Source organism: Schistocerca gregaria, chromosome 9 (assembly GCF_023897955.1).
Source record: "Schistocerca gregaria isolate iqSchGreg1 chromosome 9, iqSchGreg1.2, whole genome shotgun sequence".
NCBI lineage: Eukaryota > Metazoa > Arthropoda > Insecta > Orthoptera > Acrididae > Schistocerca > Schistocerca gregaria.
Window position 1 is genome coordinate 233,738,776 of NC_064928.1, and position 72,089 is coordinate 233,810,864.

Sequence of the window (72,089 nt, forward strand, 5' to 3'; positions counted from 1 at the left end):
TCGATTCGATAACAAATGACGAAAACGGACGGATGTCTCAGGTTTTTACTGCATATGAACACTTTTCACATTCTCCCGTGCAACTCGGCTGCTAGTCCTCCTTTCATGCAGAATCTTAAGGTCCTAGCTCATGTCCAAGGCACCAAAGCCAGCTAAAAAGTCAATAATCGATAACTAAAACTTGAATTTTACTACTTCTTACTGGGTATTACATCAACTTAGAAGCTTAATCTGTGTTCTACTATGGTGCTTTTAGTGTCTCCGCATACCGCAGCACGCGACATAGCTTTGCAGACGATAAGTACAAGCGTTTCAGAGAGAAGAGCGGCCAATGTGACGATCTGGCTTTAAGTCGATTCGATAACAAATGACGAAAACGGACGGATTTCTCAAGTTTTAACTACATATGAACACTTTTCACATTCTCACGTGCAACTCGGCTGCTAGTCCTCCTTTCATGCAGAATCTTAAGGTCCTAGCTCATGTCCAAGGCACCAAAGCCAGCTAAAAGTTCCATATTCAATACCTAAAACTTGAATTGGATTACTTTTTACTGGCTATTACATCAACTTAGATGCTTCATCTGTGTTCTACTATGGTGATTTTAGTGTCTCCGCATACCGCAGCACGCGACATAGCTTTGCAGACGATAAGTGCAACCGTTTCAGAGAGAAGAGCAGCCAATGTGACGATCTGGCTTTAAGTCGATTCGATAACAAATGACGAAAACGGACGGATTTCTCAGGTTTTTACTACATATGAACACTTTTCACATTCTCCCATGCAACTCGGCTGCTAGTCCTCCTTTAATGCAGAATCTTAAGGTCCTAGCTCATGTCCAAGGCACCAAAGCCAGCTAAAAGGTGAATATTCAATACCTAAAACTTGAATTGGATTACTTCTTACTGGCTATTACATCAACTTAGATGCTTCGTCTGTGTTCTACTATGGTGCTTTTAGTGTGTCCGCATACCGCAGCACGCGACATAGCTTTGCAGACGATAAGTACAACCGTTTCAGAGAGAAGAGCGGCCAATGTGACGATCTGGCTTTAAGTCGATTCGATAACAAATGACGAAAACGGACGGATGTCTCAGGTTTTTACTGCATATGAACACTTTTCACATTCTCCCGTGCAACTCGGCTGCTAGTCCTCCTTTCATGCAGAATTTTAAGGTCCTAGCTCATGTCCAAGGCACCAAAGCCAGCTAAAAAGTCAATAATCGATAACTAAAACTTGAATTTTACTACTTCTTACTGGGTATTACATCAACTTAGAAGCTTAATCTGTGTTCTACTATGGTGCTTTTAGTGTCTCCGCATACCGCAGCACGCGACATAGCTTTGCAGACGATAAGTACAACCGTTTCAGAGAGAAGAGCGGCCAATGTGACGATCTGGCTTTAAGTCGATTCGATAACAAATGACGAAAACGGACGTATTTCTCAGGTTTTTACTACATTTAAACACTTTTCACATTCCCCCATGCAACTCGGCTGCTAGTCCTCCTTTCATGCAGAGTCTTAAGGTCCTAGCTCATGTCCAAGGCACCAAAGCCATCTAAAAAGTCAATAATCGATACCTAAATCTTGAATTGGACTACTTCTTACTGGCTATTACATCAACTTAGAAGCTTCATCTGTGTTCTACTATGGTGCTTTTCCTGTTTCCGCCTACGGCAACACGCGACATACCTTTGAAGACGATAAGTGCTACCGTTTCATAGAGAAGAGCGGCCAATGTGACGATCTGGCTTTAAGGCGATTCGATAACAAATGACGAAAACGGACGGATTTCTCAAGTTTTAACTACATATGAACACTTTTCACATTCTCCCGTGGAACTCGGCTGTTAGTCCTCCTTTCATGCAGAATCTTAAGGTCCTAGCTCATGTCCAAGGCACCAAAGCCAGCTAAAAGGTCAATAATCAATACCTAAAACTCGAATTGTACTACTTCTTACTGGATATTACATCAACTTAGAAGCTTCATCTGTGTTCTACTGTGGTGATTTTAGTGTCTCCGCATACCGCAGCACGTGACATAGCTTTGCAGACGATAAGTACAACCGTTTCAGAGAAAAGAGCGGCCAATTTGACGATCTGGGTTTTAGTCGATTCGATAACAAATGACGAAAACGGACGGATTTCTCAGGTTTTTACTACATATGAACACTTTTCACATTCTCCCGTGCAACTCGGCTGCTAGTCCTCCTTCATGCGAAATCTTAAGTTCCTAGCTCGTGTCCAAGGCACCAAAGAAGTGTAAAAAGTCAATAACCGATACATAAAACTTGAATTTTACTTCTTCTTACTGGCTATTACATCAACTTAGAAGCTTCATCTGTGTTCTACTAAGGTGCTTTTAGTGTGTCCGCATACCGCAGCACGCGACATAGCTTTGCAGACGATAAGTACAACCGTTTCAGAGAGAAGAGCGGCCAATGTGACGATCTGGCTTTAAGTCCATTCGATAACAAATGACGAAAACGGACGGATGTCTCAGGTTTTTACTGCATATGAACACTTTTCACATTCTCCCGTGCAACTCGGCTGCTAGTCCTCCTTTCATACAGAATCTTAAGGTCCTAGCTCATGTCCAAGGCACCAAAGCCAGCTAAAAAGTCAATAATCGATACCTAAAACTTGAATTGGATTACTTCTTACTGGCTATTACATCAACTTAGATGCTTCATCTGTGTTCTACTATGGTGATTTTAGTGTCTCCGCATACCAAAGCACGCGACATAGCTTTGCAGACGATAAGTGCAACCGTTTCAGAGAGAAGAGCAGCCAATGTGACGATCTGGCTTTAAGTCGATTCGATAACAAATGACGAAAACGGACGTATTTCTCAGGTTTTTACTACATTTGAACACTTTTCACATTCCCCCCTGCAACTCGGCTGCTAGTCCTTCTTTCATGCAGAATCTTAAGGTCCTAGCTCATGTCCAAGGCACCAAAGCCAGCTAAAAAGTCAATAATCGATACCTAAAACTTGAATTGGATTACTTCTTACTGGCTATTACATCAACTTAGATGCTTCATCTGTGTTCTACTATGGTGATTTTAGTGTCTCCGCATACCGCAGCACGCGACATAGCTTTGCAGACGATAAGTGCAACCGTTTCAGAGAGAAGAGCAGCCAATGTGACGAGATGGCTTTAAGTCGATTCGATAACAAATGACGAAAACGGACGGATTTCTCAGGTTTTTACTACATATGAACACTTTTCACATTCTCCCATGCAACTCGGCTGCTAGTCCTCCTTTAATGCAGAATCTTAAGGTCCTAGCTCATGTCCAAGGCACCAAAGCCAGCTAAAAGGTGAATATTCAATACCTAAAACTTGAATTGGATTACTTCTTACTGGCTATTACATCAACTTAGATGCTTCGTCTGTGTTCTACTATGGTGCTTTTAGTGTGTCCGCATACCGCAGGACGCGACATAGCTTTGCAGACGATAAGTACAACCGTTTCAGAGAGAAGAGCGGCCAATGTGACGATCTGGCTTTAAGTCGATTCGATAACAAATGACGAAAACGGACGGATGTCTCAGGTTTTTACTGCATATGAACACTTTTCACATTCTCCCGTGCAACTCGGCTGCTAGTCCTCCTTTCATGCAGAATCTTAAGGTCCTAGCTCATGTCCAAGGCACCAAAGCCAGCTAAAAAGCCAATAATCGATAACTAAAACTTGAATTTTACTACTTCTTACTGGGTATTACATCAACTTAGAAGCTTCAACTGTGTTCTACTATGGTGCTTTTAGTGTCTCCGCATACCGCAGCACGCGACATAGCTTTGCAGACGATAAGTACAAGCGTTTCAGAGAGAAGAGCGGCCAATGTGACGATCTGGCTTTAAGTCGATTCGATAACAAATGACGAAAACGGACGGATTTCTCAAGTTTTAACTACATATGAACACTTTTCACATTCTCCCGTGCAACTCGGCTGCTAGTCCTCCTTTCATGCAGAATCTTAAGGTCCTAGCTCATGTCCAAGGCACCAAAGCCAGCTAAAAGTTCCATATTCAATACCTAAAACTTGAATTGTACTACTTCTTACTGGCTATTACATTAACTTAGAAGCTTCATCTGTGTTCTATTATGGTGCTTTTAGTGTCTCAGCATACCGCAGCACGCGACATAGCTTTGCAGACGATAAGTACAACCGTTTCAGAGAGAAGAGCGGCCAATGTGTCGATCTGGCTTTAAGTCGATTCGATAACAAATGACGAAAACGGACGGATGTCTCAGGTTTTTACTGCATATGAACACGTTTCACATTCTCCCGTGCAACTCGGCTGCTAGTCCTCCTTTCATGCAGAATCTTAAGGTCCTATCTCATGTCCAAGGCACCAAAGCCAGCTAAAAAGTCAATAATCGATACCTAAAACTTGAATTGTACTACTTCTTACTGGCAATTACATCAACTTAGAAGCTTCATCTGTGTTCTACTATGGTGCTTTTAGTGTGTCCGCATACCGCAGCACGCGACATAGCTTTGCAGACGATAAGTACAACCGTTTCAGAGAGAAGAGCGGCCAATGTGACGATCTGGCTTTAAGTCGATTCGATAACAAATGACGAAAACAGACGGATGTCCCAGGTTTTTACTGCATATGAACACTTTTCACATTCTCCCGTGCAACTCGGCTGCTAGTCCTCCTTTCATGCATAATCTTAAGGTCCTAGCTCATGTCCAAGGCACCAAAGCCAGCTAAAAAGTCAATAATCGATACCTAAAACTTGAATTGGATTACTTCTTACTGGCTATTACATCAACTTAGATGCTTCATCTGTGTTCTACTATGGTGATTTTAGTGTCTCCGCATACCGCAGCACGCGACATAGCTTTGCAGACGATAAGTGCAACCGTTTCAGAGAGAAGAGCAGCCAGTGTGACGATCTGGCTTTAAGTCGATTCGATAACAAATGACGAAAACGGACGGATTTCTCAGGTTTTTACTACATATGAACACTTTTCACATTCTCCCATGCAACTCGGCTGCTAGTCCTCCTTTAATGCAGAATCTTAAGGTCCTAGCTCATGTCCAAGGCACCAAAGCCAGCTAAAAGGTGAATATTCAATACCTAAAACTTGAATTGGATTACCTCTTACTGGCTATTACATCAACTTAGATGCTTCGTCTGTGTTCTACTATGGTGCTTTTAGTGTGTCCGCATACCGCAGGACGCGACATAGCTTTGCAGACGATAAGTACAACCGTTTCAGAGAGAAGAGCGGCCAATGTGACGATCTGGCTTTAAGTCGATTCGATAACAAATGACGAAAACGGACGGATGTCTCAGGTTTTTACTGCATATGAACACTTTTCACATTCTCCCGTGCAACTCGGCTGCTAGTCCTCCTTTCATGCAGAATCTTAAGGTCCTAGCTCATGTCCAAGGCACCAAAGCCAGCTAAAAAGTCAATAATCGATAACTAAAACTTGAATTTTACTACTTCTTACTGGGTATTACATCAACTTAGAAGCTTAATCTGTGTTCTACTATGGTGCTTTTAGTGTCTCCGCATACCGCAGCACGCGACATAGCTTTGCAGACGATAAGTACAACCGTATCAGAGAGAAGAGCGGCCAATGTGACGATCTGGCTTTAAGTCGATTCGATAACAAATGACGAAAACGGACGTATTTCTCAGGTTTTTACTACATTTAAACACTTTTCACATTCCCCCATGCAACTCGGCTGCTAGTCCTCCTTTCATGCAGAGTCTTAGGGTCCTAGCTCATGTCCAAGGCACCAAAGCCATCTAAAAAGTCAATAATCGATACCTAAATCTTGAATTGGACTACTTCTTACTGGCTATTACATCAACTTAGAAGCTTCATCTGTGTTCTACTATGGTGCTTTTCCTGTTTCCGCCTACGGCAACACGCGACATACCTTTGAAGACGATAAGTGCAACCGTTTCAGAGAGAAGAGCGGCCAATGTGACGATCTGGCTTTAAGGCGATTCGATAACAAATGACGAAAACGGACGGATTTCTCAAGTTTTAACTACATATGAACACTTTTCACATTCTCCCGTGGAACTCGGCTGTTAGTCCTCCTTTCATGCAGAATCTTAAGGTAATAGCTCATGTCCAAGGCACCAAAGCCAGCTAAAAAGTCAATAATCAATACCTAAAACTCGAATTGTACTACTTCTTACTGGCTATTACATCAACTTAGAAGCTTCATCTGTGTTCTACTGTGGTGATTTTAGTGTCTCCGCATACCGCAGCACGTGACATAGCTTTGCAGACGATAAGTACAACCGTTTCAGAGAGAAGAGCAGCCAATGTGACGATCTGGCTTTAAGTCGATTCGATAACAAATGACGAAAACGGACGGATTTCTAAGGTTTTTACTACACATGAACACTTTTCGCATTCTCCCGTGCATCTCGGCTGCTAGTCCTCCTTTCATGCAGAATGTTAAGTTCCTATCTCATGTCCAAGGCACCAAAGCCAGCTAAAGAACAATATTCAATACCTAAAACTTGAATTGTACCACTTCTTACTGGCTATTACATCAACTTAGAAGCTTCATCTGTGTTCTACTACGGTGCTTTTAGTGTCTCAGCATACAGCAGCACGCGACATAGCTTTGCAGACGATAAGTACAACCGTTTCAGAGAGAAGAGCGGCCAATGTGACGATCTGGCTTTAAGTCGATTCGATAACAAATGACGAAAACGGACGGATTTTTAAGGTTTTTATTACATATGAACACTTTTCACATTCTCCCGTGCAACTTGGCTGCTAGTCCTCCTTTCATGCAGAATCGTAAGGTCCTAGCTCATGTCCAAGGCACCAAAGCCAGCTAAAAAGTCAATAATCGATACCTAAAACTTGAATTGTACTACTTCTTACTGGCTATTACATCAACTTAGAAGCTTCATCTGTGTTCTACTATGGTGCTTTTAGTGTCTCCGCATACCGCAGCACGCGACATAGCTTTGGAGACGATAAGTACAACCGTTTCAGAGAGAAGAGCGGCCAATGTGACGATCTGGCTTTAAGTCGATTCGATAACAAATGACGAAAACGGACGGATGTCTCAGGTTTTTACTGCATATGAACACTTTTCACATTCTCCCGTGCAACTCGGCTGCTAGTCCTCCTTTCATGCAGAATCTTAAGGTCCTAGCTCATGTCCAAGGCACCAAAGCCAGCTAAAAAGTCAATAATCGATACCTAAAACTTGAATTGGATTACTTCTTACTGGCTATTAAATCAACTTAGATGCTTCATCTGTGTTCTACTATGGTGATTTTAGTGTCTCCGCATACCGCAGCACACGACATAGCTTTGCAGACGATAAGTGCAACCGTTTCAGAGAGAAGAGCAGCCAATGTGACGATCTGGCTTTAAGTCGATTCGATAACAAATGACGAAAACGGACGGATTTCTCAGGTTTTTACTACATTTAAACACTTTTCACATTCCCCCATGCAACTCGGCTGCTAGTCCTCCTTTCATGCATAATCTTAAGGTCCTAGCTCATGTCCAAGGCACCAAAGCCATCTAAAAAGTCAATAATCGATACCTAAATCTTGAATTGTACTACTTCTTCCTTGCTATTACATCGACTTAGAAGCTTCATCTGTGTTCTACTATGGTGCTTCTCCTGTTTCCGCCTACGGCAACACGCGACATACCTTTGAAGACGATAAGTATAACCGTTTCAGAGAGAAGAGCGGCCAATGTGACGATCTGGCTTTAAGTCGATTCGATAACAAATGACGAAAACGGACGGATTTCTCAAGTTTTAACTACATATGAACACTTTTCACATTCTCCCGTGCAACTCGGCTGCTAGTCCTCCTTTCATGCAGAATCTTAAGGTCCTAGCTCATGTCCAAGGCACCAAAGCCAGCTAAAAGTTCCATATTCAATACCTAAAACTTGAATTGTACTACTTCTTACTGGCTATTACATCAACTTAGAAGCTTCATCTGTGTTCTATTATGGTGCTTTTAGTGTCTCAGCATACCGCAGCACGAGACGTAGCTTTGCAGACGATAAGTACAACCGTTTCAGAGAGAAGAGCGGCCAATGTGTCGATCTGGCTTTAAGTCGATTCGATAACAAATGACGAAAACGGACGGATTTCTCAGGTTTCTACTACATATAAACACTTTTCACATTCTTCCATGCAACTCGGCTGCTAGTCCTCCTTTCATGCAGAGTCTTAAGGTCCTAGCTCATGTCCAAGGCAGGAAAGCCAGCTAAAAAGTCAATCATCGATACCTAAAACATGAATTGTACTACTTCTTACTGGCTATGACATCAACTTAGAAGCTTCATCTGTGTTCTACTATGGTGCTTTTAGTGTCTCTGCATACCGCAGCACGCGACATAGCTGTGCAGACGATAAGTACTAGCGTTTCAGAGAGAAGAGCGGCCAATGTGACGATCTGGCTTTAAGTCGATTCGATAACAAATGACGAAAACGGACGGATTTCTCAGGTTTTTACTACATATGAACACTTTTCACATTCTCCCGTGCAACTCGGCTGCTAGTCCTCCTTCATGCGAAATCTTAAGTTCCTAGCTCGTGTCCAAGGCACCAAAGAAGTGTAAAAAGTCAATAACCGATACATAAAACTTGAATTTTACTTCTTCTTATTGGCTATTACATCAACTTAGAAGCTTCATCTGTGTTCTACTAATGTGCTTTTAGTGTGTCCGCATACCGCAGCACGCGACATAGCTTTGCAGACGATAAGTACAACCGTTTCAGAGAGAAGAGCAGCCAATGTGACGATCTGGCTTTAAGTCGATTCGATAACAAATGACGAAAACGGACGGATTTCTAAGGTTTTTACTACACATGAACACTTTTCGCATTCTCCCGTGCATCTCGGCTGCTAGTCCTCCTTTCATGCAGAATGTTAAGTTCCTATCTCATGTCCAAGGCACCAAAGCCAGCTAAAAAGTCAATAATCGATACCTAAAACTTGAATTTTACTACTTCTTACTGGGTATTACATCAACTTAGAAGCTTAATGGGTGTTCTACTATGGTGCTTTTAGTGTCTCCGCATACCGCAGCACGCGACATAGCTTTGCAGACGATAAGTACAACCGTTTCAGAGAGAAGAGCGGCCAATGTCACGATCTGGCTTTAAGTCGATTCGATAACAAATGACGAAAACGGACGTATTTCTCAGGTTTTTACTACATTTGAACACTTTTCACATTCCCCCCTGCAACTCGGCTGTTAGTCCTCCTTTCATGCAGAATATTAAGGTCCTAGCTCATGTCCAAGGCACCAAAACCCAGCTAAAAAGTCAATAATCGATACATAAATCTTGAATTGGACTACTTCTTATTGGCTATTACATCAACTTAGAAGCTTCATCTGTGTTCTACTATGGTGCTTTTCCTGTTTCCGCCTACGGCAACATGCGACATACCTTTGAAGACGATAAGTACAACTGTTTCAGAGAGAAGAGCGGCCAATGTGACGATCTGGCTTTAAATCGATTCGATAACAAATGACGAAAACGGACGGATTTCTCAGGTTTTAATTACATATGAACACTTTTCACATTCTCCCGTGCAACTCGGCTGCTAGTCCTCCTTTCATGCAGAATCTTAAGGTCCTAGCTCATGTCCAAGGCACCAAAGCCAGCTAAAAGTTCCATATTCAATATCTAAAACATGAATTTAACTACTTCTTACTGGCTATTACATCAACTTAGAAGCTTCATCTGTGTTCTACTATGGTGCTTTTAGTGTGTCCGCATACCGCAGCACGCGACATAGCTTTGCAGACGATAAGTACAACCGTTTCAGAGAGAAGAGCGGCCAATGTGACGATCTGGCTTTAAGTCGATTCGATAACAAATGACGAAAACGGACGGATGTCTCAGGTTTTTACTGCATATGAACACTTTTCACATTCTCCCGTGCAACTCGGCTGCTAGTCCTCCTTTCATGCAGAATCTTAAAGTCCTAGCTCATGTCCAAGGCACCAAAGCCAGCTAAAAAGTCAATAATCGATACCTAAAACTTGAATTGGATTACTTCTTACTGGCTATTACATCAACTTAGATGCTTCATCTGTGTTCTACTATGGTGATTTTAGTGTCTCCGCATACCGCAGCACGCGACATAGCTTTGCAGACGATAAGTGCAACCGTTTCAGAGAGAAGAGCAGCCAATGTGACGATCTGGCTTTAAGTCGATTCGATAACAAATGACGAAAACGGACGGATTTCTCAGGTTTTTACTACATATGAACACTTTTCACATTCTCCCATGCAACTCGGCTGCTAGTCCTCCTTTAATGCAGAATCTTAAGGTCCTAGCTCATGTCCAAGGCACCAAAGCCAGCTAAAAGGTCAATATTCAATACCTAAAACTTGAATTGGATTACTTCTTACTGGCTATTACATACTTAGATGCTTCATCTGTGTTCTACTATGGTGCTTTTAGTGTGTCCGCATACCGCAGCACGCGACATAGCTTTGCAGACGATAAGTACAACCGTTTCAGAGAGAAGAGCGGCCAATGTGACGATCTGGCTTTAAGTCGATTCGATAACAAATGACGAAAACGGACGGATGTCTCAGGTTTTTACTGCATATGAACACTTTTCACATTCTCCCGTGCAACTCGGCTGCTAGTCCTCCTTTCATGCAGAATCTTAAGGTCCTAGCTCATGTCCAAGGCACCAAAGCCAGCTAAAAAGTCAATAATCGATACCTAAAACTTGAATTGGATTACTTCTTACTGGCTATTAAATCAACTTAGATGCATCATCTGTGTTCTACTATGGTGATTTTAGTGTCTCCGCATACCGCAGCACGCGACATAGCTTTGCAGACGATAAGTGCAACCGTTTCAGAGAGAAGAGCAGCCAATGTGACGATCTGGCTTTAAGTCGATTCGATAACAAATGACGAAAACGGACGGATTTCTCAGGTTTCTACTACATATGAACACTTTTCACATTCTCCCATGCAACTCTGTTGCTAGTTCTCCTTTAATGCAGAATCTTAAGGTCCTAGCTCATGTCCAAGGCACCAAAGCCAGCTAAAAAGTCAATAATCGATACCTAAAACTTGAATGGTATTACTTCTTACTGGCTATTACATCAACTTAGATGCTTCATCTGTGTTCTACTATGGTGATTTTAGTGTCTCCGCATACCGCAGCACGCGACATAGCTTTGCAGACGATAAGTGCAACCGTTTCAGAGAGAAGAGCAGCCAATGTGACGATCTGGCTTTAAGTCGATTCGATAACAAATGACGAAAACGGACGTATTTCTCAGGTTTTTACTACATTTGAACACTTTTCACATTCCCCCATGCAACTCGGCTGCTAGTCCTCCTTTCATGCAGAATCTTAAGGTCCTAGCTCATGTCCAAGGCACCAAAGCCAGCTAAAAAGTCAATAATCAATACCTAAATCTTGAATTGGACTACTTCTTTCTGGCTATTACATCAACTTAGAAGCTTCATCTGTGTTCTACTATGGTGCTTTTCCTGTTTCCGCCTACGGCAACACGCGACATACCTTTGAAGACGATAAGTACAACCGTTTCAGAGAGAAGAGCGGCCAATGTGACGATCTGGCTTTAAGTCGATTCGATAACAAATGACGAAAACGGACGGATTTCTCAAGTTTTAACTACATATGAACACTTTTCACATTCTCCCGTGCAACTCGGCTGCTAGTCCTCCTTTCATGCATAATCTTAAGGTCCTAGCTCATGTCCAATGCACCAAAGCCAGCTTAAAGTTCCATGTTCAATACCTAAAACTTGAATTGTACTACTCCTTACTGGCTATTACATCAACTTAGAAGCTTCATCTGTGTTCTATTATGGTGCTTTTAGTGTCTCAGCATACCGCAGCATGCGACATAGCTTTGCAGACGATAAGTACAACCGTTTCAGAGAGAAGAGCGGCCAATGTGTCGATCTGGCTTTAAGTCGATTCGTTAACAAATGACGAAAACGGACGGATTTCTCAGGTTTTTACTACATATGAACACTTTTCACATTCTCCCGTGGAACTCGGCTGCTAGTCCTCCTTTCATGCAGAGTCTTAAGGTCCCAGCTCATGTCCAAGGCACCAAAGCCAGCTAAAAAGTCAATAATCGATACCTAAAACTCGAATTGTACTACTTCTTACTGGATATTACATCAACTTAGAAGCTTCATCTGTGTTCTACTGTGGTGATTTTAGTGTCTCCGCATACCGCAGCACATGACATAGCTTTGCAGACGATAAGTACAACCGTTTCAGAGAAAAGAGCGGCCAATTTGACGATCTGGCTTTAAGTCGATTCGATAACAAATGACGAAAACGGACGGATTTCTCAGGTTTGTACTACATATGAACACTTTTCACATTCTCCCATGGAACTCGGCTGCTAGTCCTCCTTTCATGCAGAGTCTTAAGTTCCTAGCTCATGTCCAAGGCACGAAAGCCAGGTAAAATGTCAATAATCGATACCTAAAACATGAATTGTACTACTTCTTACTGGCTATTACATCAACTTAGAAGCTTCATCTGTGTTCTACTATGGTGCTTTTAGTGTCTCTGCATACCGCAGCACGCGACATAGCTGTGCAGATGATAAGTACTAGCGTTTCAGAGAGAAGAGCGGCGAATGTGACGATCTGGCTTTAAGTCGATTCGATAACAAATGACGAAAACGGACGGATGTCTCAGGTTTTTACTGCATATGAACACTTTTCACATTCTCCCATGCAACTCGGCTGCTAGTCCTCCTTTCATGCAGAATCGTAAGGTCCTAGCTCATGTCCAAGTCACCAAAGCCAGCTAAAAAGTCAATAATCGATAGCTAAAACTTGAATTGGATTACTTCTTACTGGCTATTACATCAACGTAGATGTTTCATCTGTGTTCTACTATGGTGATTTTAGTGTCTCCGCATGCCGCAGCACGCGACATAGCTTTGCAGACGATAAGTACAACCATTTCAGAGAGAAGAGCGGCCAATGTGACGATCTGGCTTTAAGTCGATTCGATAACAAATGACGGAAACGGACGGATTTCTCTGGTTTTTACTACATATGAACACTTTTCACATTCTCCCGTGCAACTCAGCTGCTAGTCCGCCTTTCATGTAGAATCTTAAGGTCCTAGCTCATGTCCAAGGCACCAAAGCCAGCTAAAAAGTCAATAATCGATACCTAAAACTTGAATTGAACTACTTCTTACTGGCTATTACATCAACTTAGAAGCTTGATCTGTGTTCTACTATGGTGATTTTAGTGTCTCCACATACCGCAGCACGCGACATAGCTTTGCAGACGATAAGTACAACCGTTTCAGAGAGAAGAGCGGCCAATGTGACGATCTAGCTTTAAGTCGATTCGATAACAAATGACGAAAACGGACGGATTTCTCAGGTTTTTACTACATATGAACACTTTTCACATTCTCCCGTGCAACTCGGCTGCTAGTCGTCCTTTAATGCAGAATGTTAAGGTCCTAGCTCATGTCCAAGTCACCAAAGCCAGCTAAAAAGTCAATAATCGATACCTAAAACTTGAATTGGATTACTTCTTACTGGCTATTACATCAACTTAGATTCTTCATCTGTGTTCTACTATGATGATTTTAGTGTCTCCGCATACCGCAGCACGCGACATAGCTTTGCAGACGATAGGTACAAGCGTTTCTGAGAGAAGAGCGGCCAATGTGACAATCTGGCTTTAAGTCGATTCGATAACAAATGACGAAAACGGACGGATTTCTAAGGTTTTTACTACATATGAACACTTTTCACGTTCTCCCGTGCAACTCGGCTGCTAGTCCTCCTTTCATGCAGAATGTTAAGGTCCTAGCTCATGTCCAAGGCACCAAAGCCAGCTAAAAAGTCAATAATCGATAACTAAAACTTTAATTTTACTACTTCTTACTGGGTATTACATCAACTTAGAAGCTTGATCTGTGTTCTACTATGGTGCTTTTAGTGTCTCCGCATACCGCAGCACGCGACATAGCTTTGCAGACGATAAGTACAACCGTTTCAGAGAGAAGAGCGGCCAATGTGACGATCTGGCTTTAAGTCGATTCGATAACAAATGACGAAAACGGACGGATTTCTCAGGTTTTTACTACATATGAACACTTTTCACATTCTCCCGTGGAACTCGGCTGCTAGTCCTCCTTTCATGCAGAATCGTAAGGTCCTAGCTCATGTCCAAGGCACCAAAGCCAGCTAAAAAGTCAATAATCGGTACCTAAATCTTGAATTGGACTACTTCTTACTGGCTATTACATCAACTTAGAAGCTTCATCTGTGTTCTACTATGGTGCTTTTCCTGTTTCCGCCTACGGCAACACGCGACATACCTTTGAAGACGATAAGTACAACCGTTTCAGAGAGAAGAGCGGCCAATGTGACGATCTGGCTTTAAGTCGATTCGATAACAAATGACGAAAACGGACGGATTTCTCAAGTTTTAACTACATATGAACACTTTTCACATTCTCCCGTGCAACTCAGCTGCTAGTCCTCCTTTCATGCAGAATCTTAAGGTCCTAGCTCATGTCCAAGGCACCAAGGCCAGCTAAAAGTTCCATATTCAATACCTAAAACTTGAATTGTACTACTTCTTACTGGCTATTACATCAACTTAGAAGCTTCATCTGTGTTCTATTATGGTGCTTTTAGTGTCTCAGCATACCGCAGCACGCGACATAGCTTTGCAGACGATAAGTACAACCGTTTTAGAGAGAAGAGCGGCCAATGTGTCGATCTGGCTTTAAGTCGATTCGATAACAAATGACGAAAACGGACGGATTTCTCAGGTTTTTACTACATATGAACATTTTTACATTCTCCCGTGGAACTCGGCTGCTAGTCCTCCTTTCATGCAGAGTCTTAAGGTCCTAGCTCATGTCCAAGTCACCAAAGCCAGCTAAAAAGTCAATAATCGATACCTAAAACTTGAATTGGACTACTTCTTACTGGCTATTACATCAACTTAGATGCTTCATCTGTGTTCTACTATGGTGATTTCAGTGTCTCAGCATACCGCAGCACGCGACATAGCTTTGCAGACGACAAGTACAACCGTTTCAGAGAGAAGAGCGGCCAATGTGACGATCTGGCTTTAAGTCAATTCGATAACAAATGACGAAAACGGACGGATTTCTCAGGTTTTTACTACATATGAACACTTTTCACATTCTCCCGTGCAACTCGGCTGCTAGTCCTCCTTCATGCAAAGTCTTAAGTTCCTAGCTCGTGTCCAAGGCACCAAAGAATGTTAAAAAGTCAATAACAGATACCTAAAACTTGAATTTTACTACTTCTTACTGGCTATTACATCAACTTAGAAGCTTCAACTGTGTTCTACTATGGTGATTTTAGTGTCTCCGCATACCGCAGCACGCGACATAGCTTTGCAGATGATAAGTACAAGCGTTTCAGAGAGAAGAGCGGCCAATGTGACGATCTTGCTTTAAGTCGATTCGATAACAAATGACGAAGACGGACGGATTTCTCAGGTTTTTACTACATATGAACACTTTTCACATTCTCCCGTGCAACTCGGCTGCTAGTCCTCCTTTCATGCACAATCTTAAGGTCCTAGCTCATGTCCAAGGCACCAAAGCCAGCTAAAAAGTCAATAATCGATACCTAAAACTTGAATTCTACTACTTCTTACTGGCTATTACATCAACTTAGAAGCTTCATCTGTGTTCTACTATGGTGCTTTTACTCTCTCCACATACCGCAGCACGCGACATAGCTTTGCAGACGATAAGTACAACCGTTTCAGTGAGAAGAGCGGCCAATGTGACGATCTGGCTTTAAGTCGATTCGATAACAAATGACGAAAACGGACGGATGTCTCAGATTTTTACTAGATATGAACACTTTTCACATTCTCCCGTGCAACTGGGCTGCTAGTCCACCTTTTATGCAGAATCTTAAAGTAGTAGCTCATGTCCAAGGCACCAAAGCCAGCTATAAAGTCAATAATCGATACCTAAAACTTGAATTGTACTACTTCTTACTGGCTATTACATCAACTTAGAAGCTTCATCTGTGTTCTACTATGGTGCTTTTCCTGTTTCCGCCTACGGCAACACGCGACATAGCTTTGCAGGCGAGAAGTACAACCATTTCAGAGAGAAGAGCGGCCAATGTGACGATCTGGCTTTAAGTCGATTCGATAACAAATGACGAAAACGGACGGATTTCTCTGGTTTTTACTACATATGAACACTTTTTCACATTCACCCGTGCAACTCGGCTGCTAGTCCTCCTTTAATGCAGAATCTTAAGGTCCTAGCTCATGTCCAAGGCACCAAAGCCAGCTAAAAGGTCAATATTGAATACCTAAAACTTGAATTGGATTACTTCTTACTGGCTATTACATCAACTTAGAAGCTTCATCTGTGTTCTACTATGGTGATTTCAGTGTCTCCGCATACCGCAGTACGCGACATAGCTTTGCAGACGATAAGTACAACCGTTTCAGAGAGAATAGCGGCCAATGTGACGATCTGGCTTTAAGTCGATTCGATAACAAATGACGAAAACGGACGGATTTCTTAGGTTTTTACTACATATGAACACTTTTCATATTCTCCCATGCAACTCGGCTGCTAGTCCTCCTTTCATGCAGAATCTTAAGGTCCTAGCTCATGTCCAAGGCACCAAAGCCAGCTAAAAAGTCAATAATCGATACCTAAAACTTGAATTGTACAACTTCTTACTGGCTATTACATCAACTTAGAAGCTTCATCTGTGTTCTACTATGGTCCTTTTAGTGTCTCCACATACCGCAGCACGCGACATAGCTTTGCAGACGGTAAGTACAACCGTTTCAGAGAGAAGAGCGGCCAATGTGACGATCTGGCTTTAAGTCGATTCGATAACAAATGACGAAAACGGACGGATTTTTAAGGTTTTTATTACATATGAACACTTTTCACATTCTCCCGTGCATCTCGGCTGCTAGTCCTCCTTTCATGCAGAATCGTAAGGTCCTAGCTCATGTCCAAGGCACCAAACCCAGCTAAAAAGTCAATAATCGATACCTAAAACTTGAATTGTACTACTTCTTACTGGCTATTACATCAACTTAGAAGCTTCATCTGTGTTCTACTATGGTGCTTTTACTCTCTCCACATACCGCAGCACGCGACATAGCTTTGCAGACGATAAGTACAACCGTTTCAGAGAGAAGAGCGGCCAATGTGACGATCTGGCTTTAAGTCGATTCGATAACAAATGACGAAAACGGACGGATGTCTCAGGTTTTTACTACATATTAACACTTTTCACATTCTCCCGTGCAACTGGGCTGCTAGTCCTCCTTTTATGCAGAATCTTAAAGTCCTAGCTCATGTCCAAAGCACCAAAGCCAGCTAAAAAGTCAATAATCGATACCTAAAACTTGAATTGTACTACTTCTTACTGGCTATTACATCAACTTAGAAGCTTCATCTGTGTTCTACTATGGTGCTTTTCCTGTTTCCGCCTACGGCAACACGCGACATAGCTTTGCAGACGATAAGTACAACCGTTTCAGAGAGAAGAGCGGCCAATGTGACGAACAGGCCTTAAGTCGATTCGATAACAAATGACGAAAACGTACGGATTTCTGAGGTTTTTACTACATATGAACACTTTTCACATTTTCCCCTGCAACTCGGCTGCTAGTCCTCCTTTTATGCATAATCTTAAAGTCCTAGCTCATGTCCAAGGCACCAAAGCCAGCTAAAAAGTCAATAATCGATACCTAAAACTTGAATTGTACTACTTCTTACTGGCTATTACATCAACTTAGAAGCTTCATCTGTGTTCTACTATGGTGCTTTTCCTGTTTCCGCCTACGGCAACACGCGACATAGCTTTGCAGTCGATAAGTACAACCGTTTCAGAGAGAAGAGCGGCCAATGTGACGATCTGGCTTTAAGTCGATTCGATAACAAATGACGAAAACGGACGGATGTCTCAGGTTTTTACTGCATATGAACAATTTTCACATTCTCCCGTGCAACTCGGCTGCTAGTCCTCCTTTCATGCAGAATCTTAAGGTCCTAGCTCATGTCCAATGCACCAAAGCCAGCTAAAAAGTCAATAATCGATACCTAAAACTTGAATTGGATTACTTCTTACTGGCTATTACATCAACTTAGATGCTTCATCTGTGTTCTACTATGGTGATTTTAGTGTCTCAGCATACCGCAGCACGCGACATAGCTTTGCAGACGATAAGTGCAACCGTTTCAGAGAGAAGAGCAGTCAATGTGATGAACTGGCTTTAAGTCGATTCGATAACAATTGACGAAAACGGACGGATTTGTCAGGTTTTTACTACATATGAACACTTTTCACATTCTCCCATGCAACTCGGCTGATAGTCCTCCTTTAATGCAGAATCTTAAGGTCCTAGCTCATGTCCAAGGCACCAAAGCCAGCTAAAAAGTCAATAATCGATACCTAAAACTTGAATTGGATTACTTCTTAGTGGCTATTACATCAACTTAGATGCTTCATCTGTGTTCTACTATGGTGATTTTAGTGTCTCCGCATACCGCAGCACGTGACATAGCTTTGCAGACGATAGGTACAAGCGTTTCAGAGAGAAGAGCGGCCAATGTGACGATCTGGCTTTAAGTCGATTCGATAACAAATGACGAAAACGGACGTATTTCTCAGGTTTTTACTACATTTGAACACTTTTCACATTCTCCCATGCAACTCGGCTGCTAGTCCTCCTTTAATGCAGAATCTTAAGGTCCTAGCTCATGTCCAAGGCACCAAAGCCAGCTAAAAAGTCAATAATCGATACCTAAATCTTGAATTGGACTACTTCTTACTGGCTATTACATCAACGTAGATGCTTCATCTGTGTTCTACTATGGTGCTTTTCCTGTTTCCGCCTACGGCAACACGCGACATACCTTTGAAGACGATAAGTACAACCGTTTCAGAGAGAAGAGCGGCCAATGTGACGATCTGGCTTTAAGTCGATTCGATAACAAATGACGAAAACGGACGGATTTCTCAGGTTTTAACTACATATGAACACTTTTCACATTCTCCCGTGCAACTCGGCTGCTAGTCCTCCTTTCATGCAGAATCTTAAGGTCCTAGCTCATGTCCGAGGCACCAAAGCCAGCTAAGAAGTCAATAATCGATACCTAAAACTCGAATTGTACTACTTCTTACTGGATATTACATCAACTTAGAAGCGTCATCTGTGTTCTACTGTGGTGATTTTAGTGTCTCCGCATACCGCAGCACGCGACATAGCTTTGCAGACGATAAGTACAATCATTTCAGAGAAAAGAGCGGCCAATTTGACGATCTGGCTTTAAGTCGTTTCGATAACAAATGACGAAAACGGACGGATTTCTCAGGTTTTTAAAAACATATGAACACTTTTCACATTCTCCCGTGCAACTCGGCTGCTAGTCCTCCTTTCATGCAGAGTCTTAAGGTCCTAGCTCATGTCCAAGTCACCAAAGCCAGCTAAAAAGTCAATAATCAATACCTAAAACATGAATTGTACTACTTCTTACTGGCTATTACATCAACTTAGAAGCTTCATCTGTGTTCTACTATGGTGCTTTTAGTGTCTCTGCATACCGCAGCACGCGACATAGCTTTGCAGACGATAAGTACAACCGTTTCAGAGAGAAGAGCGGATAATGTGACGATCTGGCTTCAAGTCCATTCGATAACAAATGACGAAAACGGACGGATTTCTAAGGTTTTTACTACGTATGAACACTTTTCACATTCTCCCGTGCAACTCGGCTGCTAGTCCTCCTTTCATGCAGAATCGTAAGGTCCTAGCTCATGTCCAAGGCACCAAAGCCAGCTAAATAGTCAATATTCGATACCTACAACTTGAATTGTACTACTTCTTACCTTCTATTACATCAACTTAGAAGCTTCATCTGTGTTCTACTATGGTGATTTTAGTGTCTCCGCATACCGCAGCACGCGACATTGCTTTGTAGACGATAAGTACAACCGTTTCAGAGAGAAGAGCGACCAATGTGACGATCTGGCTTTAAGTCGATTCGATAACAAATGACGAAAACGGACGGATTTCTCAGGTTTTTTTTTTTTTTTAGATATGAACACTTTTCACATTCTCCCGTCCAACTCGGCTGCTAGTCCTCCTTTCATGCAGAATCTTAAGGTCCTAGCTCATGTCCAAGTCACCAAAGCCAGCTCAAAAGTCAATAATCGATACCTAAAACTTGAATTGGACTACTTCTTACTGGCTATTACATCAACTTAGATGCTTCATCTGTGTTCTACTATGGTGATTTCAATGTCTCCGCATACCGCAGCACGCGACATAGCTTTGCAGACGAGAAGTACAACCGTTTCAGAGAGAAGAGCGGCCAATGTGACGATCTGGCTTTAAGTCGATTCGATAACAAATGACGAAAACGGACGGATTTCTCAGGTTTTTACTACATATGAACACTTTTCACATTCTCCCGTGCAACTCGGCTGCTAGTCCTCTTTTATGAAAAGTCTTAACTTCCTAGCTCGTGTCTAAGGCACCAAAGAAGGTTAAAAAGTCAATAACCGATACCTAAAACTTGAATTTTACTACTTCTTACTGGCTATTACATCAACTTAGAAGCTTCATCTGTGTTCTACTATTGTGCTTTTAGTGTGTCCGCATACCGCAGCACGTGACATAGCTTTGCCGACGATAAGTACAACCGTTTCAGGGAGAAGAGCGGCCAATTTGACGATCTGGCTTTAAGTCGATTCGATAACAAATGACGAAAACGGACGGATTTCTCAGGTTTTAACTACATATGAACACTTTTCACATTCTCCCGTGCAACTCGGCTGCTAGTCCTCCTTTCATGCAGAATCTTAAGGTCCTAGCTCATGTCCGAGGCACCAAAGCCAGCTAAGAAGTCAATAATCGATACCTAAAACTCGAATTGTACTACTTCTTACTGGATATTACATCAACTTAGAAGCGTCATCTGTGTTCTACTGTGGTGATTTTAGTGTCTCCGCATACCGCAGCACGCGACATAGCTTTGCAGACGATAAGTACAACCATTTCAGAGAAAAGAGCGGCCAATTTGACGATCTGGCTTTAAGTCTATTCGATAACAAATGACGAAAACGGACGGATTTCTCAGGTTTTTACTACATATGAACACTTTTCACATTCTCCCGTGCAACTCGGCTGCTAGTCCTCTTTTATGAAAAGTCTTAACTTCCTAGCTCGTGTCTAAGGCACCAAAGAAGGTTAAAAAGTCAATAACCGATACCTAAAACTTGAATTTTACTACTTCTTACTGGCTATTACATCAACTTAGAAGCTTCATCTGTGTTCTACTATTGTGCTTTTAGTGTGTCCGCATACCGCAGCACGTGACATAGCTTTGCCGACGATAAGTACAACCGTTTCAGCGAGAAGAGCGGCCAATGTGACGATCTGGCTTTAATTCGATTCCATAACAAATGACGAAAACGGACGGATGTCTCTGGTTTTTACTGCATATGAACACTTTTCACATTCTCCCATGCAACTCGGCTGCTAGTCCTCCTTTCATGCAGAATCTTAAGGTCCTAGCTCATGTCCAAGTCACCAAAGCCAGCTAAAAAGTCAATAATCGATAGCTAAAACTTGAATTGGATTACTTCTTACTGGCTATTACATCAACTTAGGTGCTTCATCTGTGTTCTACTATGGTGATTTTAGTGTCTCCGCATACCGCAGCACGCGACATAGCTTTGCAGACGATAAGTACAACCGTTTCAGAGGGAAGAGCGGCCAATGTGACGATCTGGCTTTAAGTCGATTCGATAACAAATGACGAAAACGGACGGATTTCTAAGGTTTTTACTACATATGAACACTTTTCACATTCTCCCGTGCAACTCGGCTGCTAGCCCTCCTTTCATGCAGAATCGTAAGGTCCTAGCTCACGTCCAAGGCACCGAAGCCAGCTAAAAAGTCAATAATCGATACCTAAAACTTGAATTGTACTACTTCTTACTGGCTATTACATCAACTTAGAAGCTTCATCTGTGTTCTACTATGGTGCTTTTAGTGTCTCCACATACCGCAGCACGCGACATAGCTTTGCAGACGATAAGTACAACCGTTTCAGAGAGAAGAGCGGCCAATGTGACGATCTGGCTTTAAGTCGATTCGATAACAAATGACGAAAACGGACGGACTTTTAAGGTTTTTATTACATATGAACACTTTTCACATTCTCCCGTGCAACTTGGCTGCTAGTCCTCCTTTCATGCAGAATCGTAAGGTCCTAGCTCATGTCCAAGGCACCAAAGCCAGCTAAAAAGTCAATAATCGATACCTAAAACTTGAATTGTACTACTTCTTACTGGCTATTACATCAACTTAGAAGCTTCATCTGTGTTCTACTATGGTGCTTTTAGTGTCTCCGCATACCGCAGCACGCGACATAGCTTTGGAGACGATAAGTACAACCGTTCCCGAGAGCAGAGCGGCCAATGTGACGATCTGGCTTTAAGTCGATTCGATAACAAATGACGAAAACGGACGGATTTCTCAGGTTTTTACTACATATGAACAATTTTCACATTCTCCCGTGCAACTCGGCTGCTAGTCCTCCTTTCATGCAGAATCTTGTGGTCCTAGCGCATTTCCAAGGCACCAAAGCCAGCTAAAAAGTAAATAATCGATACCTAAAACTTAAATTGTACTATTTCTTACTGGGTATTACATCAACTTAGAAGATTCATCTGTGTTCTACTATTGTGCTTTTAGTGTCTCCGCATACCGCAGCACGCGACATAGCTTAGCAGACGATAAGTACAAGCGTTTCAGAGAGAAGAGCGGCCATTGTGACGATCTGGCTATAAGTCGATTCGATAACAAATGACGAAAACGGACGGATTTCTCAAGTTTTAACTACATTTGAACACTTTTCACATTCTCATGTGCAACTCGGCTGCTAGTCCTCCTTTCATGCAGAATCTTAAGGTCCTAGCTCATGTCCAAGGCACCAAAGCCAGCTAAAAAGTCAATAATCGATACCTAAAACTTGAATTGTACTACTTCTTACTGGCCATTCCATCAACTTAGAAGCTTCATCTGTGTTCTACTATGGTGCTTTTAGTGTCTCCGCAAATCGCAGAACGCGACATAGCTTTGCAGACGATAAGTACAACAGTTTCAGAGAAAAGAGCGGCCAATGTGACGATCTGGCTTTAAGTCGATTCGATAACAAATGACGAAAGCGGACGGATTTGTCAGGTTTTTACTACATATGAACACTTTTCTCATTCTCCCGTGCAACTCGGCTGCTAGTCCTCCTTTCATGCAGAATCATAAGGTCCTAGCTCATGTCCAATGCACCAAAGCCAGCTAAAACTCAATAATCGATACCTAAAACTTGAATTGTACTACTTCTTACTGGCTATTACATCAACTTAGAAGCTTCATCTGTGTTCTACTATGGTGCTTTTAGTGTCTCCGCATACCGCAGCACGCGACATAGCTTTGGAGACGATAAGTACAACCGTTTCAGAGAGAAGAGCGGCCAATGTGACGATCTGGCTTTAAGTCGATTCGATAACAAATGACGAAAACGGACGGATGTCTCAGGTTTTTACTACATATGAACACTTTTCACATTCTCCTGTGCAACTGGGCTGCTAGTCCTCCTTTTATGCAGAATCTTAAAGTCCTAGTTCATGTCCAAAGCACCAAAGCCAGCTAAAAAGTCAATAATCGATACCTAAAACTTGAATTGTACTACTTCTTACTGGCTATTACATCAACTTTGAAGCTTCATGTGTGTTCTACTATGGTGCTTTTCCTCTTTCCGCCTACGGCAACACGCGACATAGCTTTGCAGACGATAAGTACAACCGTTCCCGAGAGCAGAGCGGCCAATGTGACGATCTGGCTTTAAGTCGATTCGATAACAAATGACGAATACGGACGGACTTCTCAGGTTTTTACTACATATGAACAATTTTCACATTCCCCCGTGCAACTCGGCTGCTAGTCCTCCTTTCATGCAGTATCTTGTGGTCCTAGCGCATTTCCAAGGCACCAAAGCCAGCTAAAAAGTAAATAATCGATACCTAAAACTTGAATTGTACTATTTCTTACTGGGTATTACATCAACTTAGAAGATTCATCTGTGTTCTACTATTGTGCTTTTAGTGTCTCCGCATACCGCAGCACGCGACATAGCTTAGCAGACGATAAGTACAAGCGTTTCAGAGGGAAGAGCGGCCATTGTGACGATCTGGCTATAAGTCGATTCGATAACAAATGACGAAAACGGACGGATTTCTCAAGTTTTAACTACATTTGAACACTTTTCACATTCTCATGTGCAACTCGGCTGCTAGTCCTCCTTTCATGCAGAATCTTAAGGTCCTAGCTCATGTCCAAGGCACCAAAGCCAGCTAAAAAGTCAATAATCGATACCTAAAACTTGAATTGTACTACTTCTTACTGGCCATTCCATCAACTTAGAAGCTTCATCTGTGTTCTACTATGGTGCTTTTAGTGTCTCCGCAAATCGCAGAACGCGACATAGCTTTGCAGACGATAAGTACAACCGTTTCAGAGAGAAGAGCGGCCAATGTGACGATCTGGCTTTAAGTCGATTCGATAACAAATGACGAAAGCGGACGGATTTGTCAGGTTTTTACTACATATGAACACTTTTCTCATTCTCCCGTGCAACTCGGCTGCTAGTCCTCCTTTCATGCAGAATCATAAGGTCCTAGCTCATGTCCAATGCACCAAAGCCAGCTAAAATTCAATAATCGATACCTAAAACTTGAATTGTACTACTTCTTACTGGCTATTACATCAACTTAGAAGCTTCATCTGTGTTCTACTATGGTGCTTTTAGTGTCTCCGCATACAGCAGCACGCGACATAGCTTTGCAGACGATAAGTACAACCGTTTCAGAGAGAAGAGCGTCCAATGTGACGATTTGGCTTTAAGTCGATTCGATAACAAATGACGAAAACGGACGGATTTCTCAGGTTTTTACTACATATGAACACTTTACACTTTCTCCCGTGCAACTCGGATGCTAGTCCTCCTTTCATGCTGAATCTTAAGGTCCTAGCTCTTGTCCAAGGCACCAAAGCCAGCTAAAGATCAATATTCAATACCTAAAACTTGAATTGTACCACTTCTTACTGGCTATTACATCAACTTAGAAGCTTCATCTGTGTTCTACTACGGTGCTTTTAGTGTCTCAGCATACCGCAGCACGCGACATAGCTTTGCAGACGATAAGTACAACCGTTTCAGAGAGAAGAGCGGCCAATGTGACGATCTGGCTTTAAGTCGATTCGATAACAAATGACGAAAACGGACGGATTTTTAAGGTTTTTATTACATATGAACACTTTTCACATTCTCCCGTGCAACTTGGCTGCTAGTCCTCCTTTCATGCAGAATTGTAAGGTCCTAGCTCATGTCCAAGGCACCAAAGCCAGCTAAAAAGTCAATAATCGATACCTAAAACTTGAATTGTACTACTTCTTACTGGCTATTATATCAACTTAGAAGCTTCATCTGTGTTCTACTATGGTGCTTTTAGTGTCTCCGCATACCGCAGCACGCGACATAGCTTTGGAGACGATAAGTACAACCGTTTCAGAGAGAAGAGCGGCCAATGTGACGATCTGGCTTTAAGTCGATTCGATAACAAATGACGAAAACGGACGGATGTCTCAGGTTTTTACTACATATGAACACTTTTCACATTCTCCCGTGCAACTGGGCTGCTAGTCCTCCTTTTATGCAGAATCTTAAAGTCCTAGTTCATGTCCAAAGCACCAAAGCCAGCTAAAAAGTCAATAATCGATACCTAAAACTTGAATTGTACTACTTCTTACTGGCTATTACATCAACTTTGAAGCTTCATGTGTGTTCTACTATGGTGCTTTTCCTGTTTCCGCCTACGGCAACACGCGACATAGCTTTGCAGACGATAAGTACAACCGTTCCCGAGAGCAGAGGGGCCAATGTGACGATCTGGCTTTAAGTCGATTCGATAACAAATGACGAAAACGGACGGATTTCTCAGGTTTTTACTACATATGAACAATTTTCACATTCTCCCGTGCAACTCGGCTGCTAGTCCTCCTTTCATGCAGAATCTTGTGGTCCTAGCTCATGTCCAAGGCACCAAAGCCAGCTAAAAAGTAAATAATCAATACCTAAAACTTGAATTGTACTACTTCTTACTGGGTATTACATCAACTTAGAAGATTCATCTGTGTTCTACTAGTGTGCTTTTAGTGTCTCCGCATACCGCAGCACGCGACATAGCTTAGCAGACGATAAGTACAAGCGTTTCAGAGAGAAGAGCGGCCATTGTGACGATCTGGCTATAAGTCGATTCGATAACAAATGACGAAAACGGACGGATTTCTCAAGTTTTAACTACATTTGAACACTTTTCACATTCTCCCGTGCAACTCGGCTGCTAGTCCTCCTTTCATACAGAATGTTAAGGTCCTAGCTCATGTCCAAGGCACCAAAGCCAGCTAAAAAGTCAATAATCGATACCTAAAACTTGAATTGGACTACTTCTTACTGGCTATTACATCAACTTAGAAGCTTCATCTGTGTTCTACTGTGGTGATTTTAGTGTCTCCAGATCCCACAGCACGTGACATAGCTTTGCAGACGATAAGTACAACCGATTCAGAGAGGAGAGCGGCCAATCTGACGATCTGGCTTTAAGTCGATTCGATAACAAATGACGAAAACGGACGTATTTCTCAGGTTTTTACTACATATGAACACTTTTCACATTCTCCCGTGCAACTCGGCTGCTAGTCCTCCTTTCATGCAGAATGTTAAAGTCCTAGGTCATGTCCAAGGCACCAAAGCCAGCTATAAAGTCAATAATCGATACCTAAAACTTGAATAGTACTACGTCTTACTGGGTATTACGTCAACTTAGAAGCTTCATCTGTGTTCTACTATGGTGCTTTTAGTGTCTCCGCATACCGCAGCACGCGACATAGCTTAGCAGACGATAAGTAGAACCGTTTCAGAGAGAAGAGCGGCCAATGTGACGATCTGGCTTTAAGTCGATTCGATAACAAATGACGAAAATGGACGGATTTCTCAGGTTTTTACTACATATGAACACTTTACACTTTCTCCCGTGCAACTCGGATGCTAGTCCTCCTTTCATGCTGAATCTTAAGGTCCTAGCTCTTGTCCAAGGCACCAAAGCCAGCTAAAGATCAATATTCAATACCTAAAACTTGAATTGTACCACTTCTTACTGGCTATTACATCAACTTAGAAGCTTGATCTGTGTTCTACTATGGTGCTTTTAGTGTCTCAGCATACCGCAGCACGCGACATAGCTTTGCAGACGATAAGTACAACCGTTTCAGAGAGAAGAGCGGCCAATGTGACGATCTGGCTTTAAGTCGATTCGATAACAAATGACGAAAACGGACGGATTTCTCAGGTTTTTACTACATATGAACACTTTTCACATTCTCCCGTGCAACTCGGCTGCTAGTCCTCCTTTCATGCAGAGTCTTAAGGTCCTAGCTCATGTCCAAAGCACCAAAGCCAGCTAAAAAGTCAATAATCGATACCTAAAACTTGAATTGTACTACTTCTTACTGGCTATTACATCAACTTAGAAGCTTCATGTGTGTTCTACTATGGTGCTTTTCCTGTTTCCGCCTACGGCAACACGCGACATAGCTTTGCAGACGATAAGTACAACCGTTCCCGAGAGCAGAGCGGCCAATGTGACGATCTGGCTTTAAGTCGATTCGATAACAAATGACGAAAACGGACGGATTTCTCAGGTTTTTACTACATATGAACAATTTTCACATTCTCCCGTGCAACTCGGCTGCTAGTCCTCCTTTCCTGCAGAATCTTGAGGTCCTAGCTCATGTCCAAGGCACCAAAGCCAGCTAAAAAGTAAATAATCGATACCTAAAACTTGAATTGTACTACTTATTACTGGGTATTACATCAACTTAGAAGATTCATCTGTGTTCTACTATTGTGCTTTTAGTGTCTCCGCATACCGCAGCACGCGACATAGCTTTGCACACGAGAAGTACAACCGTTTCAGAGAGAAGAGCGGCCAATGTGACGATCTTGCTTTAAGTCGATTCGATAACAAATGACGAAAGCGGACGGATTTCTCAGGTTTTTACTACATATGAACACTTTTCTCATTCTCCCGTGCAACTCGGCTGCTAGTCCTCCTTTCATGCAGAATCATAAGGTCCTAGCTCATGTCCAAGGCACCAAAGCCAGCTAAAAAGTCAATAATCGATACCTAAAACTTGAATTGTACTACTTCTTACTGGCTATTACATCAACTTAGAAGCTTCATCTGTGTTCTACTATGGTGCTTTTCGTGTCTCAGCATACCGCAGCACGCGAAATAGTTTTGCAGACGATAAGTACAACCGTTTCAGAGAGAAGAGCGGCCAATGTGACGATCTGGCTTTAAGTCGATTCGATAACAAATGACGAAAACGGACCGATTTCTCAGGTTTTTACTACATATGAACACTTTTCATATTCTCCCGTGCAACTCGGCTGCTAGTCCTCCTGTCGTGCAGAATCTTAAGGTTCTAGCTCATGTCCAAGGCACCAAAGCCAGCTAAAAAGTCCATAATCAATACCTAAAACTTGAATTGTACTACTTCTTACTGGCTATTACATCAACTTAGAAGCTTCATCTGTGTTCTACTACGGTGCTTTTAGTTTCTCCGCATACCGCAGCAGGCGACATAGTTCTGCAGACGATAAGTACAACCGTTTCAGAGAGAAGAGCGGCCAATGTGACGATCTGGCTTTAAGTCGATTCGATAACAAATGACGAAAACTGACGGATTTCTCAGGTTTTTACTACATATGAACACTTTACACTTTCTCCCGTGCAACTCGGATGCTAGTCCTCCTTTCGTGCTGAATCTTAAGGTCCTAGCTCTTGTCCAAGGCACCAAAGCCAGCTAAAGATCAATATTCAATACCTAAAACTTGAATTGTACCACTTCTTACTGGCTATTACATCAACTTAGAAGCTTGATCTGTGTTCTACTATGGTGCTTTTAGTGTCTCAGCATACCGCAGCACGCGACATAGTTTTGCAGACGATAAGTACAACCGATTCAGAGAGGAGAGCGGCCAATGTGACGATCTGGCTTTAAGTCGATTCGATAACAAATGACGAAAACGGACGGATTTCTCAGGTTTTTACTACATATGAACACTTTTCTCATTCTCCCGTGCAACTCGGCTGCTAGTCCTCCTTTCATGCAGATTCATAAGGTCCTAGCTTATGTCCAAGGCACCAAAGCCCTCTAAAACGTCAATAATCGATACCTAAAACTTGAATTGTACTACTTCTTACTGGCTATAACATCAACTTAGAAGCTCCATCTGTGTTCTACTATGGTGCTTTTAGAGTCTCCGCATACCACAGCACGCGACATAGCTTTGCAATCGATAAGTACAACCGTTTCAGAGAGAAGAGCGGCCAATGTGGCGATCTGGCTTTAAGGCGATTCGATAACAAATGACGAAAACGGACCGATTTCTCAGGTTTTTACTACATATGAACACTTTTCACATTCTCCCGTGCAACTCGGCTGCTAGTCCTTCTTTCATGCTGAATGTTAAGGTCCTAGCTCATGTCCAAAGCACCAAAGCCTGCTAAAGATCAATAATCGATACCTAAAACTTGAATTGTACTACGTCTTACTGGGTATTACATCAACTTAGAAGCTTCATCTGTGTTCTACTACGGTGCTTTTAGTGTCTCCGCATACCGCAGCACGCGACATAGCTTTGGAGACGAAAAGTACAAGCGTTTCAGAGAGAAGATCGGAAAATGTGACGATCTGGCTTTAAGTCGATTCGATAACAAATGACGAAAATGGTAGGATTTCTCGGGTTTTTACTACATTTGAAGACTTTTCACATTCCCCCGTGCAACTCGGCTGCTAGTCCTCCTTTCATGCTGAATCTTAAGGTCCTAGCTCGTGTCCAAGGCACCAAAGAAGGGTAATATGTCAATAACCGATAGCTAAAACTTGAATTGTACTACTTTTTACTCTCTATTACATCAACTTAAAAGCTTCATCTGTGTTCTACTATGGTGCTTTTAGTGTCTCCGCATATCGCAGCACGCGACATAGCATTGCAATCGATAAGTACAACCGTTTCAGAGAGAAGAGCGGCCAATGTGACGATCTGGCTTTAAGTCGATTCGATAACAAATGACGAAAATGGAAGGATTTCTCGGGTTTTTACTACATATGAACACTTTTCACATTCTCCAGTGCAACTCGGCTGCTAGTCCTCCTTCATGCAAAGTCTTAAGTTCCCGGTTAATGTCCAAGGCACAAAATCCAGCTAAAAATTCAATATTCAATACCTAAAACTCGAATGTATTACTTCTTACTGGCTATTACATCAACTTAGAAGCTTGATCTGTGTTCTAATATGGTGCTTTTAGTGTCTCAGCATACCGCAGCACGCGACATAGCTTTGCAGACGATAAGTACAACCGTTTCAGAGAGAAGAGCGGCCAATGTGACGATCTGGCTTTAAGTCGATTCGATATCAAATGACGAAAACGGACGGATGTCTAGGTTTTTACTACATGTGAACACTTTTCATATTCTCCCGTCCAACTCCGCTGCTAATCCTCCTTTCATGCAGAATCTTAAGGACCTAGCTCATGTCCAAGGCACCAAAGCCAGCTAAAAAGTCAATCATCGATACCTAAAACTTGAATTGTACTACTTCATACTGGCTATTACATCAACTTAGAAGCTTCATCTGTGTTCTACGATGGTGCTTTTAGTGTCTCCTCATACCGCAGCACGAGATATAGCTTTGCAGACGATAAATGTAACCGTTTGAGACAGAAGTGCGGCTAATGTGACGATCTGGCTTTATGTCGATTCGATAACAAATGAGGAAAACGGACGGATTTCTCAGGTTATAACTACATATGAACACTTTTCACATTCTCCCGTGCAACTCGGCTGCTAGTCCTCCTTTCATGCAGAATGTTAAGGTCCTAGCTCGTGTCCAAGGCACCAAAGCCAGCTAAAAAGTCAATAATCGATACCTAAAACTTTAATTTTACTACTTCTTACTGGATATTGCATCAACTTAGAAGCCTCATCTGTGTTCTACTACGGTGATTTTAGTGTCTCCGCACACCGCAGCACGCGACATTGCTTTGTAGACGATAAGTACAACCGTTTCAGAGAGATGAGCGGCCAATGTGACGATCTGGCTTTAAGTCGGTTCTATAACAAAAGACGAAAACGGACCGATTTCTCAGGTTTTTACTACATATGAACACTTTTCACATTCTCCCGTGCAACTCGGCTGCTCGTCCTCCTTTTATGCAGTATGTTAAGGTCCTAGCTCAAGTCCAAGGTACCAAAGCCAGCTAAAAAGTAAATAATCGATACCTAAAACTTGAATTGTACTATATCTTACTGGCTATTACATCAACTTAGAAGCTTCATCTGTGTTCTACTATGGTGCTTTTACTGTCTCCGCATACCGCAGCACGCGACATAGCTTTGCAGACGATATGTACAACCGTTTCAGAGAGAAGAGCGGCCAATGTGACGATCTGGCTTTAAGTCGATTCGATAACAAATGACGAAAACGGACGTATTTCTCAGGTTTTTACTACATTTGAAGACTTTTCACATTCTCCCGTGCAACTCGGCTGCTAGTCCTCCTTTCATGCAGAATATTAAGGTCCTAGCTCATGTCCAAGGCACCAAAGCCAGCTAAAAATTCAATATTCAATACCTAAAACATGAATTGTACTACTTCTTACTGGCTATTACATCAACTTAGAAGCTTGATCTGTGTTCTACTATGGTGCTTTTAGTGTCTCAGCATACCGCAGCACGCGTCATAGCTTTGCAGACAATAAGTACCACCGTTTCAGAGAGAAGAGCGGCCAATGTGACGATCTGGCTTTAAGTCGACTCGATAACAAATGACGAAAACGGACGGGTGTCTCAGGTTTTTACTACATATGAACACCTTTCACATTCTCCCGTGCAACTCCGCTGCTAATCCTCCGTTCATGCAGAATCTTAAGGTCCTAGCTCATGTCCAAGTCACCAAAGATAGCTAAAAAGTCAATAATCGATACCTAAAACTTGAATTGTACTACTTCTTACTGGCTATTACATCAACTTAGAAGCTTCATCTGTGTTCTACTATGTTGATTTTAGTGTCTCCGCATACCGCAGCACGCGACATAGCTTTGCAGACGATAAGTACAACCGTTTCAGAGAGAAGAGCGGCCAATGTGACGATCTGGCTTTAAGTCGATTCGATAACAAATGACGAAAACGGACCGATTTCTCAGGTTTTTACTACATATGAACACTTTTCACATTCTCCCGTGCAACAGGGCTGCTAGTCCTCCTTTCATGCAGAATCTTAAGGTCCTAGCTCATGTCCAAGGCACCAAAGCCAGCTAAAAATTCAATATTGAATACCTAAAATTTGAATTGTACTACTTCTTACTGGCTATTACATCAACTTAGAAGCTTCATCTGTGTTCTACTATGGTGCTTTTAGTGTCTCCGCATACCGCAGCACGCGACATAGCTTTGCAATCGATAAGTACAACCGTTTCAAAGAGCAGAGCGGCCAATCTGACGATCTGGCTTTAAGTCGGTTCGATAACAAATGACGAAAACGGACGGATTTCTCGGGTTTTTACTACATGTTAAGACTTTTCACATTCTCCCGTGCAAATCGGCTGCTAGTCCTCCTTTCATGCAGAATGTTAAGGTCCTAGCTCATGTCCAAGGCACCAAAGCCAGCTAAAAAGTCAATAATCGATACCTAAAACTTGAATTGTACTACTTCTTACTGGCTATTACATCAACTTAGAAGCTTCATCTGTGTTCTACTATGGTGATTTTAGTGTCTCCGCATACCGCAGCACGCGACATAGCTTTGCAGACGATAAGTACAACCGTTTCAGAGAGAAGAGCGGCCAATGTGACGATCTGGCTTTAAGTCGATTCGATAACAAATGACGAAAACGGACGGATTTCTCAGGTTTTTACTACATATGAACACTTTTCACATTCTCCCGTGCAACTCGGCTGCTAGTCCTCCTTTCATGCAGAATCTTTAGGTCCTAGCTCATGTCCAAGGCACCAATGCCAGCTAAAAAGTCAATAATCGATACCTAAATCTTGAATTGTACTATATCTTACTGGCTATTACATCAACATAGAAGCTTCATCTGTGTTCTGCTATGGTGCTTTTACTGTCTCCGCATACCGCAGCACGCGACATAGCTTTGCAGACGATAAGTACAAGCGTTTCAGAGAGAAGAGCGGCCAATGTGACGATCTGGCTTTAAGTCGATTCGATAACAAATTACGAAAACGGACGGATGTCACAGGTTTTTACTACATATGAACACTTTTCACATTCTCCCGTGCAACTCCGCTGCTAATCCTCCTTTCATGCAGAATCTTAAGGTCCTAGCTCATGTCCAAGGCACCAAAGCTAGCTAAAAAGTCAATAATCGATACCTAAAACTTGAACTGTACTACTTCTTACTGGCTATTACATCAACTTAGAAGCTTCATCTGTGTTCTACTATGGTGCTTTTAGTGTTTCCGCATACCGCAGCACGCGACATAGCTTTGCTGACGATATGTACAAATTTTTCAGAGAGAAGAGCGGCCAATGTGACGATCTGGCTTGAAATCGATTCGATAACAAATGACGAAAACGGACGGATTTCTCAGGTTTTTACTACATATGAACACTTTACACTTTCTCCCGTGCAACTCGGATGCTAGTCCTCCTTTCGTGCTGAATCTTAAGGTCCTAGCTCATGTCCAAGGCACCAAAGCCAGCTAAAGATCAATATTCAATACCTAAAACTTGAATTGTACCACTTCTTACTGGCTATTACATCAACTTAGAAGCTTGATCTGTGTTCTACTATGGTGCTTTTAGTGTCTCAGCATACCGCAGCACGCGACATAGTTTTGCAGACGATAAGTACAACCGATTCAGAGAGGAGAGCGGCCAATGTGACGATCTGGCTTTAAGTCGATTCGATAACAAATGACGAAAACGGACGGATTTCTCAGGTTTTTACTACATATGAACACTTTTCTCATTCTCCCGTGCAACTCGGCTGCTAGTCCTCCTTTCATGCAGATTCATAAGGTACTAGCTTATGTCCAAGGCACCAAAGCCCTCTAAAACGTCAATAATCGATACCTAAAACTTGAATTGTACTACTTCTTACTGGCTATAACATCAACTTAGAAGCTCCATCTGTGTTCTACTATGGTGCTTTTAGAGTCTCCGCATACCACAGCACGCGACATAGCTTTGCAATCGATAAGTACAACCGTTTCAGAGAGAAGAGCGGCCAATGTGGCGATCTGGCTTTAAGGCGATTCGATAACAAATGACGAAAACGGACCGATTTCTCAGGTTTTTACTACATATGAACACTTTTCACATTCTCCCGTGCAACTCGGCTGCTAGTCCTTCTTTCATGCTGAATGTTAAGGTCCTAGCTCATGTCCAAAGCACCAAAGCCTGCTAAAGATCAATAATCGATACCTAAAACTTGAATTGTACTACGTCTTACTGGGTATTACATCAACTTAGAAGCTTCATCTGTGTTCTACTACGGTGCTTTTAGTGTCTCCGCATACCGCAGCACGCGACATAGCTTTGGAGACGAAAAGTACAAGCGTTTCAGAGAGAAGATCGGAAAATGTGACGATCTGGCTTTAAGTCGATTCGATAACAAATGACGAAAATGGTAGGATTTCTCGGGTTTTTACTACATTTGAAGACTTTTCACATTCCCCCGTGCAACTCGGTTGCTAGTCCTCCTTTCATGCTGAATCTTAAGGTCCTAGCTCGTGTCCAAGGCACCAAAGAAGGGTAATATGTCAATAACCGATAGCTAAAACTTGAATTGTACTACTTTTTACTCTCTATTACATCAACTTAAAAGCTTCATCTGTGTTCTACTATGGTGCTTTTAGTGTCTCCGCATATCGCAGCACGCGACATAGCATTGCAATCGATAAGTACAACCGTTTCAGAGAGAAGAGCGGCCAATGTGACGATCTGGCTTTAAGTCGATTCGATAACAAATGACGAAAATGGAAGGATTTCTCGGGTTTTTACTACATATGAACACTTTTCACATTCTCCAGTGCAACTCGGCTGCTAGTCCTCCTTCATGCAAAGTCTTAAGTTCCCGGTTAATGTCCAAGGCACAAAATCCAGCTAAAAATTCAATATTCAATACCTAAAACTCGAATGTATTACTTCTTACTGGCTATTACATCAACTTAGAAGCTTGATCTGTGTTCTAATATGGTGCTTTTAGTGTCTCAGCATACCGCAGCACGCGACATAGCTTTGCAGACGATAAGTACAAGTGTTTCAGAGAGAAGAGCGGCCAATGTGACGATCTGGCTTTAAGTCGATTCGATAACAAATGACGAAAACGGACGGATTTCTCAGGTTTTTACTACATGTGAACACTTTTCACATTCTCCCGTGCAACTCGGCTGCTAGTCCTCCTTTCATGCTGAATATTAAGGTCCTAGCTCATGTCCAAGGCACAAAATCCAGCAAAAAATTCAATATTCAATAACTAAAACTCGAATTTTACTACTTCTTACTGGCTATTACATCAACTTAGAAGCTTCATCTGTGTTCTACTATGGTGCTTTTAGTGTATCAGCATACCGCAGCACGCGACATAGCTTTGCAGACGATAAGTACAACCGTTTCAGAGAGAAGAGCGGCCAATGTGACGATCTGGCTTTAAGTCGATTCGATATCAAATGACGAAAACGGACGGATGTCTAGGTTTTTACCACATGTGAACACTTTTCATATTCTCCCGTCCAACTCCGCTGCTAATCCTCCTTTCATGCAGAATCTTAAGGACCTAGCTCATGTCCAAGGCACCAAAGCCAGCTAAAAAGTCAATCATCGATACCTAAAACTTGAATTGTACTACTTCATACTGGCTATTACATCAACTTAGAAGCTTCATCTGTGTTCTACGATGGTGCTTTTAGTGTCTCCTCATACCGCAGCACGAGATATAGCTTTGCAGACGATAAATGTAACCGTTTGAGACAGAAGTGCGGCTAATGTGACGATCTGGCTTTATGTCGATTCGATAACAAATGAGGAAAACGGACGGATTTCTCAGGTTATAACTACATATGAACACTTTTCACATTCTCCCGTGCAACTCGGCTGCTAGTCCTCCTTTCATGCAGAATGTTAAGGTCCTAGCTCGTGTCCAAGGCACCAAAGCCAGCTAAAAAGTCAATAATCGATACCTAAAACTTTAATTTTACTACTTCTTACTGGATATTGCATCAACTTAGAAGCTTCATCTGTGTTCTACTACGGTGATTTTAGTGTCTCCGCACACCGCAGCACGCGACATTGCTTTGTAGACGATAAGTACAACCGTTTCAGAGAGATGAGCGGCCAATGTGACGATCTGGCTTTAAGTCGGTTCTATAACATAAGACGAAAACGGACCGATTTCTCAGGTTTTTACTACATATGAACACTTTTCACATTCTCCCGTGCAACTCGGCTGCTCGTCCTCCTTTTATGCAGTATGTTAAGGTCCTAGCTCAAGTCCAAGGCACCAAAGCCAGCTAAAAAGTAAATAATCGATACCTAAAACTTGAATTGTACTATATCTTACTGGCTATTACATCAACTTAGAAGCTTCATCTGTGTTCTACTATGGTGCTTTTACTGTCTCAGCATACCGCAGCACGCGTCATAGCTTTGCAGACGATAAGTACCACCGTTTCAGAGAGAAGAGCGGCCAATGTGACGATCTGGCTTTAAGTCGATTCGATAACAAATGACGAAAACGGACGGGTGTCTCAGGTTTTTACTACATATGAACACCTTTCACATTCTCCCGTGCAACTCCGCTGCTAATCCTCCGTTCATGCAGAATCTTAAGGTCCTAGCTCATGTCCAAGTCACCAAAGATAGCTAAAAAGTCAATAATCGATACCTAAAACTTGAATTGTACTACTTCTTACTGGCTATTACATCAACTTAGAAGCTTCATCTGTGTTCTACTATGTTGATTTTAGTGTCTCCGCATACCGCAGCACGCGACATAGCTTTGCAGACGATAAGTACAACCGTTTCAGAGAGAAGAGCGGCCAATGTGACGATCTGGCTTTAAGTCGATTCGATAACAAATGACGAAAACGGACCGATTTCTCAGGTTTTTACTACATATGAACACTTTTCACATTCTCCCGTGCAACAGGGCTGCTAGTCCTCCTTTCATGCAGAATCTTAAGGTCCTAGCTCATGTCCAAGGCACCAAAGCCAGCTAAAAATTCAATATTGAATACCTAAAATTTGAATTGTACTACTTCTTACTGGCTATTACATCAACTTAGAAGCTTCATCTGTGTTCTACTATGGTGCTTTTAGTGTCTCCGCATACCGCAGCACGCGACATAGCTTTGCAATCGATAAGTACAACCGTTTCAAAGAGCAGAGCGGCCAATCTGACGATCTGGCTTTAAGTCGGTTCGATAACAAATGACGAAAACGGACGGATTTCTCGGGTTTTTACTACATGTTAAGACTTTTCACATTCTCCCGTGCAAATCGGCTGCTAGTCCTCCTTTCATGCAGAATGTTAAGGTCCTAGCTCATGTCCAAGGCACCAAAGCCAGCTAAAAAGTCAATAATCGATACCTAAAACTTGAATTGTACTACTTCTTACTGGCTATTACATCAACTTAGAAGCTTCATCTGTGTTCTACTATGGTGATTTTAGTGTCTCCGCATACCGCAGCACGCGACATAGCTTTGCAGACGATAAGTACAACCGTTTCAGAGAGAAGAGCGCCCAATGTGACGATCTGGCTTTAAGTCGATTCGATAACAAATGACGAAAACGGACGGATTTCTCAGGTTTTTACTACATATGAACACTTTTCACATTCTCCCGTGCAACACGGCTGCTAGTCCTCCTTTCATGCAGAATCTTTAGGTCCTAGCTCATGTCCAAGGCACCAATGCCAGCTAAAAAGTCAATAATCGATACCTAAATCTTGAATTGTACTATATCTTACTGGCTATTACATCAACATAGAAGCTTCATCTGTGTTCTGCTATGGTGCTTTTACTGTCTCCGCATACCGCAGCACGCGACATAGCTTTGCAGACGATAAGTACAAGCGTTTCAGAGAGAAGAGCGGCCAATGTGACGATCTGGCTTTAAGTCGATTCGATAACAAATTACGAAAACGGACGGATGTCACAGGTTTTTACTACATATGAACACTTTTCACATTCTCCCGTGCAACTCCGCTGCTAATCCTCCTTTCATGCAGAATCTTAAGGTCCTAGCTCATGTCCAAGGCACCAAAGCTAGCTAAAAAGTCAATAATCGATACCTAAAACTTGAACTGTACTACTTCTTACTGGCTATTACATCAACTTAGAAGCTTCATCTGTGTTCTACTATGGTGCTTTTAGTGTTTCCGCATACCGCAGCACGCGACATAGCTTTGCTGACGATATGTACAAATTTTTCAGAGAGAAGAGCGGCCAATGTGACGATCTGGCTTGAAATCGATTCGATAACAAATGACGAAAACGGACGGATTTCTCAGGTTTTTACTACATACGAACACTTTTCACAATCTCCCGTTCACCTCGGCTGCTAGACCTCCTTTCATGCAGAGTCTTAAGGTCGTAGCTCGTGTCCAAGGCACCAAAGCCAGCTAAGAAGTCAATAATCGATACCTAAAACTTGAATTGTACTACTTCTTACTGGCTATTACATCAACTTAGCAGCTTCATCTGTGTTCTACTATGGTGCTTTTAGTGTCTCCGCATACCGCAGCACGCGATATAGCTTTGCAGACGATAAGTACAAGCGTTTCAGAGATAAGAGCGGCCAATGTGACGATCTGGCTTTAAGTCGATTCGATAACAAATGACGAAAACGGACGGATTCCTCAGGTTTTTACTACATATGAACACTTTTCATATTCTCCCGTGCAACTCCGCTGCTAATCCTCCTTTCATGCAGAATCTTAAGGTCCTAGCTCATGTCCAAGGCACTAAAGCCAGCTAAAAATTCAATATTGAATACCTAACACTTGAATTGTACTACTTCTTACTGGGTATTACATCAACTTAGAAGCTTGATCTGTGTTCTACTATGGTGCTTTTTGTGTCTCAGCATACCGCAGCACGCGACATAGCTTTGCAGACGATAAGTATCACCGTTTCAGAGAGAAAAGCGGCTAATGTGACGATCTGGCTTTAAGTCGATTCGATAACAAATGACGAAAACGGACGGATTTCTCGGGTTTTTACTACATGTGAAGACTTTTCACATTCTCCCGTGCAACTCGGCTGCTAGTCCTCCTTTCATGCAGAACGTTAAGGTCCTAGCTCATGTCCAAGTCTCCAAAGCCAGCTAAAAATTCAATATTGAATACCTAAAACTTGAATTGTACTACTTCTTTCTGGCTATTACATCAACTTAGAAGCTTCATCTGTGTTCTACAAACTTGCTTTTAGTGTCTCCGCATACCGCAGCACGCGACATAGCTTTGCAGACGATAAGTACAAGTGTTTCAGAGAGAAGAGCGGCCAATGTGACGATCTGGCTTTAAGTCGATTCGGTAACAAATGACGAAAACGGACAGATTTCTCAGGTTTTTACTACATATGAACACTTTTCACATTCTCCCGTGCAACAGGGCTGCTAGTCCTCCTTTCATGCAGAATCTTAAGGTCCTAGCTCATGTCCAAGTCACCAAAGCCAGCTAAAAATTCAATATTGAATACCTAAAACTTGAATTGTACTACTTCTTTCTGGCTATTACATCAACTTAGAAGCTTCATCTGTGTTCTACTATGGTGCTTTTAGTGTCTCCGCATACCGCAGCACGCGACATAGCTTTGCAATGGATAAGTACAACCGTTTCAGAGAGAAGAGCGGCCAATGTGACGATCTGGCTTTAAGTCGATTCGATAACAAATGACGAAAACGGACGGATTTCTCGGGTGTTTACTACATGTGAAGACTTTTCACATTCTCCCGTGCAAATCGGCTGCTAGTCCACCATTCATGCAGAATGTTAAGGTCTTAGCTCATGTCCAAAGCACCAATGGCAGCTAAAAAGTCAATAATCGATACCTAAAACTTGAATTGTACTACTTCTTACTGGCTATTACATCAACTTAGAAGCTTCATCTGTGTTCTACTATGGTGATTTTTGTGTCTCCGCATACCGTAGCACGCGACATAGCTTTGCAGACGATTAATACAACCGTTTCAGAGAGAAGAGCGGCCAATGAGACGATCTGGCTTTAAGTCGATTCGATGACAAATGACGAAAACAGACGGATTTCTCGGGTTTTTACTACATGTGAAAACTTTTCACATTCTCCCGTGCAAATCGGCTGCTAGTCCTCCTTTCATGCAGAATGTTAAGGTCCTAGCTCATGTCCAAGGCACGAAAGTCAGCAAAAAGTCAGTAATTGATACCTAAAACTTGAATTGTACTACTTCTTCCTTTCTATTACATCAACTTAGAAGCTTCATCTGTGTTCTACTATGGTGCTTTTAGTGTCTCAGCATACCGCAGCACGCGACATAGCTTTGCAGACGATAAGTACAAGCGTTTCAGAGAGAAGAGCGGCCAATGTGACGATCTGGCTTTAAGTCGATTCAATAACAAATGACGAAAACGGACGGATTTCTCAGGTTTTTACTACATTTGAACACTTTTCTCATTCTCCCGTGCAACTCGGATGCTAGTCCTCCTTTCATGCAGAATATTAAGGTCCTAGCTCATGTCCAAAGCACCAAAGCCAGCTAAAAATTCAATATTGAATACCTAAAACTTGAATTGTACTACTTCTTACTGGAAATTACATCAACTTAGAAGCTTCATCTGTGTTGTACTATGGTGCTCATAGTGTCTCAGCATACCGCAGCACGCGACATAGCTTTGCAGACGATAAGTACAACCGTTTCAGAGAGAAGAGCGGCCAATGTGACGATCTAGCTTTAAGTCGATTCGATAACAAATTACGAAAACGGACGGATTTCTCAGGTTTTTAATACATTTGAACACTTTTCACATTCTCCCGTGCAACAGGGCTGCTAGTCCTCCTTTCATGCAGAATATTAAGATCCTAGCTCATGTCCAAGGCACCAAAGCCAGCTAAAAATTCAATATTCAATACCTAAAACTTGAATAGTACTACATCTTACTGGCAGTTACATCAACTTGGAAGCTTCATCTGTGTTCTACTATGGTGCTTTTAGTGTCTCCGCATACCGCAGCACGCGACATAGTTTTGCAGTCGATAAGTACAACCGTTTCAGAGAGAAGAGCGGCCAATGTGACGATCTGGCTTTAAGTCGATTCGATAACAAATGACGAATACGTACGGATTTCTCGGGTTTTTACTACATGTGAAGACTTTTCACATTCTCCCGTGCAAATCGGCTGCTAGTCCTCCTTTCATGCAGAATGTTAAGGTCCTAGCTCATGTCCAAGGCACCAAAGCCAGCTAAAAAGTCAATAATCGATACCTAAAACTTGAATTTTCCTACTTCTTACTGGCTATTACATCAACTTAGAAGCTTCATCTGTGTCCTACTATGGTGCTCATAGTGTCTCAGCATACCGCAGCACGCGACATAGCATTGCAGACGATAAGTACAACCGTTTCAGAGAGAAGAGCGGCCAATGTGACGATCTGGCTTTAAGTCGATTCGATAACAAATGACGAAAACGGACGGATTTCTCAGGTTTTTACTACATTTGAACACTTTTCACATTCTCCCGTGCAACACGATGCTAGTCCTCCTTTCATGCAGAATATTAAGGTCCTAGCTTATGTCCAAAGCACCAATGCCAGCTAAAAATTCAATATTGAATACCTAAAACTTGAATTGTACTACTTCTTACTGGAAATTACATCAACTTAGAAGCTTCATCTGTGTTATACTATGGTGCTCATAGTGTCTCAGCATACCGCAGAACGCGACATAGCTTTGCAGACGATAAGTACAACCGTTTCAGAGAGAAGAGCGGCCAATGTGACGATCTGGCTTTAAGTAGATTCGATAACAAATGACGAAAACGGACCGATTTCTCAGTTTTTTACTACATTTGAACACTTTTCACATTCTCCCGTGCAACTCGGATGCTAGTCCTCCTTTCATGCAGAATCTTAAGGTCCTAGCTCATGTCCAAGGCACCAAAGCCAGCTAAAAATTCAATATTCAATACCTAAAACTTGAATTGTACTACTTCTTACTGGCTATTACATCAACTTAGAAGCTTCATCTGTGTTCTACTATGGTGCTTTTAGTGTCTCCGCATACCGCAGCACGCGACATAGTTTTGCAGTCGATAAGTACAACCGGTTCAGAGAGAAGAGCGGCCAATGTGACGATCTGGCTTTAAGTCGATTCGATAACAAATGACGAATACGGACGGATTTCTCGGGTTTTTACTACATGTGAAGACTTTTCACATTCTCCCGTGCAAATCGGCTGCTAGTCCTCCTTTCATGCAGAATGTTAAGGTCCTAGATCATGTCCAAGGCACCAAAGCCAGCTAAAAATTCAATATTGAATACCTAAAACTTGAATTGTACTACTTCTTACTTTCTATTACATCAACTTAGAAGCTTCATCTGTGTTCTACTATGGTGCTTTTAGTGTCTCCGCATACCGCAGCACGCGACATAGCTTTGCAATCGATAAGTACAACCGTTTCAGAGAGAAATGCGGCCAATGTGACGATCTGGCTTTAAGTCGATTCGATAACAAATGACGAAAACGGACGGATTTCTCGTTTTTTTACTACATGTTAAGACTTTTCACATTCTCCCGTGCAAATCGGCTGCTAGTCCTCCTTTCATGCAGAATGTTAAGGTCCCAGCTCATGTCCAAGGCACCAAAGCCAGCTAAAACGTCAATAATCGATACCTAAAACTTGAATTGTACTACTTCTTACTGGCTATTACATCAACTTAGAAGCTTCATCTGTGTTCTACTATGGTGATTTTAGTGTCTCAGCATACCGCAGCACGCGACATAGCTTTGCAGACGATAAGTACAACCGTTTCAGAGAGAAGAGCGGCCAATGTGGCGATCTGGCTTTACGTCGATTCGATAACAAATGAAGAAAACGGACGGATTTCTCAGGTTTTTACTACATATGAACACTTTTCACATTCTCCCGTGCAACAGGGCTGCTAGTCCTCCTTTCATGCAGAATCTTAACGTCCTAGCTCATGTCCAAGGCACCAAAGCCAGCTAAAAATTCAATATTGAATACCTAAAACTTGAATTGTACTACTTCTTACTGAAAATTACATCAACTTAGAAGCTTCATCTGTGTTCTACTATGGTGCTCATAGTGTCTCAGCTTACCGCAGCACGCGACATAGCTTTGCAGACGATAAGTACAACCGTTTCAGAGAGAAGAGCGGCCAATGAGACGATCTAGCTTTAAGTTGATTCGATAACAAATGACGAAAACGGACGGATTTCTCAGGTTTTTACTACATATGAACACTTTTCACATTCTCCCGTGCAACTCCGCTGCTAATCCTCCGTTCATGCAGATTCTTAAGGTCCTAGCTCATGTGCAAAGCACCAAAGATAGCTAAAAAGTCAATAATCGATACCTAAAACTTGAATTGTACTACTTCTTACTGACTATTACATCAACTTAGAAGCTTCATCTGTGTTCTACTATGGTGATTTTAGTGTCTCCGCATACCGCAGCACGTGACATAGCTTTGCAGACGATAAGTACAACCGTTTCAGAGAGAAGAGCGGCCAATGTGACGATCAGGCTTTAAGTCGATTCGATAACAAATGACGCAAACGGACGGATTTCTCAGGTTTTTACTACATTTGAACACTTTTCTCATTCTCCCGTGCAAATCGGCTGCTAGTCCTCCTTTCATGCAGAATGTTAAGGCCCTAGCTCATGTCCAAGTCACTAAAGCCAGCTAAAAAGTCAATAATCGATACCTAAAACTTGAATTGTACTACTTCTTCCTTTGTATTACATCAACTTAGAAGCTTCATCTGTGTTCTGCTATGGTGCTTTTAGTGTCTCCGCATACCGCAGCACGCGACATAGCTTTGCAGACGATAAGTACGAGCGTTTCAGAGAGAAGAGCGGTCAATGTGACGATCTGGCTTTAAGTCGATTCGATAACAAATGACGAAAACGGACGGATGTCTCAGGTTTTTACTACATATGAACACTATTCACATTCTCCCGTGCAACTCGGCTGCTAGTCCTCCTTTCATGCAAAATCTTAATTTCCTAGCTGATGTCCAAGGCACCAAAGCCAGCTAAAAATTCAATATTCAATACCTAAAACTTGAATTGTACTACTTCTTACTGGCTATTACATCAACTTAGAAGCTTCATCTGTGTTCTACTATGGTGCTTTTAGTGTCTCCGCATACCGCAGCATGCGACATAGGTTTGCAGTCGATAAGTACAACCGTTTCAGAGAGAAGAGCGGCCAATGTGACGATCTGGCTTTAAGTCGATTCGATAACAAATGACGAATACGGACGGATTTCTCGGGTTTTTACTACATGTAAAGACTTTTCACATTCTCCCGTGCAAATCGGCTGCTAGTCCTCCTTTCATGCAGAATGTTAAGGCCCTAGCTCATGTCCAAGTCACTAAAGCCAGCTAAAAAGTCAATAATCGGTACCTAAAACTTGAATTGTACTACTTCTTCCTTTGTATTACATCAACTTAGAAGCTTCATCTGTGTTCTGCTATGGTGCTTTTAGTGTCTCCGCATACCGCAGCACGCGACATAGCTTTGCAGACGATAAGTACGAGCGTTTCAGAGAGAAGAGCGGTCAATGTGACGATCTGGCTTTAAGTCGATTCGATAACAAATGACGAAAACGGACGGATGTCTCAGGTTTTTACTACATATGGACACTATTCACATTCTCCCGTGCAACTCGGCTGCTAGTCCTCCTTTCATGCAAAATCTTAATTTCCTAGCTGATGTCCAAGGCACCAAAGAAGGGTAAAAAGTCAATAACCGATACCTTCAACTTGAATTGTACTACTTCTTACTGGCTATTACATCAACTTAGAAGCTTCATCTGTGTTCTACTATGGTGCTTTTAGTGTCTCCGCATACCGCAGCACGCGACATATCTTTGCAGACGATAAGTACAACCGTTTCAGAGAGAAGAGCGGCCAATGTGACGATATGACTTTAAGTCGTTCGATAACAAATGACGAAAACGGACGGATTTCTCAGGTTTTTACTACATTTGAACACTTTTCACATTTTCCCGTGCAACTCGGCTGATAGTCCTCATTTCATGCAGAATCTTAAGGTCCTAGCTCATGTCCAAGGCACCAAAGCCAGCTAAAACGTCAATAATCGATAACTAAAACTTGTATTGTACTACTTCTTACTGGCTATTACATCAACTTAGAAGCTTCATCTGTGTTCTACTATGGTGATTTTAGTGTCTCAGCATACCGCAGCACGCGACATAGCTTTGCAGACGATAAGTACAACCGTTTCAGAGAGAAGAGCGGCCAATGTGACGATCAGGCTTTAAGTCGATTCGATAACAAATGACGAAAACGGACGGATTTCTCAGGTTTTTACTACATTTGAACACTTTTCACATTCTCCCGTGCAACGCGGATGCTAGTCCTCCTTTCATGCAGAATCTTAAGGTCCTAGCTCATGTCCAAGGCACCAAAGCCAGCTAAAAATTCAATATTGAATACCTAAAACTTTAATTGTACTACGTCTTACTGGCTATTACATCAACTTAGAAGCTTCATCTGTGTTCTACTATGGTGCTTTTAGTGTCTCCGCATACCGCAGCATGCGACATAGTTTTGCAGTCGATAAGTACAACCGTTTCAGAGAGAAGAGCGGCCAATGTGACGATCTGGCTTTAAGTCGATTCGATAACAAATGACGAATACGGACGGATTACTCGGGTTTTTACTACATGTGAAGACTTTTCACATTCTCTCGTGCAAATCGGCTGCTAGTCCTCCTTTCATGCAGAATGTTAAGGTCCTAGCTCATGTCCAAGGCACCAAAGACAGCTAAAAAGTCAATAATCGATACCTAAAACTTGAATTGTACTACTTCTTCCTTTGTATTACATCAACTTAGAAGCTTCATCTGTGTTCTACTATGGTGCTTTTAGTGTCTCCGCATACCGCAGCACGCGACATAGCTTTGCAGACGATAACTACGAGCGTTTCAGAGAGAAGAGCGGTCAATGTGACGATCTGGCTTTAAGTCGATTCGATAACAAATGACGAAAACGGACGGATGTCTCAGGTTTTTACTACATATGAACACTATACACATTCTCCCGTGCAACTCGGCTGCTAGTCCTCCTTTCATGCAAAATCTTAATTTCCTAGCTGATGTCCAAGGCACCAAAGAAGGGTAAAAAGTCAATAATCGATACCTAAAACTTGAATTGTACTACTTCTTACTGGCTATTACATCAACTTAGAAGCTTCATCTGTGTTCTACTATGGTGCTTTTAGTGTCTCCGCATACCGCAGCACGCGACATAGCTTTGCAGACGATAAGTTAAACCGTTTCAGAGAGAAGAGCGGCCAATGTGCCGATATGACTTTAAGTCGATTCGATAACAAATGACGAAAACGGACGGATTTCTCAGGTTTTTACTACATTTGAACACTTTTCACTTTTTCCTGTGCAACTCGGCTGCTAGTCCTCCTTTCATGCAGAATCTTAAGATCCTAGCTCATGTCCAAGGCACCAAAGCCAGCTAAAACGTCAATAATCGATAACTAAAACTTGTATTGTACTACTTCTTACTGGCTATTACATCAACTTAGAAGTTTCATCTGTGTTCTACTATGGTGCTTTTAGTGTGTCCGCATACCGCAGAACGCCACAAAGCTTTGCAGACGATAAGTACAACCGTTTCAGAGAGAAGAGCGGCCAATGTGACGATCTGGCTTTAAGTTGATTCGATAACAAATGACGAAAACGGACGGATGTCTCAGGTTTTTACTACATATGAACACTTTTCACATTCTCCCGTGCAACTCGGCTGCTAGTCCTCCTTCATGCAATATCTTAATTTCCTAGCTCATGTCCAAGGCACCAAAGAATGGTAAAAAGTCAATAACCGATACCTAAAACTTGAATTGTACTACTTCTTACTGGCTATTACATCAACTTAGAAGCTTCATCTGTGTTCTACTATGGTGCTTTTAGTGTGTCCGCATACCGCAGCACGCGACATAGCTTTGCAGACGATAAGTACAACTTTTTCAAAGAGAAGAGCGGCCAATGTGACGATCTGGCTTGAAGTCGATTCGATAACTAATGTCGAAAACGGACGGATTTCTCAGGTTTTTACTACGTATGAACACTTTTCACATTCTCCCGTTCAACTCGGCTGCTAGTCCTCATTTCATGCAGAATCTTAAGGTCCTAGCTCATGTCCAAGGCACCAAAGCCAGCTAAAAAGTCAATAATCGATACCTAAAACTTGAATTGTACTACTTCTTACTGGCTATTACATCAACTTAGAAGCTTCATCTGTGTTCTACTATGGTGCTTTTAGTGTCTCCGCATACCGCAGCACGCGACATAGCTTTGCAATCGATAAGTACAACCGTTTCAGAGAGAAGAGCGGTCAATGTGACGATCTGGCTTTAAGTCGATTCGATAACAAATGACGAAAACGGACGGATATCTCAGGTTTTTACTACATATGAACACTTTTCACATTCTCCCGTGCAAATCGGCTGCCAGTCCTCCTTTCATGCAGAATCTTAAGGTCCTAGCTCATGTCCAAGGCACCAAAGCCAGCTAAAAAGTCAATAATCGATACCTAAAACTTGAATTGTTCTATATCTTACTGGCTATTACATCAACTTAGAAGCATCATCTGTGTTCTACTATGGTGCTTTTACTGTCTCCGCATACCGCAGAACGCCACATAGCTTTGCAGACGATAAGTACAACCGTTTCAGAGAGAAGAGCGGTCAATGTGACGATCTGGCTTTAAGTCGATTCGATAACAAATGACGAAAACGGACGGATGTCTCAGGTTTTTACTACATATGAACACTATTCACATTCTCCCGTGCAACTCGGCTGCTAGTCCTCCTTCATGCAAAATCTTAATTACCTAGCTGATGTCCAAGGCACCAAAGAAGGGTAAAAAGTCAATAACTGATACCTAAAACTTGAATTGTACTACTTCTTACTGGAAATTACATCAACTTAGAAGCTTCATATGTGTTCTACTATGATGCTCATAGTGTCTCAGCATACCGCAGCACGCGACATAGCTTTGCAGACGATAAGTACAACCGTTTCAGAGAGAAGAGCGGCCAATGTGACGACCTGGCTTTAAGTCGATCCGATAACAAATGACGAAAACGGACCGATTTCTCAGGTTTTTACTACATATGAACACTTTTCACATTCTCCCGTGCAACAGGGCTGCTAGTCCTCCTTTCATGCAGAATCTTAAGGTCCTAGCTCATGTCCAAGGCACCAAAGCCAGCTAAAAATTCAATATTGAATACCTAAAATTTGAATTGTACTACTTCTTACTGGCTATTACATCAACTTAGAAGCTTCATCTGTGTTGTACTCTGGTGCTTTTAGTGTCTCCGCATACCGCAGCACGCGACATAGCTTTGCAATCGATAAGTACAACCGTTTCAGAGAGAAGAGCGGCAAATGTGACGATCTGGCTTTAAGTCGATTCGATAACAAATGACGAAAACCGACGGATTTCTCGGGTTTTTACTACATGTTAAGACTTTTCACATTCTCCCGTGCAAATCGGCTGCTAGTCCTCCTTTCATGCAGAATGTTAAGGTCCTAGCTCATGTCCAAGGCACCAAAGCCAGCTATAAAGTCAATAATCGATACCTAAAACTTGAATTGTACTACTTCTTACTGGCTATTACATCACTATTCACATTCTCCCGTGCAACTCGGCTGATAGTCCTCCTTCATGCAAAATCTTAATTTCCTAGCTGATGTCCAAGGCACCAAAGAAGGGTAAAAAGTCAATAACCGATACCTAAAACTTGAATTGTACTACTTCTCACTGGAAATTACATCAACTTAGAAGCTTCATATGTGTTCTACTATGATGCTCATAGTGTCTCAGCATACCGCAGCACGCGACATAGCTTTGCAGACGATAAGTACAACCGTTTCAGAGAGAAGAGCGGCCAATGTGACGATCTGGCTTTAAGTCGATCCGATAACAAATGACGAAAACGGACCGATTACTCAGGTTTTTACTACATATGAACACTTTTCACATTCTCCCGTGCAACAGGGCTGCTAGTCCTCCTTTCATGCAGAATCTTAAGGTCCTAGCTCATGTCCAAGGCACCAAAGCCAGCTATAAAGTCAATAATCGATACCTAAAACTTGAATTGTACTACTTCTTACTGGCTATTACATCAACTTAGAAGCTTCATCTGTGTTCTACTATGGTGATTTTAGTGTCTCCGCATACCGCAGTACGCGACATAGCTTTGCAGACGATAAGTACAACCGTTTCAGAGAGAAGAGCGGCCAATATGACGATCTGGCTTTAAGTCGATTCGATAACAAATGATGAAAACGGACGGATTTCTCAGGTTTTTACTACATATGAACACTTTTCACATTCTCCCGTGCAACAGGGCTGCTAGTCCTCCTTTCATGCAGAATCTTAAGGTCCTAGGTCATGGCCAAGGCACCAAAGCCAGCTAAAAATTCAATATTGAATACCTAAAACTTGAATTGTACTACTTCTTACTGGAAATTACATCAACTTAGAAGCTTCATCTGTGTTCTACTATGGTGCTCATAGTGTCTCAGCATACCGCAGCACGCGACATAGCTTTGCAGACGATAAGTACAACCGTTTCAGAGAGAAGAGCGGCCAATGTGACGATCTAGCTTTAAGTTGATTCGATAACAAATGACCAAAACGGACGGATTTCTCAGGTTTTTACTACATATGAACACTTTTCACATTCTCCCGTGCAACTCCGCTGCTAATCCTCCGTTCATGCTGAATCTTAAGGTCCTAGCTCATGTGCAAGGCACCAAAGATAGCTAAAAAGTCAATAATCGATACCTAAAACTTGAATTGTACTACTTCTTACTGGCTATTACATCAACTTAGAAGCTTCATCTGTGTTCTACTATGGTGCTTTTAGTGTCTCCGCATACCGCAGCACGCGACATAGCTTTGCAATCGATAAGTACAACCGTTTCAGAGAGAAGAGCGGTCAATGTGACGATCTGGCTTTAAGTCGATTCGATAACAAATGACGAAAACGGACGGATATCTCAGGTTTTTACTACATATGAACACTTTTCACATTCTCCCGTGCAAATCGGCTGCCAGTCCTCCTTTCATGCAGAATCTTAAGGTCCTAGCTCATGTCCAAGGCACCAAAGCCAGCTAAAAAGTCAATAATCGATACCTAAAACTTGAATTGTTCTATATCTTACTGGCTATTACATCAACTTAGAAGCATCATCTGTGTTCTACTATGGTGCTTTTACTGTCTCCGCATACCGCAGAACGCCACATAGCTTTGCAGACGATAAGTACAACCGTTTCAGAGAGAAGAGCGGTCAATGTGACGATCTGGCTTTAAGTCGATTCGATAACAAATGACGAAAACGGACGGATGTCTCAGGTTTTTACTACATATGAACACTATTCACATTCTCCCGTGCAACTCGGCTGCTAGTCCTCCTTCATGCAAAATCTTAATTACCTAGCTGATGTCCAAGGCACCAAAGAAGGGTAAAAAGTCAATAACTGATACCTAAAACTTGAATTGTACTACTTCGTACTGGAAATTACATCAACTTAGAAGCTTCATATGTGTTCTACTATGATGCTCATAGTGTCTCAGCATACCGCAGCACGCGACATAGCTTTGCAGACGATAAGTACAACCGTTTCAGAGAGAAGAGCGGCCAATGTGACGACCTGGCTTTAAGTCGATCCGATAACAAATGACGAAAACGGACCGATTTCTCAGGTTTTTACTACATATGAACACTTTTCACATTCTCCCGTGCAACAGGGCTGCTAGTCCTCCTTTCATGCAGAATCTTAAGGTCCTAGCTCATGTCCAAGGCACCAAAGCCAGCTAAAGATTCAATATTGAATACCTAAAATTTGAATTGTACTACTTCTTACTGGCTATTACATCAACTTAGAAGCTTCATCTGTGTTCTACTCTGGTGCTTTTAGTGTCTCCGCATACCGCAGCACGCGACATAGCTTTGCAATCGATAAGTACAACCGTTTCAGAGAGAAGAGCGGCAAATGTGACGATCTGGCTTTAAGTCGATTCGATAACAAATGACGAAAACCGACGGATTTCTCGGGTTTTTACTACATGTTAAGACTTTTCACATTCTCCCGTGCAAATCGGCTGCTAGTCCTCCTTTCATGCAGAATGTTAAGGTCCTAGCTCATGTCCAAGGCACCAAAGCCAGCTATAAAGTCAATAATCGATACCTAAAACTTGAATTGTACTACTTCTTACTGGCTATTACATCACTATTCACATTCTCCCGTGCAACTCGGCTGATAGTCCTCCTTCATGCAAAATCTTAATTTCCTAGCTGATGTCCAAGGCACCAAAGAAGGGTAAAAAGTCAATAACCGATACCTAAAACTTGAATTGTACTACTTCTCACTGGAAATTACATCAACTTAGAAGCTTCATATGTGTTCTACTATGATGCTCATAGTGTCTCAGCATACCGCAGCACGCGACATAGCTTTGCAGACGATAAGTACAACCGTTTCAGAGAGAAGAGCGGCCAATGTGACGATCTGGCTTTAAGTCGATCCGATAACAAATGACGAAAACGGACCGATTTCTCAGGTTTTTACTACATATGAACACTTTTCACATTCTCCCGTGCAACAGGGCTGCTAGTCCTCCTTTCATGCAGAATCTTAAGGTCCTAGCTCATGTCCAAGGCACCAAAGCCAGCTATAAAGTCAATAATCGATACCTAAAACTTGAATTGTACTACTTCTTACTGGCTATTACATCAACTTAGAAGCTTCATCTGTGTTCTACTATGGTGATTTTAGTGTCTCCGCATACCGCAGTACGCGACATAGCTTTGCAGACGATAAGTACAACCGTTTCAGAGAGAAGAGCGGCCAATATGACGATCTGGCTTTAAGTCGATTCGATAACAAATGATGAAAACGGACGGATTTCTCAGGTTTTTACTACATATGAACACTTTTCACATTCTCCCGTGCAACAGGGCTGCTAGTCCTCCTTTCATGCAGAATCTTAAGGTCCTAGGTCATGGCCAAGGCACCAAAGCCAGCTAAAAATTCAATATTGAATACCTAAAACTTGAATTGTACTACTTCTTACTGGAAATTACATCAACTTAGAAGCTTCATCTGTGTTCTACTATGGTGCTCATAGTGTCTCAGCATACCGCAGCACGCGACATAGCTTTGCAGACGATAAGTACAACCGTTTCAGAGAGAAGAGCGGCCAATGTGACGATCTAGCTTTAAGTTGATTCGATAACAAATGACCAAAACGGACGGATTTCTCAGGTTTTTACTACATATGAACACTTTTCACATTCTCCCGTGCAACTCCGCTGCTAATCCTCCGTTCATGCAGAATCTTAAGGTCCTAGCTCATGTGCAAGGCACCAAAGATAGCTAAAAAGTCAATAATCGATACCTAAAACTTGAATTGTACTACTTCTTACTGGCTATTACATCAACTTAGAAGCTTCATCTGTGTTCTACTATGGTGCTTTTAGTGTCTCCGCATACCGCAGCACGCGACATAGCTTTGCAATCGATAAGTACAACCGTTTCAGAGAGAAGAGCGGTCAATGTGACGATCTGGCTTTAAGTCGATTCGATAACAAATGACGAAAACGGACGGATATCTCAGGTTTTTACTACATATGAACACTTTTCACATTCTCCCGTGCAAATCGGCTGCCAGTCCTCCTTTCATGCTGAATCTTAAGGTCCTAGCTCATGTCCAAGGCACCAAAGCCAGCTAAAAAGTCAATAATCGATACCTAAAACTTGAATTGTTCTATATCTTACTGGCTATTACATCAACTTAGAAGCATCATCTGTGTTCTACTATGGTGCTTTTACTGTCTCCGCATACCGCAGAACGCCACATAGCTTTGCAGACGATAAGTACAACCGTTTCAGAGAGAAGAGCGGTCAATGTGACGATCTGGCTTTAAGTCGATTCGATAACAAATGACGAAAACGGACGGATGTCTCAGGTTTTTACTACATATGAACACTATTCACATTCTCCCGTGCAACTCGGCTGCTAGTCCTCCTTCATGCAAAATCTTAATTACCTAGCTGATGTCCAAGGCACCAAAGAAGGGTAAAAAGTCAATAACTGATACCTAAAACTTGAATTGTACTACTTCTTACTGGAAATTACATCAACTTAGAAGCTTCATATGTGTTCTACTATGATGCTCATAGTGTCTCAGCATACCGCAGCACGCGACATAGCTTTGCAGACGATAAGTACAACCGTTTCAGAGAGAAGAGCGGCCAATGTGACGACCTGGCTTTAAGTCGATCCGATAACAAATGACGAAAACGGACCGATTTCTCAGGTTTTTACTACATATGAACACTTTTCACATTCTCCCGTGCAACAGGGCTGCTAGTCCTCCTTTCATGCAGAATCTTAAGGTCCTAGCTCATGTCCAAGGCACCAAAGCCAGCTAAAAATTCAATATTGAATACCTAAAATTTGAATTGTACTACTTCTTACTGGCTATTACATCAACTTAGAAGCTTCATCTGTGGTCTACTCTGGTGCTTTTAGTGTCTCCGCATACCGCAGCACGCGACATAGCTTTGCAATCGATAAGTACAACCGTTTCAGAGAGAAGAGCGGCAAATGTGACGATCTGGCTTTAAGTCGATTCGATAACAAATGACGAAAACCGACGGATTTCTCGGGTTTTTACTACATGTTAAGACTTTTCACATTCTCCCGTGCAAATCGGCTGCTAGTCCTCCTTTCATGCAGAATGTTAAGGTCCTAGCTCATGTCCAAGGCACCAAAGCCAGCTATAAAGTCAATAATCGATACCTAAAACTTGAATTGTACTACTTCTTACTGGCTATTACATCACTATTCACATTCTCCCGTGCAACTCGGCTGATAGTCCTCCTTCATGCAAAATCTTAATTTCCTAGCTGATGTCCAAGGCACCAAAGAAGGGTAAAAAGTCAATAACCGATACCTAAAACTTGAATTGTACTACTTCTCACTGGAAATTACATCAACTTAGAAGCTTCATATGTGTTCTACTATGATGCTCATAGTGTCTCAGCATACCGCAGCACGCGACATAGCTTTGCAGACGATAAGTACAACCGTTTCAGAGAGAAGAGCGGCCAATGTGACGATCTGGCTTTAAGTCGATCCGATAACAAATGACGATAACGGACCTTTTTCTCAGGTTTTTACTACATATGAACACTTTTCACATTCTCCCGTGCAACAGGGCTGCTAGTCCTCCTTTCATGCAGAATCTTAAGGTCCTAGCTCATGTCCAAGGCACCAAAGCCAGCTATAAAGTCAATAATCGATACCTAAAACTTGAATTGTACTACTTCTTACTGGCTATTACATCAACTTAGAAGCTTCATCTGTGTTCTACTATGGTGATTTTAGTGTCTCCGCATACCGCAGTACGCGACATAGCTTTGCAGACGATAAGTACAACCGTTTCAGAGAGAAGAGCGGCCAATATGACGATCTGGCTTTAAGTCGATTCGATAACAAATGATGAAAACGGACGGATTTCTCAGGTTTTTACTACATATGAACACTTTTCACATTCTCCCGTGCAACAGGGCTGCTAGTCCTCCTTTCATGCAGAATCTTAAGGTCCTAGGTCATGGCCAAGGCACCAAAGCCAGCTAAAAATTCAATATTGAATACCTAAAACTTGAATTGTACTACTTCTTACTGGAAATTACATCAACTTAGAAGCTTCATCTGTGTTCTACTATGGTGCTCATAGTGTCTCAGCATACCGCAGCACGCGACATAGCTTTGCAGACGATAAGTACAACCGTTTCAGAGAGAAGAGCGGCCAATGTGACGATCTAGCTTTAAGTTGATTCGATAACAAATGACCAAAACGGACGGATTTCTCAGGTTTTTACTACATATGAACACTTTTCACATTCTCCCGTGCAACTTCGCTGCTAATCCTCCGTTCATGCAGAATCTTAAGGTCCTAGCTCATGTGCAAGGCACCAAAGATAGCTAAAAAGTCAATAATCGATACCTAAAACTTGAATTGTACTACTTCTTACTGGCTATTACATCAACTCAGAAGCTTCATCTGTGTTCTACTATGGTGCTTTTAGTGTCTCCGCATACCGCAGCACGCGACATAGCTTTGCAATCGATAAGTACAACCGTTTCAGAGAGAAGAGCGGTCAATGTGACGATCTGGCTTTAAGTCGATTCGATAACAAATGACGAAATCGGACGGATATCTCAGGTTTTTACTACATATGAACACTTTTCACATTCTCCCGTGCAAATCGGCTGCCAGTCCTCCTTTCATGCTGAATCTTAAGGTCCTAGCTCATGTCCAAGGCACCAAAGCCAGCTAAAAAGTCAATAATCGATACCTAAAACTTGAATTGTTCTATATCTTACTGGCTATTACATCAACTTAGAAGCATCATCTGTGTTCTACTATGGTGCTTTTACTGTCTCCGCATACCGCAGAACGCCACATAGCTTTGCAGACGATAAGTACAACCGTTTCAGAGAGAAGAGCGGTCAATGTGACGATCTGGCTTTAAGTCGATTCGATAACAAATGACGAAAACGGACGGATGTCTCAGGTTTTTACTACATATGAACACTATTCACATTCTCCCGTGCAACTCGGCTGCTAGTCCTCCTTCATGCAAAATCTTAATTACCTAGCTGATGTCCAAGGCACCAAAGAAGGGTAAAAAGTCAATAACTGATACCTAAAACTTGAATTGTACTACTTCTTACTGGAAATTACATCAACTTAGAAGCTTCATATGTGTTCTACTATGATGCTCATAGTGTCTCAGCATACCGCAGCACGCGACATAGCTTTGCAGACGATAAGTACAACCGTTTCAGAGAGAAGAGCGGCCAATGTGACGACCTGGCTTTAAGTCGATCCGATAACAAATGACGAAAACGGACCGATTTCTCAGGATTTTACTACATATGAACACTTTTCACATTCTCCCGTGCAACAAGGCTGCTAGTCCTCCTTTCATGCAGAATCTTAAGGTCCTAGCCCATGTCCAAGGCACCAAAGCCAGCTAAAAATTCAATATTGAATACCTAAAATTTGAATTGTACTACTTCTTACTGGCTATTACATCAACTTAGAAGCTTCATCTGTGTTCTACTCTGGTGCTTTTAGTGTCTCCGCATACCGCAGCACGCGACATAGCTTTGCAATCGATAAGTACAACCGTTTCAGAGAGAAGAGCGGCAAATGTGACGATCTGGCTTTAAGTCGATTCGATAACAAATGACGAAAACCGACGGATTTCTCGGGTTTTTACTACATGTTAAGACTTTTCACATTCTCCCGTGCAAATCGGCTGCTAGTCCTCCTTTCATGCAGAATGTTAAGGTCCTAGCTCATGTCCAAGGCACCAAAGCCAGCTATAAAGTCAATAATCGATACCTAAAACTTGAATTGTACTACTTCTTACTGGCTATTACATCACTATTCACATTCTCCCGTGCAACTCGGCTGATAGTCCTCCTTCATGCAAAATCTTAATTTCCTAGCTGATGTCCAAGGCACCAAAGAAGGGTAAAAAGTCAATAACCGATACCTAAAACTTGAATTGTACTACTTCTCACTGGAAATTACATCAACTTAGAAGCTTCATATGTGTTCTACTATGATGCTCATAGTGTCTCAGCATACCGCAGCACGCGACATAGCTTTGCAGACGATAAGTACAACCGTTTCAGAGAGAAGAGCGGCCAATGTGACGATCTGGCTTTAAGTCGATCCGATAACAAATGACGAAAACGGACCGATTTCTCAGGTTTTTACTACATATGAACACTTTTCACATTCTCCCGTGCAACAGGGCTGCTAGTCCTCCTTTCATGCAGAATCTTAAGGTCCTAGCTCATGTCCAAGGCACCAAAGCCAGCTATAAAGTCAATAATCGATACCTAAAACTTGAATTGTACTACTTCTTACTGGCTATTACATCAACTTAGAAGCTTCATCTGTGTTCTACTATGGTGATTTTAGTGTCTCCGCATACCGCAGTACGCGACATAGCTTTGCAGACGATAAGTACAACCGTTTCAGAGAGAAGAGCGGCCAATATGACGATCTGGCTTTAAGTCGATTCGATAACAAATGATGAAAACGGACGGATTTCTCAGGTTTTTACTACATATGAACACTTTTCACATTCTCCCGTGCAACAGGGCTGCTAGTCCTCCTTTCATGCAGAATCTTAAGGTCCTAGGTCATGGCCAAGGCACCAAAGCCAGCTAAAAATTCAATATTGAATACCTAAAACTTGAATTGTACTACTTCTTACTGGAAATTACATCAACTTAGAAGCTTCATCTGTGTTCTACTATGGTGCTCATAGTGTCTCAGCATACCGCAGCACGCGACATAGCTTTGCAGACGATAAGTACAACCGTTTCAGAGAGAAGAGCGGCCAATGTGACGATCTAGCTTTAAGTTGATTCGATAACAAATGACCAAAACGGACGGATTTCTCAGGTTTTTACTACATATGAACACTTTTCACATTCTCCCGTGCAACTCCGCTGCTAATCCTCCGTTCATGCAGAATCTTAAGGTCCTAGCTCATGTGCAAGGCACCAAAGATAGCTAAAAAGTCAATAATCGATACCTAAAACTTGAATTGTACTACTTCTTACTGGCTATTACATCAACTTAGAAGCTTCATCTGTGTTCTACTATGGTGCTTTTAGTGTCTCCGCATACCGCAGCACGCGACATAGCTTTGCAATCGATAAGTACAACCGTTTCAGAGAGAAGAGCGGTCAATGTGACGATCTGGCTATAAGTCGATTCGATAACAAATGACGAAAACGGACGGATATCTCAGGTTTTTACTACATATGAACACTTTTCACATTCTCCCGTGCAAATCGGCTGCCAGTCCTCCTTTCATGCTGAATCTTAAGGTCCTAGCTCATGTCCAAGGCACCAAAGCCAGCTAAAAAGTCAATAATCGATACCTAAAACTTGAATTGTTCTATATCTTACTGGCTATTACATCAACTTAGAAGCATCATCTGTGTTCTACTATGGTGCTTTTACTGTCTCCGCATACCGCAGAACGCCACATAGCTTTGCAGACGATAAGTACAACCGTTTCAGAGAGAAGAGCGGTCAATGTGACGATCTGGCTTTAAGTCGATTCGATAACAAATGACGAAAACGGACGGATGTCTCAGGTTTTTACTACATATGAACACTATTCACATTCTCCCGTGCAACTCGGCTGCTAGTCCTCCTTCATGCAAAATCTTAATTACCTAGCTGATGTCCAAGGCACCAAAGAAGGGTAAAAAGTCAATAACTGATACCTAAAACTTGAATTGTACTACTTCTTACTGGAAATTACATCAACTTAGAAGCTTCATATGTGTTCTACTATGATGCTCATAGTGTCTCAGCATACCGCAGCACGCGACATAGCTTTGCAGACGATAAGTACAACCGTTTCAGAGAGAAGAGCGGCCAATGTGACGACCTGGCTTTAAGTCGATCCGATAACAAATGACGAAAACGGACCGATTTCTCAGGTTTTTACTACATATGAACACTTTTCACATTCTCCCGTGCAACAGGGCTGCTAGTCCTCCTTTCATGCAGAATCTTAAGGTCCTAGCTCATGTCCAAGGCACCAAAGCCAGCTAAAAATTCAATATTGAATACCTAAAATTTGAATTGTACTACTTCTTACTGGCTATTACATCAACTTAGAAGCTTCATCTGTGGTCTACTCTGGTGCTTTTAGTGTCTCCGCATACCGCAGCACGCGACATAGCTTTGCAATCGATAAGTACAACCGTTTCAGAGAGAAGAGCGGCAAATGTGACGATCTGGCTTTAAGTCGATTCGATAACAAATGACGAAAACCGACGGATTTCTCGGGTTTTTACTACATGTTAAGACTTTTCACATTCTCCCGTGCAAATCGGCTGCTAGTCCTCCTTTCATGCAGAATGTTAAGGTCCTAGCTCATGTCCAAGGCACCAAAGCCAGCTATAAAGTCAATAATCGATACCTAAAACTTGAATTGTACTACTTCTTACTGGCTATTACATCACTATTCACATTCTCCCGTGCAACTCGGCTGATAGTCCTCCTTCATGCAAAATCTTAATTTCCTAGCTGATGTCCAAGGCACCAAAGAAGGGTAAAAAGTCAATAACCGATACCTAAAACTTGAATTGTACTACTTCTCACTGGAAATTACATCAACTTAGAAGCTTCATATGTGTTCTACTATGATGCTCATAGTGTCTCAGCATACCGCAGCACGCGACATAGCTTTGCAGACGATAAGTACAACCGTTTCAGAGAGAAGAGCGGCCAATGTGACGATCTGGCTTTAAGTCGATCCGATAACAAATGACGAAAACGGACCGATTTCTCAGGTTTTTACTACATATGAACACTTTTCACATTCTCCCGTGCAACAGGGCTGCTAGTCCTCCTTTCATGCAGAATCTTAAGGTCCTAGCTCATGTCCAAGGCACCAAAGCCAGCTATAAAGTCAATAATCGATACCTAAAACTTGAATTGTACTACTTCTTACTGGCTATTACATCAACTTAGAAGCTTCATCTGTGTTCTACTATGGTGATTTTAGTGTCTCCGCATACCGCAGTACGCGACATAGCTTTGCAGACGATAAGTACAACCGTTTCAGAGAGAAGAGCGGCCAATATGACGATCTGGCTTTAAGTCGATTCGATAACAAATGATGAAAACGGACGGATTTCTCAGGTTTTTACTACATATGAACACTTTTCACATTCTCCCGTGCAACAGGGCTGCTAGTCCTCCTTTCATGCAGAATCTTAAGGTCCTAGGTCATGGCCAAGGCACCAAAGCCAGCTAAAAATTCAATATTGAATACCTAAAACTTGAATTGTACTACTTCTTACTGGAAATTACATCAACTTAGAAGCTTCATCTGTGTTCTACTATGGTGCTCATAGTGTCTCAGCATACCGCAGCACGCGACATAGCTTTGCAGACGATAAGTACAACCGTTTCAGAGAGAAGAGCGGCCAATGTGACGATCTAGCTTTAAGTTGATTCGATAACAAATGACCAAAACGGACGGATTTCTCAGGTTTTTACTACATATGAACACTTTTCACATTCTCCCGTGCAACTCCGCTGCTAATCCTCCGTTCATGCAGAATCTTAAGGTCCTAGCTCATGTGCAAGGCACCAAAGATAGCTAAAAAGTCAATAATCGATACCTAAAACTTGAATTGTACTACTTCTTACTGGCTATTACATCAACTTAGAAGCTTCATCTGTGTTCTACTATGGTGCTTTTAGTGTCTCCGCATACCGCAGCACGCGACATAGCTTTGCAATCGATAAGTACAACCGTTTCAGAGAGAAGAGCGGTCAATGTGACGATCTGGCTTTAAGTCGATTCGATAACAAATGACGAAAACGGACGGATATCTCAGGTTTTTACTACATATGAACACTTTTCACATTCTCCCGTGCAAATCGGCTGCCAGTCCTCCTTTCATGCTGAATCTTAAGGTCCTAGCTCATGTCCAAGGCACCAAAGCCAGCTAAAAAGTCAATAATCGATACCTAAAACTTGAATTGTTCTATATCTTACTGGCTATTACATCAACTTAGAAGCATCATCTGTGTTCTACTATGGTGCTTTTACTGTCTCCGCATACCGCAGAACGCCACATAGCTTTGCAGACGATAAGTACAACCGTTTCAGAGAGAAGAGCGGTCAATGTGACGATCTGGCTTTAAGTCGATTCGATAACAAATGACGAAAACGGACGGATGTCTCAGGTTTTTACTACATATGAACACTATTCACATTCTCCCGTGCAACTCGGCTGCTAGTCCTCCTTCATGCAAAATCTTAATTACCTAGCTGATGTCCAAGGCACCAAAGAAGGGTAAAAAGTCAATAACTGATACCTAAAACTTGAATTGTACTACTTCTTACTGGAAATTACATCAACTTAGAAGCTTCATATGTGTTCTACTATGATGCTCATAGTGTCTCAGCATACCGCAGCACGCGACATAGCTTTGCAGACGATAAGTACAACCGTTTCAGAGAGAAGAGCGGCCAATGTGACGACCTGGCTTTAAGTCGATCCGATAACAAATGACGAAAACGGACCGATTTCTCAGGTTTTTACTACATATGAACACTTTTCACATTCTCCCGTGCAACAGGGCTGCTAGTCCTCCTTTCATGCAGAATCTTAAGGTCCTAGCTCATGTCCAAGGCACCAAACCCAGCTAAAAATTCAATATTGAATACCTAAAATTTGAATTGTACTACTTCTTACTGGCTATTACATCAACTTAGAAGCTTCATCTGTGGTCTACTCTGGTGCTTTTAGTGTCTCCGCATACCGCAGCACGCGACATAGCTTTGCAATCGATAAGTACAACCGTTTCAGAGAGAAGAGCGGCAAATGTGACGATCTGGCTTTAAGTCGATTCGATAACAAATGACGAAAACCGACGGATTTCTCGGGTTTTTACTACATGTTAAGACTTTTCACATTCTCCCGTGCAAATCGGCTGCTAGTCCTCCTTTCATGCAGAATGTTAAGGTCCTAGCTCATGTCCAAGGCACCAAAGCCAGCTATAAAGTCAATAATCGATACCTAAAACTTGAATTGTACTACTTCTTACTGGCTATTACATCACTATTCACATTCTCCCGTGCAACTCGGCTGATAGTCCTCCTTCATGCAAAATCTTAATTTCCTAGCTGATGTCCAAGGCACCAAAGAAGGGTAAAAAGTCAATAACCGATACCTAAAACTTGAATTGTACTACTTCTCACTGGAAATTACATCAACTTAGAAGCTTCATATGTGTTCTACTATGATGCTCATAGTGTCTCAGCATACCGCAGCACGCGACATAGCTTTGCAGACGATAAGTACAACCGTTTCAGAGAGAAGAGCGGCCAATGTGACGATCTGGCTTTAAGTCGATCCGATAACAAATGACGATAACGGACCTTTTTCTCAGGTTTTTACTACATATGAACACTTTTCACATTCTCCCGTGCAACAGGGCTGCTAGTCCTCCTTTCATGCAGAATCTTAAGGTCCTAGCTCATGTCCAAGGCACCAAAGCCAGCTATAAAGTCAATAATCGATACCTAAAACTTGAATTGTACTACTTCTTACTGGCTATTACATCAACTTAGAAGCTTCATCTGTGTTCTACTATGGTGATTTTAGTGTCTCCGCATACCGCAGTACGCGACATAGCTTTGCAGACGATAAGTACAACCGTTTCAGAGAGAAGAGCGGCCAATATGACGATCTGGCTTTAAGTCGATTCGATAACAAATGATGAAAACGGACGGATTTCTCAGGTTTTTACTACATATGAACACTTTTCACATTCTCCCGTGCAACAGGGCTGCTAGTCCTCCTTTCATGCAGAATCTTAAGGTCCTAGGTCATGGCCAAGGCACCAAAGCCAGCTAAAAATTCAATATTGAATACCTAAAACTTGAATTGTACTACTTCTTACTGGAAATTACATCAACTTAGAAGCTTCATCTGTGTTCTACTATGGTGCTCATAGTGTCTCAGCATACCGCAGCACGCGACATAGCTTTGCAGACGATAAGTACAACCGTTTCAGAGAGAAGAGCGGCCAATGTGACGATCTAGCTTTAAGTTGATTCGATAACAAATGACCAAAACGGACGGATTTCTCAGGTTTTTACTACATATGAACACTTTTCACATTCTCCCGTGCAACTTCGCTGCTAATCCTCCGTTCATGCAGAATCTTAAGGTCCTAGCTCATGTGCAAGGCACCAAAGATAGCTAAAAAGTCAATAATCGATACCTAAAACTTGAATTGTACTACTTCTTACTGGCTATTACATCAACTCAGAAGCTTCATCTGTGTTCTACTATGGTGCTTTTAGTGTCTCCGCATACCGCAGCACGCGACATAGCTTTGCAATCGATAAGTACAACCGTTTCAGAGAGAAGAGCGGTCAATGTGACGATCTGGCTTTAAGTCGATTCGATAACAAATGACGAAATCGGACGGATATCTCAGGTTTTTACTACATATGAACACTTTTCACATTCTCCCGTGCAAATCGGCTGCCAGTCCTCCTTTCATGCTGAATCTTAAGGTCCTAGCTCATGTCCAAGGCACCAAAGCCAGCTAAAAAGTCAATAATCGATACCTAAAACTTGAATTGTTCTATATCTTACTGGCTATTACATCAACTTAGAAGCATCATCTGTGTTCTACTATGGTGCTTTTACTGTCTCCGCATACCGCAGAACGCCACATAGCTTTGCAGACGATAAGTACAACCGTTTCAGAGAGAAGAGCGGTCAATGTGACGATCTGGCTTTAAGTCGATTCGATAACAAATGACGAAAACGGACGGATGTCTCAGGTTTTTACTACATATGAACACTATTCACATTCTCCCGTGCAACTCGGCTGCTAGTCCTCCTTCATGCAAAATCTTAATTACCTAGCTGATGTCCAAGGCACCAAAGAAGGGTAAAAAGTCAATAACTGATACCTAAAACTTGAATTGTACTACTTCTTACTGGAAATTACATCAACTTAGAAGCTTCATATGTGTTCTACTATGATGCTCATAGTGTCTCAGCATACCGCAGCACGCGACATAGCTTTGCAGACGATAAGTACAACCGTTTCAGAGAGAAGAGCGGCCAATGTGACGACCTGGCTTTAAGTCGATCCGATAACAAATGACGAAAACGGACCGATTTCTCAGGATTTTACTACATATGAACACTTTTCACATTCTCCCGTGCAACAAGGCTGCTAGTCCTCCTTTCATGCAGAATCTTAAGGTCCTAGCCCATGTCCAAGGCACCAAAGCCAGCTAAAAATTCAATATTGAATACCTAAAATTTGAATTGTACTACTTCTTACTGGCTATTACATCAACTTAGAAGCTTCATCTGTGTTCTACTCTGGTGCTTTTAGTGTCTCCGCATACCGCAGCACGCGACATAGCTTTGCAATCGATAAGTACAACCGTTTCAGAGAGAAGAGCGGCAAATGTGACGATCTGGCTTTAAGTCGATTCGATAACAAATGACGAAAACCGACGGATTTCTCGGGTTTTTACTACATGTTAAGACTTTTCACATTCTCCCGTGCAAATCGGCTGCTAGTCCTCCTTTCATGCAGAATGTTAAGGTCCTAGCTCATGTCCAAGGCACCAAAGCCAGCTATAAAGTCAATAATCGATACCTAAAACTTGAATTGTACTACTTCTTACTGGCTATTACATCACTATTCACATTCTCCCGTGCAACTCGGCTGATAGTCCTCCTTCATGCAAAATCTTAATTTCCTAGCTGATGTCCAAGGCACCAAAGAAGGGTAAAAAGTCAATAACCGATACCTAAAACTTGAATTGTACTACTTCTCACTGGAAATTACATCAACTTAGAAGCTTCATATGTGTTCTACTATGATGCTCATAGTGTCTCAGCATACCGCAGCACGCGACATAGCTTTGCAGACGATAAGTACAACCGTTTCAGAGAGAAGAGCGGCCAATGTGACGATCTGGCTTTAAGTCGATCCGATAACAAATGACGAAAACGGACCGATTTCTCAGGTTTTTACTACATATGAACACTTTTCACATTCTCCCGTGCAACAGGGCTGCTAGTCCTCCTTTCATGCAGAATCTTAAGGTCCTAGCTCATGTCCAAGGCACCAAAGCCAGCTATAAAGTCAATAATCGATACCTAAAACTTGAATTGTACTACTTCTTACTGGCTATTACATCAACTTAGAAGCTTCATCTGTGTTCTACTATGGTGATTTTAGTGTCTCCGCATACCGCAGTACGCGACATAGCTTTGCAGACGATAAGTACAACCGTTTCAGAGAGAAGAGCGGCCAATATGACGATCTGGCTTTAAGTCGATTCGATAACAAATGATGAAAACGGACGGATTTCTCAGGTTTTTACTACATATGAACACTTTTCACATTCTCCCGTGCAACAGGGCTGCTAGTCCTCCTTTCATGCAGAATCTTAAGGTCCTAGGTCATGGCCAAGGCACCAAAGCCAGCTAAAAATTCAATATTGAATACCTAAAACTTGAATTGTACTACTTCTTACTGGAAATTACATCAACTTAGAAGCTTCATCTGTGTTCTACTATGGTGCTCATAGTGTCTCAGCATACCGCAGCACGCGACATAGCTTTGCAGACGATAAGTACAACCGTTTCAGAGAGAAGAGCGGCCAATGTGACGATCTAGCTTTAAGTTGATTCGATAACAAATGACCAAAACGGACGGATTTCTCAGGTTTTTACTACATATGAACACTTTTCACATTCTCCCGTGCAACTCCGCTGCTAATCCTCCGTTCATGCAGAATCTTAAGGTCCTAGCTCATGTGCAAGGCACCAAAGATAGCTAAAAAGTCAATAATCGATACCTAAAACTTGAATTGTACTACTTCTTACTGGCTATTACATCAACTTAGAAGCTTCATCTGTGTTCTACTATGGTGCTTTTAGTGTCTCCGCATACCGCAGCACGCGACATAGCTTTGCAATCGATAAGTACAACCGTTTCAGAGAGAAGAGCGGTCAATGTGACGATCTGGCTATAAGTCGATTCGATAACAAATGACGAAAACGGACGGATATCTCAGGTTTTTACTACATATGAACACTTTTCACATTCTCCCGTGCAAATCGGCTGCCAGTCCTCCTTTCATGCTGAATCTTAAGGTCCTAGCTCATGTCCAAGGCACCAAAGCCAGCTAAAAAGTCAATAATCGATACCTAAAACTTGAATTGTTCTATATCTTACTGGCTATTACATCAACTTAGAAGCATCATCTGTGTTCTACTATGGTGCTTTTACTGTCTCCGCATACCGCAGAACGCCACATAGCTTTGCAGACGATAAGTACAACCGTTTCAGAGAGAAGAGCGGTCAATGTGACGATCTGGCTTTAAGTCGATTCGATAACAAATGACGAAAACGGACGGATGTCTCAGGTTTTTACTACATATGAACACTATTCACATTCTCCCGTGCAACTCGGCTGCTAGTCCTCCTTCATGCAAAATCTTAATTACCTAGCTGATGTCCAAGGCACCAAAGAAGGGTAAAAAGTCAATAACTGATACCTAAAACTTGAATTGTACTACTTCTTACTGGAAATTACATCAACTTAGAAGCTTCATATGTGTTCTACTATGATGCTCATAGTGTCTCAGCATACCGCAGCACGCGACATAGCTTTGCAGACGATAAGTACAACCGTTTCAGAGAGAAGAGCGGCCAATGTGACGACCTGGCTTTAAGTCGATCCGATAACAAATGACGAAAACGGACCGATTTCTCAGGTTTTTACTACATATGAACACTTTTCACATTCTCCCGTGCAACAGGGCTGCTAGTCCTCCTTTCATGCAGAATCTTAAGGTCCTAGCTCATGTCCAAGGCACCAAAGCCAGCTAAAAATTCAATATTGAATACCTAAAATTTGAATTGTACTACTTCTTACTGGCTATTACATCAACTTAGAAGCTTCATCTGTGTTCTACTCTGGTGCTTTTAGTGTCTCCGCATACCGCAGCACGCGACATAGCTTTGCAATCGATAAGTACAACCGTTTCAGAGAGAAGAGCGGCAAATGTGACGATCTGGCTTTAAGTCGATTCGATAACAAATGACGAAAACCGACGGATTTCTCGGGTTTTTACTACATGTTAAGACTTTTCACATTCTCCCGTGCAAATCGGCTGCTAGTCCTCCTTTCATGCAGAATGTTAAGGTCCTAGCTCATGTCCAAGGCACCAAAGCCAGCTATAAAGTCAATAATCGATACCTAAAACTTGAATTGTACTACTTCTTACTGGCTATTACATCACTATTCACATTCTCCCGTGCAACTCGGCTGATAGTCCTCCTTCATGCAAAATCTTAATTTCCTAGCTGATGTCCAAGGCACCAAAGAAGGGTAAAAAGTCAATAACCGATACCTAAAACTTGAATTGTACTACTTCTCACTGGAAATTACATCAACTTAGAAGCTTCATATGTGTTCTACTATGATGCTCATAGTGTCTCAGCATACCGCAGCACGCGACATAGCTTTGCAGACGATAAGTACAACCGTTTCAGAGAGAAGAGCGGCCAATGTGACGATCTGGCTTTAAGTCGATCCGATAACAAATGACGAAAACGGACCGATTTCTCAGGTTTTTACTACATATGAACACTTTTCACATTCTCCCGTGCAACAGGGCTGCTAGTCCTCCTTTCATGCAGAATCTTAAGGTCCTAGCTCATGTCCAAGGCACCAAAGCCAGCTATAAAGTCAATAATCGATACCTAAAACTTGAATTGTACTACTTCTTACTGGCTATTACATCAACTTAGAAGCTTCATCTGTGTTCTACTATGGTGATTTTAGTGTCTCCGCATACCGCAGTACGCGACATAGCTTTGCAGACGATAAGTACAACCGTTTCAGAGAGAAGAGCGGCCAATATGACGATCTGGCTTTAAGTCGATTCGATAACAAATGATGAAAACGGACGGATTTCTCAGGTTTTTACTACATATGAACACTTTTCACATTCTCCCGTGCAACAGGGCTGCTAGTCCTCCTTTCATGCAGAATCTTAAGGTCCTAGGTCATGGCCAAGGCACCAAAGCCAGCTAAAAATTCAATATTGAATACCTAAAACTTGAATTGTACTACTTCTTACTGGAAATTACATCAACTTAGAAGCTTCATCTGTGTTCTACTATGGTGCTCATAGTGTCTCAGCATACCGCAGCACGCGACATAGCTTTGCAGACGATAAGTACAACCGTTTCAGAGAGAAGAGCGGCCAATGTGACGATCTAGCTTTAAGTTGATTCGATAACAAATGACCAAAACGGACGGATTTCTCAGGTTTTTACTACATATGAACACTTTTCACATTCTCCCGTGCAACTCCGCTGCTAATCCTCCGTTCATGCAGAATCTTAAGGTCCTAGCTCATGTGCAAGGCACCAAAGATAGCTAAAAAGTCAATAATCGATACCTAAAACTTGAATTGTACTACTTCTTACTGGCTATTACATCAACTTAGAAGCTTCATCTGTGTTCTACTATGGTGCTTTTAGTGTCTCCGCATACCGCAGCACGCTACATAGCTTTGCACACGATAAGTACAACCGTTTCAGAGAGAAGAGCGGCCAATGTGACGATCTGGCTTTAAGACGATTCGATAACAAATGACGAGAACGGACGGATTTCTCAGGTTTTTAATACATATGAACACTTTTCACATTCTCCCGTGCAACTCGGCTGCTAGTCCTACTTCATGCAAAATCTTAATTTCCTAGCTGATGTCCAAGGCACCAAAGAAGGGTAAAAAGTCAATAACCGATACCTAAAACTTGAATTGTACTACTTCTTACTGGGTATTACATCAACTTAGAAGCTTCATCTGTGTTCTACTATGGTGCTTTTAATGTGTCCGCATACCGCAGCACGCGACATAGCTTTGCAGACGATAAGTACAACTGTTTCAGAGAGAAGAGCGGCCAATGTGACGATCTGGCTTTAAGTCGATTCGATAACAAATGACGAAAACGGACGGATTTCTCAGGTTTTTACTACATATGAACACTTTTCACATTCTCCTGTGCAACTCGGCTGCTAGTCCTCCTTTCATGCAGAATCTTAAGGTCCTAGCTCAAGTCCAAGGCACCAAAGCCAGCTAAAAAGTCAATATTCAATACCTAAAACTTGAATTGTACTACTTCTTACTGGCTATTACATCAACTTAGAAGCTTCATCTGTGTTCTACTATGGTGCTTTTAGTGTCTCCGCATACCGCAGCACGCGACATAGTTTTGCAATCGATAAGTACAACCGTTTCAGAGAGAAGAGCGGCCAATGTGACGATCTGGCTTTAAGTCGATTCGATAACAAATGACGAAAACGGACGGATTTCTCAGGTTTTTACTAAATATGAACACTATTCACATTCTCCCGTGCAACTCGGCTGCTAGTCCTCCTTCATGCAAAATCTTAATTTCCTAGCTGATGTCCAAGGCACCAAAGAAGGGTAAAAAGTCAATAACCGATACCTAAAACTTGAATTGTACTACTTCTTACTGGAAATTACATCAACTTAGAAGCTTCATCTGTGTTCTACTATGGTGCTCATAGTGTCTCAGCATACCGCAGCACGCGACATAGCTTTGCAGACGATAAGTACAACCGTTTCAGAGAGAAGAGCGGCCAATGTGACGATCTGGCTTTAAGTCGATTCGATAACAAATGACGAAAACTGACCGATTTCTCAGGTTTTTACTACATATGAACACTTTTCACATTCTCCCGTGCAACAGCTCTGCTATTCCTCCTTTCATGCAGAATGTTAAGGTCCTAGCTCATGTGCAAGGCACCAAAGATAGCTAAAAAGTCAATAATCGATACCTAAAACTTGAATTGTACTACTTCTTACTGGCTATTACATCAACTTAGAAGCTTCATCTGTGTTCTACTATGGTGCTTTTAGTGTCTCCGCATACCGCAGCACGAGACATAGCTTTGCAGACGATAAGTACAACCGTTTCAGAGAGAAGAGCGGCCAATGTGACGATCAGGCTTTAAGTCGATTCGATAACAAATGACGAAAACGGACGGATTTCTCAGGTTTTTACTACATTTGAACACTTTTCACATTCTCCCGTGCAACTCGGATGCTAGTCCTCCTTTCATGCAGAATATTAAGGTCCTAGCTCATGTCCAAGGCACCAAAGCCAGCTAAAAATTCAATATTCAATACCTAAAACTTGAATTGTACTACTTCTTACTGGCTATTACATCAACTTAGAAGCTTCATCTGTGTTCTACTATGGTGCTTTTAGTGTCTCCGCATACCGCAGCACGCGACATAGTTTTGCAGTCGATAAGTACAACCGTTTCAGAGAGAAGAGCGGCCAATGTGACGATCTGGCTTTAAGTCGATTCGATAACAAATGACGAATACGGACGGATTTCTCGGGTTTTTACTACATGTGAAGACTTTTCACATTCTCCCGTGCAAATCGGCTGCTAGTCCTCCTTTCATGCAGAATGTTAAGGTCCTAGCTCATGTCCAAGGCACCAAAGCCAGCTAAAAAGTCATTAATCGATACCTAAAACTTGAATTGTACTACTTCTTCCTTTGTATTACATCAACTTAGAAGCTTCATCTGTGTTCTACTATGGTGCTTTTAGTGTCTCCGCATACCGCAGCACGCGACATAGCTTTGCAATCGATAAGTACAACCGTTTTAGAGAGAAGAGCGGCCAATGTGACGATCTGGCTTTAAGTCGATTCGATAACAAATGACGAAAACGGACGGATTTCTCAGGTTTTTACTACATATGAACACTTTTCACATTCTCCCGTGCAAATCGGCTGCTATTCCTATTTTCATGCAGAATGTTAAGGTCCTAGCTCATGTCCAAGGCACCAAAGCCAGCTAAAAGGTCAATAATCGATACCTAAAACTTGAATTGTACTACTTCTTCCTGGCTATTACATCAACATAGAAGCTTCATCTGTGTTCTACTATGGTGCTTGTAGTGTATCAGCATACCGTAGCACGCGACATAGCTTTGCAGACGATAAGTACTAGTGTTTCGGAGAGAAGAGCGGCCAATGTGACGATCTGGCTTGAAGTCGATTCGATAACTAATGACGAAAACGGACGGATTTCTCAGGTTTTTACTACATTTGAACACTTTTCACATTCTCCCGTGCAAATCGGATGCCAGTCCTCCTTTCATGCAGAATCTTAAGGTCCTAGCTCATGTCCAATGCACCAAAGCCAGCTAAAAAGTCAATAATCGATACCTAAAACTTGAATTGTACTATATCTTACTAGCTATTACATCAACTTAGAAGCATCATCTGTGTTCTAATATGGTGCTTTTACTGTCTCCGCATACCGCAGAACGCCACATAGCTTTGCAGACAATAAGTACAACCGTTTCAGAGAGAAGAGCGGCCAATGTGACGATCTGGCTTTAAGTCGATTCGATAACAAATGACGAAAACGGACGGATGTCTCAGGTTTTTACTACATATGAACACTATTCACATTCTCCCGTGCAACTCGGCTGCTAGTCCTCCTTCATGCAAAATCTTAATTTCCTAGCTCATGTCTAAGGCACCAAAGAAGGGTAAAAAGTCAATAACCGATACCTAAAACTTTAATTGTATTTCTTCTTACTGGCTATTACATCAACTTAGAAGCTTCATCTGTGTTCTACTATGGTGCTTTTAGTGTGTCCGCATACCGCAGCACGCGACATAGCTTTGCAGACGATAAGTACAACTTTTTCAGAGAGAAGAGCGGCCAATGTGACGATCTGGCTTGAAGTCGATTCGATAACTAATGACGAAAACGGACGGATTTCTCAGGTTTTTACTACATTTGAACACTTTTCACATTCTCCCGTGCAAATCGGCTGCCAGTCCTCCTTTCATGCAGAATCTTAATGTCCTAGCTCATG